Source organism: Notechis scutatus, chromosome Z (genome assembly GCF_049901735.1).
Source record: "Notechis scutatus isolate UNSWTSFEM ecotype Mainland chromosome Z, rNotScu1.2, whole genome shotgun sequence".
In the NCBI taxonomy this organism is placed as follows: Eukaryota; Metazoa; Chordata; class Lepidosauria; order Squamata; family Elapidae; genus Notechis; species Notechis scutatus.
In genome coordinates, this window is record NC_142025.1 from 103,169,679 (window position 1) to 103,241,767 (window position 72,089).

Consider the following 72,089-nt stretch of genomic DNA (forward strand, 5'->3'; position numbering starts at 1 on the left):
GCTTATAGACTGTACTTTAAGCCCTGGTTTGAGTCCATGATCAGTGATGTGACATCACTGAAAGGAACAAAGCAGACAGTTTTTCTGAGTTTGAAGCATCATTTTGCCCTTTAAATTTCTTATGAATTAAAAGAAAAAGAGAAATTTGTATCTGCCCACAGTACACAGGAAGAGGGCTCTAAGAGCCACAAATTGGTATCTAAACAACTATATGGGGCTCATAATTTGTTGCTCCCATTCCCATGATAATTGTCTTCTCCTAAGTCCTGTTTGGCAATAGCATCATATTTTCCATCCACCATGGCTTTTTGCGTCTTCTCCAAGGTTGCTACTCTGAACTACACCAGGTGTTGCTAGGTAAGAAATCTCTTTCTGCCTTAATTGCTTTCCACCTGGATTGCTGAATATGGTGTCCTTGATACCAAAGTGAGCTTCAAGGACCCAGTGGGATTGGAATCAAGGCTAGCTGAAAGCTTCAGGGGGAATTGAGGGACACCAAATTGGGAAAGGCTACTTAAAGCATTGTGGGAAATCCTGTTCCCCCTACTTCAATAGGAGATTATCTGCCATATTCCCACACATACACTGGATTCATAAACTTCATACAATAATTTTAGCATTACCTCCACATAACTTTTATTTAGTATATGAGATGAAAGTAAAGGAATCCCTGCAGATTTATTCTGCTAGTCAGTGCTGACTATAAAGGGAGGTGCTCATCTCCATTTTAAAGCCATTGTGCCAGCGCTGTCCAAAGACATTCCTGTGGTCATGTGGCCAACATGACATCACAGAGCACTGTTATCTTCCCACTAAAGTGGTAACTATTTACTTGCGTTTGCATGCTTTCAAACTGCTAGATTGGCAGGAACTAGGGCGTGAACGAGAGCTCACCCAGTCACATGGTCTCAGATTTTGAACTTGGGCTGACGGCTTTCCAGTCAACAAGCCCAGCATCTTAATTGTATAGCCACCACACCATTCCTCTGTATATGAAGTTCCCCTTGGATCAGGGGTGTCAAACTGATGGCCCATGGGCCGGATGTGTCATGCGAAGACCACACCCACCTGAGAATCAAATCCAACTGTATGTGATATTTTTGCTCTGCAAATGCAAAAAGTTATGATATGTCACGATATGTCATATGACACAATTGAGTTTGACACCCGTGCCTTGGATTCATTGAGAAAATCAATAGTAATGGAAGGAGCTTTTTCTCTTCCTTTTTAACTGTCAACCATTCACCAGTGTGAGAATTGGCTAAAATTCACAGTTTCCCAGATGAGAGCCAGGAAAACACTTGTAGAGGATGTAAAATGTCAATCTTGCTTCCACAAATGCCAAGTGCTGGTCAGTTAATTGTAGGACCTAGGGAAGAAAGGACCTGAGAATCAAATCCAACTGTATCTGATATTTTTGGCGACCACATGGCCTCCAGTTCCTGGAAGGGCTCATTCTCAAGGGTTATTCTGGTCCCCATTATGATAAATTTCTTAAAGTATCTCTGAGCAACATGACAACTAAGCTATGGATACAATTTCTCCCATTTTCCTAAACATAGTTTGAATTGCCAACCATAGTTAGTATTGGTTCCTCTATGGGCAGTGTAACAATATTAAAAGTCTGCCATCACAACTAAGCCAAGCCAGCAGGGTTTATGAACTGAGGTAAGTTGGCCTTGGCTACTTGGCAATTTCTGCCAAGGAAAAACAATACTCCTGTGAAGGTTTTTAGAAAGGTTGCTAGCAGTTTCCTACGTACGATTGGTGGTGGTGGAGGCGTTGCTTACGTCAGATGAGTGGGATAATGGATTTTAAGACAACAGGACAAGCTCCAGCTGCTTCCAAGTCCTTCATGTGCCTAGAGATATCTGCCTTGGGGATTACTAATCAGCCTTGGACAAGTCCTTCTTCCTATGTAATCCACCTCACAGGGTTATTGTGAGGTTAATATGAGCTGTTTTCTGTGCTGCTCTGAGGTCACTGGCAGAAGGTGGAAATGCAAACATGAAGAACAAAATCATGCAGAGCTCCTAAAAGGTAACCTGTGGGATTGATAAGATCAGTTGAAGCTGCACCTCCTATCAGTATTACCATCACCACCACACATACTCAAGATCCATAATCTTCAAGGCTTCCCCTTGGCCCTCTAGGAGAAAATTCTGCAACTATTGTTCTTGTGCTTACTAAAAAAAAAAAAAAAAAAAGCAATACATTTATGTCAGCAAAATCAAGTACTTGAGGCAGACAAATCATTCTAATTAATGCCAGGGCAAAATTAAGTCCATAATGTTATTACTTTTATCCGTGTTTCTCAACAATAGCAAATTAAGAGGCTTGGACTTTATTTCAAAAGCCAGTATTTATCCTCAACCAGTATAAAATGTGAAGCTTCATGGAGCCCCAATTAATTTCTTGTTACTTACTATTAAGATATTTAAATTTAATAGCTGGAACAGTGATGTGTACAATGAGCCAGAACATACAATTATAGTTGATTGATTGGAGAGTGCTGGCTCCTGCATGAGGCAATCTGCACTGTGATTGGTTGCTGTGCATGTGGAGGGCGAGTTTCCCTTTTTCACCACTTTTTTCTTCTGTATGTGCTGTGATTTACCTCATGCTGCTCCTGTTTGCCTATCTTGTTCACTGTAAATACTGCATATACGTACAATATATTAATTTATATAAAACTACAAGTTCATGTCAGCATCTCTGACTTTATTTGGACACCTGCTGTGCAATTCTCTGACAGGCCCAGAAATACCCTGAAGTGCCAATAGTAAATTTATCTGAGGTAAAAGTTTCTTCATGATCCTGAGGGAGGTTGAAGATGATTGGCTTGTAAAAATAGCATGATGCTATATGTTACAGAAATGGGCCAATTTATTTATTTATTTATTTATTTGATTTGCCAATTGTTTACAAGATAATAAGTATAAGTGTATACATAGTTGTGAATACATGAAATGGGTACATATAAGAAAAATAAAAGAATAAGAGAAACAATAGGACAGGGACGGTAGGCATGTTGGTGCGCTTATGCACGCCCCCTACAGACCTCTTAGGAAAGGGGTGAGGTCAATAGTAGACAGTCTAAGGTTAAAGTTTTTGGGGTTTGGGGAAGAAACTACAGAGTCGGGTAGAGTATTCCAGACATTGACCACTCTATTGCTGAAGTCGTATTTCTTGCAATCAAGTTTGGTACGGTTTACTTTGAGTTTGTATCTATTGTGTGCTCTTGTGTTGTTATGGTTGAAGCTGAAGTATTCATTGACAGGTAGGACATTGCAATGTATGATTTTATATACCATGCTTAAGTCAGACCGAAGACGGCGTAATTCAAGGTTTTCTAGTTCTAGAATTTCAAGTCTGGTGGCATAAGGTATTCTACAATGAGTAGAGGAGTGGAGAACTCTTCTTGTGAAATATTTCTGGACTTTCTCAATTGTGCTAATATCAGATACGTAATGTGGGTTCCAGACTGATGAACTGTATTCGAGTATTGGTCTAGCAAATGTTTTGTATGCTCTGGTTAGTAGTGTGATATTACCAGAGAAAAAGCTACGTAGGATTAGGTTAACAACTCTTAATGCCTTTTTGGCTATGTAGTTGCAGTGGGCTCTAGCACTTAGATCATTAGAGGTGAGTATTCCAAGGTCCTTTACAGAGCTTGGGTCATCAACAAGATCTTGACTATTCAGCTTGTATTTTATTTTCTGATTTTTTTTGCCAATATGTAAGACAGAGCATTTATTTGTTGAGATTTGAAGTTGCCATTTGTTTGACCATTCTGATATACAGTCAAGATCTTTTTGTAGGGTAGCAGTATTGTCTGTGGTATTGAACAGCTTTACATCATCAGCGAAAAGAACGCAATTGCTCTTAATATGATCACAGAGGTCATTTATGTAGAGTATGAAGAGAGTTGGTCCTAGAACACTGCCTTGGGGAACACCACTATTGACAGGTACTGGATTTGATAGGACGCTCCCGATTTTGACCATTTGTTGTCTGTTTGACAGGAATGCTTCTATCCAGTTATTCAGTTGTCCAGAGATACCATAGGATTTTATTTTTAGGAGTAGTTTGTCGTGTACCACTGAATCAAAGGCTTTACAGAAGTCTATGTAGATTAGCGTCTATTGCTTTGCCCTGGTCGAGTTGTGTCGTCCATATGTTTTTGCAGTGTAACAGTTGTAGATTACAGGATAGTTTTTTTCTGAAACCAAATTGTTTATTGGAGAGTAGGTTATTTGTCTTTAAGTGGAGGATGATGGATTGGTTAATAATTGATTCCATGACTTTACAGGTGACGCAGCATAAGGAGATTGGCCTGTAATTTTCAACTAGGCTTGGGTCTCCCTTTTTGAAGATGGGGATGACTGTGGCTTGTGACCATAGGTTAGGCAAGGAGCTGGTCCTGAAAGATTTTTCAAAGATTATGCTTATGCATAATAATTAGGCTATGGCAGTGGATAGCTTTCTTAAGAAGTAGGCACATATTCCATCCGGTCCAATAGATAGAGATGGTTTTAAATTGCGTAGTGATTTTTCAACATTGACTTCTGTGAAATCGATATGTATTAGATCATTATTGTTATCTGTGGTATGGCTAGGAAATACTGGGCATGATCCATTGCTGTTTACAAATACTGAGCCGAAGAATGTGTTAAAGATGTTGGCTTTAATGGTGTCGTCGTTGCAGTCTTTACCATCAGGTCCTATCAAGGGAGGGATGGACCTTGAGTCTTTTAGTTTGTTGTTTACAAAATTGTAAAAAGCACGGGTGGAATTGGTGCTTAGAAGGTTTTCCTCTTGTTTAATGTGATAATTGGTGCATTCGGTCTTTATCTGGTGGCATAAATTTTTGTATCGGCTTTTGAAATTGGCAACGTGACCAGATTTGTTTTTCCGCCAGAGTGATCTCTTTTTGGATTGAAGTTTCCTTATTGATATGGGTAATCTGCTTTTTTGTTTTGTTTTGGGAGTTGTTGTTGGTACATATAGTTTGATGACTCTTTTGACTTCAAGTAAAAATATGTTGTAATGGTCTTCAACAGTATTGCATCCAGTGAATAGAGATTGCCAATCCAGGGATGAGAGATCGTTGTCTATAAGATCATAGTTGCCTTTTTTGAAGTTACAATTGGGGATTACATCATTGTGGTGATTTTTGTGTGGACGTATGTTGAGACAAAAGTCAATCATATTGTGATCACTACTGGAAAAGGGTTCTTTAGTTTGTATTCCGTAAATTAAATTCAAACTATTGCAGAAGATGAGATCGAGGCAGTTGTTTAGTCTAGTGTTGTTGGTTACTAGTTGTTCCAGTCCCAGATTTGTAATAGTATTGTAGAAGGTTGTGTGTATGATTTCAGTTGTACAATCATTTAGGGTCCAGTCAATATGAGGTAGATTGAAATCACCAAGAAAGATAAAAGGGTATGGGCAGGATGCAGCCCATGTTAGTAATGTATTTAGCTTGTTTACATGTTCGATATCATAATCAGGTGCTCTGTAACATAGTAAGAATCGAATTGTGATATTTAAGGATAGTTCACAGATGATGGTCTCAGGAAGAGCAAGCTCCTGGGTAACTTGGATATTTTTTAGATGTAAGGATTTTTTATAGAATATAGCAACACCACCTCCTCGACGATTTTCACGATCTGATCGGTAAACATGATAGTCTCTTACTGTGGTAATGGAGTCGGGGAGAGATGCATTGAGCCATGTTTCACAGACAAATATAATGTCGAAGTTAGCCATATTTAGGAGGATGAGAAATTCAGGTATTTTATTCACGAGGCTTCTTGCATTGAGTAGTTTGCATTTAAGGCCGGCAGTAGTTGGAATTGAGGTAGTTGGGGGCGTGCGTGCCTAGTCTTGGGTGATGGTGGATCGGTTGAGGTAGGGTTGTGGTTGAGGGTAGAAGCTGAGTATTGGGTTGCGTGGCTTACTTTTGATACAGTCAGCATGGTAGTCAATGTACAGGTCCTTCTCTCCATTGTCTAGACGGTTTTTGAGTTCAATGCGGAGTGCACGGGAGCGGGCACGTTTTCTTTGGCTTGACTTGGGCGAGACAAATTATCTCTCATAGAGGCTAAAAATGGAGATGTTTCTGTGGAGGGAAGATTTGTGGACAGTTGTAAGCAATCTTCCAGAAAATTTCAATGAGAAAGAGAAACAGCAAACTAAAAAAGGACTAACCAGCATAAATTTTGGGTTGGAAGATAGTCAGGTATGTGCATGGGCTAACATCTGCTAGAGAACGCTGACTTGCCTTATGCAGAATTTATGTAAAAGCGACAGCGAGCAGCAAAGTAACTCTCACCAGAAAACTTTATAAAGCAAGAAGTCTGTCAGATCACCTCCAGTTCATGAGGAAAAGTTTCTTGAATTAGAAGAGTAAGGAGGATGTTTTCAGAAGCACATAAAGTTTATGTTGTTCTTAGTTCCCTTGATGATACTTGGGATATGTTAGTAGCAAGCTTTGAGTCCATGGATGAGCATGATTTAAAAATACAGTAAATTATGTAACTGAGAGGCTTTTGGAGCAAGAACAGAAAAGATTTGAGAAAAATGTTGTACATGAGAGAAACGATAGTAATTTGCAATTCAGTCAGAAAGGAACTGTATTCAAGAGAGACAACAGGAAGGAATATAAACTCTGTGTAGTGAAATGCTGCTTTGCATGTGGATCTACTCAACATATTGAGAGAAATTGATCAGTAAGATGATTAAAAGATACAAACAGGAGAGAGACAGCACAACAGAAGAAGGAAGACACACAGATTTCAGTGGGGAAGGCAAACAATAAATACACTAAAGATATTTGGTTGTTGAACAGTGAGGCAAGTGAGCATATTATAAATAACCCATTTCTTTTTTTCCAGTTTGGGGCTGGCTGCCCAAGAATATGTAAACCTGGCAAATGGTAATCTTTTGTACAGGGACAAGGAACAGTAAGTATCATGTATTGTTAAGTTGTTTGATAAGATTTTATGTCTACCAGATATAGATCACAATTTGCTGAGTGTGAAAGGTATGACAATGAAAGGTATGAACTAATTTTTGCAAAGGGTACATCATGATCTCCTGCTTGGGTGGGGGGTTGGACTAGATGACCTATAAGTCCCTTCCAACTCTGATTATCTGTTATAAGAGAATAACAGATTGTGTACACAAGGTTTGAAACAATTTATATGTTTTGAACCACAAAGAAACTGGTGGTAGTATGTGGACAACCTTTTCTAATGAATAAAAGCATAATGAGTGTGCATATTTATTACACAGAAGGCTGGGTCATGCAAGCTTTAACGTACTGCAGAAAATGCTTGACCTGACTCTATGTTTGAATGTAAAATTTGTGACAACTACAGGTAGTCCTTGACTCGCAAAGTTCATTTAGTGACTGTTCAAAGTTAAAATAGCACTGAAAAAAGTGACTTATGACTGTTTTTCAAAATTACAACTTTTGCAGCATCCCCATGGTCACAACTAACACATATTTATTATGGTTGCAGTGTCCTATCGTCATGTGATCAATTTTTGCGACCTGGCAAATAAAATCAATGGGGAAGCCAGATTTTAACAACTACGTTACTAACTTAATAACTGCAGTGATTCACTTAACAACTGTGGAAAGAAAGGTTGTAAAATGGGGCAAAATTCACAACAAATGTTTCACTTAGCAACAGAAATTTTGGGCTCAATTGTCATAAGTTGAGGACTACTTGTATTTAGATTGTGCAATTTGCAAAGAAACCAAATCAGCAAAAGAAGTGATAGGAAATCTGATAGGATTTTTCAGTTACTGCATGCTGATTTAATTGGCCTTTATATCCATCAGTGAGAGGGGCCAAATTTGCTTTGGTAATTGTTGATGATTTATCAAGATATGGATTTTGTTATTTACTAAAAAGCAAAACAGAGTTGTTTCAACAATTTAATCAGTGGATAATGTTTAAAGAGAGGAAATATAATCAAAATGTATGTCAACTACAAACAGAGATACAGAGTTCATGTCTAACATGTTTCAGCAATGACTGAGAAAGAAAGGCATAACCCATGAACCCCTGCACTCTGGCACAGAATGGAGTTGCTGAATGCTGGAATGGTGTGGAATGGTGTTACAAACTATGAAAGATATGTTACTAGCAGATGCAGGAATGAGTAAGTTGTGTTAGGGTGAGGCAATCATAACTGTCAATTATTTGGTCCATAGCTTATAGAGTTCGGCAGTTAATGAAACTCCATATCACATGTTTTATAAAAACAACCACCAAGTTTGGCACATTTAAGTATGTTTGGCAGCAGTGTATGGGTGCACATTCCCCCCAATATTAAGAAGAAACAAAAACCAAAGACAAGGAAATTGAAAATGTTAGGTTATCAATCAGGATCAAAGCATATAGAATTACAGATGGACCAATGGATGGACAGATGGATGTTATTATTTCAGTTCTGCAACTTTTTTTTTACATGAGAACTAGGAAAAGGTACATGCCAATACTGAAATGTTAATGCCTATTTGTCAGAAGTTTCCAATAAATGAGCATTCACACAGGCATGTAAAATGAAATCTGAGAACAGTTCAGGCTCTGAGTATAGCTCAAAGAAATTTTTAGAGAGTGAGATTCCAGTGAACAGGTTAAGTTTATTCCAACAAGGTCTGAAAGAGCAAACAAAGATGTTCCTCTAGAAAGATTTACAATTGTTGTGGTAAAAATATGTAACATCTTTTATGAACCCCCAAATTACCAGGAAGTATTAAATTTACCACTGGCAGAACAAACAAAATGGAAAAAGACTATGGTTGAAGAATGAAGTCAGGATTTATTGTAATGTTTGTAAACAGACTAGTTGATTAAATATCTAGAAAACAGACTTCAGTTGCCATTTCCACAGCTGAATCAAAATTGTCAGAGTTGGGTTCAGAGATAGCATGATATATAGAATGTTAAAAGATTTGGATGTTAAAGTGAAGGGAGCTATAACAATATTTGAAGATAACACAACAAATGACAGCAGGTGACAGAATAAAAGTCAGAAGCAAACATGTTGATATAAAATATTGTAATGTCAGAAAAGCAGTGAAAGAAAATTTAATAGACCTAATTTATTGTCCATCAGAAAATAATTTGACTGATTTTGTGACAAAGCCATTGGGTATACAGGAACATAAAGATCTTGTGAAACAGCTTGATTGAAATGCTGCCCAGCTATAAATTGGAGGGGTATTATTTAAATTTAGTAACTGGAACAGTACAATGAGCACAATGAGCCAGAACACACAATTATAGTTGTTTGATTGGAGAGTGCTGGCAATCTGCACTATGATTGGTTGCTGTGGGTGTTTTCCCACCCTTTTCTTCAGTGTGCTCTATGTTCTCTGTGATTCACGTCATGATTGGATGCTCCTGTTTGTATCTTGTTTGCTGTAAGTATAGATGTAAATATATATAAAGCTGCAAGTATGTGTCAGCATCTCTGACTTCATTTGGACATTTGCAGCACAATTCCCTGACATTTACTATTTTAGGTCTGCAGGTCAAAAATGACGTGACTGTGCACTTGGTGCTGCTATGCCTCACCTAGTAGAATCTCCTTGTCACCTTCAAAAATCCCATGTGGATTAAGTGACTCTGCCTTAATTCTCTCTTCTGCCTGCCATAAGGTTATTATCAATTGTTATTATCACTATTATTACTGTTCTGTGAAAGGAAGTGTAGTGTATTCAAATACAGACTTCTAAGACTACATTCCTATTGGTTAGTTAATGCAGCGTAACGATTGGTTTATAATGACAGTTTCGGATTGGCCGCCTAAGCGGTGGGAAGTTTAAATAAATGCCATTGGTTGCGAGCCGCGAGCAGCTGCTATAAAAAGGGCTGCCGCGGCTCGACTTTAGTTGAAGTTACTGGTTACTAATAAAGAGCTGAATTCAACTACGGTCTTCGAGTCTGCTTTGTCCTGGCGATAGAACACTGGCGACGAAGGTGGGATCGAAGGGACAAAGACCGTAAGAACGTGGCAACAATAGCCGAAAGACCAGCAAGATGGCCAGCAACAATTTGCCACCTGCACCGTTCAACCCAGCCAAAGAAGACTGGGAGTCATACATTGACAGATTCCTGATGTTTTTAGAAAGCAACGAACTGCAAGGAATCACTGACCAGAGAAAGAGAGCCGTATTCCTAACGCATTGCGGCCCGACTATCTTCAAAATGGCCAAGGCATTAGCAAGACCAAATGACGTTAAACAGATGGCCTGGCCAGACCTAAATCAGATGCTGAGAAACCATTACGCTCCGGCCGTATCCAATCTCATTAAAAGGCACGAGTTCTACAAGCACGACCAACTAGAAGGTGAGAGTATTGGAGACTTCGGAGCAGCCTTAAGAGATATTGGAGGGGCATGCGAGTTCCTCAACATGGATGAAGCCATGAGGGATCGCATAGTCCTGGGACTAAGAGACGCAACCCTACAGAGCAAACTGCTAAACCGACCCAACATCACCGCGAACGAAGCCATTGCTGAAGCAACTGCCGCTGAAGCCGCAAAGAAGTCTGCAGCAAAAATGAAGCAGATGAATACAACGAACAGTCCGAGCCTGAATAAAGAAAAGAAAACAGAGGGAGCCCAAAAGCACTCTGCCACAACCTCTCACCATGAGGACATCGAATCATCAACCGATTCTGAAGACGAAGACAAGGAGGTAAACAGGCTCTATTCTGAAAGGTACCGGAGAGAGAGACGAGGTAGAAAACCTGAGTTTCAGTGTGCGGGTTGCGGCGGAAACCACCCGAGGTCTGAGTGTCGATTCTTGGATGCCACATGCCGGCATTGTGAAAAACGGGGGCATATTGTGAGGGTCTGCCGAAACAAAAAGAGCTATAGTCCAAAGGGACATGGCAGTACCCCCCCCCCACCCAGAAACAAAGAAAGGTCAACCGGAAGTCATTGGAGCCGAGACGGTAGAAATCAACGGCTCGACGAAAAGGAAGAAATGCATCAGACAATCACTATTGGGACGGCCAGAACAACAAACACTAAGAAGGTTCGAATCAACGTCCTGATAGAAGGCAAGCCATGTGAAATGGAAGTAGACTCCGGTTCGTATTTATCAATGGTATCATGGAACACAATAAAAAGTTTGATACAAGACATAAAACATAGAGAACTTGAAGAGCAAAACCTGATCATCAAGGACTACCAGGGTAACAAGATACCAGTAGTGGGACTGGGACATTTCAAGGTGAATTTAAAAAAACACACCGAGATTCTTCCATTAACCATCGTTGACAGAGATCGCCCCAGCCTGCTCGGGTTAGAATGGTTCGAACCACTCGGAATTGAAGTGACAGTGATCAACAGCATCACCATGACGGACTGGGAGAAAGACCTGATGGAGGAATTCCATGACGTATTCGATGGGACTTTAGGCAAGTACCGTGGGACCCCTATATCATTTAGCTTAAACCCGAACGTAGCTCCCATCAGGCTTAAAAAGCCAGAAGGGTACCGTTTGCACTAAGACCAAAAATTGACGAGCAACTAAACAAGCTCATCGCTCAAGGGGTGCTAGAGCCGACCGTCCATGCCAGATGGGAAACCCCAGTTGTGACTCCTATAAAACCTGATGGATCTGTGCGCATCTGTGGTGACTATAAGGCCACCCTGAACCATGCATTGCAACAGAGCGCATATCCCGTTCCGGTAGTCCAACACTTGTTGCATTCATTGGGGAGAGGAAGGATTTTTGCGAAGCTCGACCTCACGCAGGCATATCAACAATTACCCGTTGATCCTGAGACAGCAGAGGCGCAAACCATCCTAACACATAGAGGAGCTTTTAAATGTAATAGATTACAATTCGGTGTAAGCGTGGCCCCTGACGTTTTCCAGAGCCTAATGGAATGCCTCCTCCAAGGACTAAAAGGGGTGGTACCCTACTTCGATGATGTACTAATATCAGCCGAAAACAAAAAACAACTAAAAGACCATTTAAGGGCAGTTTTGGCAAAATTTAGAGAAGCAGGATTCAAAGTTAAAAAAGAAAAATGCCAACTTGCCACAAACCGGGTCGAGTTCCTGGGATACCTTATTGATGAAGCAGGAATCCACCCCACACACAAAAAAATATGAGCAATAAAGGAAGCTCCCAGACCCAAAAACAAAACGGATTTACAAGCATTTTTGGGACTCATTAATTTTTATCATGTCTTTCTGCCACAGAAGGCAACAGTAGCGGAACCATTGCATAGACTCCTCGATAAAAACGCCAATTGGAAATGGGGCCATCAAGAGGAAACAGCATTCCAAAAAATTAAAGACTTAATCACATCAAAATCTGTATTGATCCAATACAGTGACACACTACCTCTAACTGTCACCTGCGACGCTTCACCTTTCGGCATAGGCACAATACTCAGCCACACACTACCAGACGGCAGAGAAGCACCGATCGCCTTTTATTCCAAGACACTGTCCAAGACCGAAAGGAACTACAGCCAATTGGACAGGGAAGCCTTGGCAGCCATCTCAGGGGTGAAACGTTTCCACAAATACCTATACGGTAGGACATTTTCTTTAATTACTAACCACAAACTGCTATTGGGAATCCTAGCCGGAGACAGGGCCACCCCCAATATCCTGTCCCCAAGAATGACTAGATGGTCAGAATTTCTTGCAGCCTACAATTACAAACTCATTTATTGCCCAGGGAAAGCCATTTCCCATGCAGACGCATTAAGCCGCTCACCACTACCAGGTCACAATGACGATCCAGCTCCCACCACACAGACCCTACAAATTGAAACGATCCCAAATTGGCCCATCACCGCATCGGACATCGCAAGGGAAATGGCAAAAGATGCACTGATGGCCCAGATATTGAACTGGGTGGGACAGGGTTGGCCAGAAAACATAAAAACCGAGACTTTTAAACCTTTTAAAACCCGGCAAACTGAATTATCAATTGAAAAAGGGTGCATTTTTTGGAGAGACCGGGTGGTTGTCCCTCAAAAATTACAAGAAGACATGCTAAACATGTTACACGAAGGACACCCGGGCATGGTAAAGATGAAGTCCCTGGCCAGAAGCTACGTTTGGTGGCCAGGAATAGATAAAGACATTGAAACCTGGGTTAAAACATGTAACAAATGCCAATCATCCAGACCCACCCCCCCTTCAGCACCGGTTCTTGACTGGGAGACACCCAGACGCCCCTGGTCAAGAATCCATATGGACTTCGCCGGCCCCACAAAAGGATATACTTACCTAATCATCGTGGATGCCTATTCCAACTGGTTGGAAGTTGTCATCATGAATTCAACAACAGAAGCCATCACCAAACAACTTAAAAAACTTTTCGCCACCCACGGTCTACCAGATGTAGTAGTATCGGACAATGGGCCACAGTTTACAGCCTTGGCTTTTGAACAATTCCTAGCAGAACATGGAATATGACACGCTTTGACAGCGCCAGCTCATCTGGTGGCGAACGGAAGAACAGAACGCATGGTTCGTTACATGAAAGAAGCATTGGAAAAGCTTGACGGAAATGACATGCAAGAAAAAATCAACACCATGCTCACCATCCAACATATAACACCATGCACGGCAACAAACAAGAGCCCAGCTGAACTGTTGATGGGAAGAAAGTTGCATTCCTACTTGGATAGACTGCACCCCACTTACAACCCCGAAAAGCCACCAGACTCTTCCAGTAAGTACCGCTCTTTCTTACCAGGCGACTTAGTATATGCAAAAAAACTTACCGGAGAACCATTGTGGTTACCAGCAACAATCACACAAATCACTGGCCCTCATTCATACCAGCTAGAAACAGCTGACGGCAGATCATGGAAACAACACATCAATCAGCTACGGTCGCGACACATCGAATGAGACACCGACGTTCCCCGAAACACGGAACAAACACTTTCCCAAACACCCCCCAGATAATAATAAAAAATCCAGAGGGGGGGGGGAAACCCTTAAATAATAAAGAAAATGAAAATCGTCCGGTTACAAACCACCAACCAGAAACAGAGAACCAAGAAAAAAATAAAAGTCACTTACAATTAGAAGACTTCGAGAGAAGAGAACTGGAGGAACCCCAGGAAAGAAGTAGCCAAGCCGACGCTACCTGCCCGCACACAATGCAGGGAGACCACACCGTCCATCCAACCAATCCAGGGCACAGCGAGCGCCCGATCAACCCAACAAGGCACAGCAGGAGCGGCATGGCTGAGGCACCCTTCCAGGAGGTTCCTAGGAGAAGAATGGGGAGGACAGCAGGCCTGTCCGAACCGGTGGAGACCAACACAGAGACTGAATTGCGCAGGTCAACTAGGACTCACAAGAGCCCCGCCTACCTGCGCGATTACATCACGTAACGTTGAAGCGAACCAAGAGGGGAGGGGTGTAGTGTATTCAAATACAGACTTCTAAGACTACATTCCTATTGGTTAGTTAATGCAGCGTAACGATTGGTTTATAACGACAGTTTCGGATTGGCCGCCTAAGCGGTGGGGAGTTTAAATAAATGCCATTAGTTGCGAGCCGCGAGCAGCCACTATAAAAAGGGCTGCCACGGCTCGACTTTAGTTGAAGTTACTGGTTACTAATAAAGAGCTGAATTCAACTCCGGTCTTCGAGTCTGCTTTGTCCTGGCGATAGAACAGAAAGGAAAGGAAAGAGATGGAAAAAATTGGGGGAATGAATATTAAGAATATTGTCACAGCACAGAGATACAACTTCTCACTGCTTGAGGGCCATACTGATCTTTGCAGAGCATGTTAAATGTATCCTTAATTCAGGTTAGTAAGAGTTGAAGGTGTTTAAAAGATGTGCAATAAGTTTTTTACATTTACCTTTTTACATTCCTCTTTCTTTCCCCCTACAATGAGTAATTAGGTGGTCTGCCTGCTCCAGAGTCTGCAAGGTGGTCAGCTGGTGATATGTGGGTTTTGGCTCACATTTTGCAATTCTGTCCAACTAATCTACTTCCTTTCTTCTGAGGCAGTCCTCTGAGCATTGGTGTGAAACCACAGAGGTCCCTTTGCCAACCTTTTGACCGTCTTGGGAGTGGAGAAGTTCCATAGTTTGCACATAGCTTGTGGCTTCTTGATCCTGGTCTGTTTGGTTAGAATCAGAGGTGGTATTCAGCAGGTTCGGACCAGTTCTGGAGATCCGGTAGCAGAAATTTTGAGTAGTTCGGAGAATCGGCAAATACCAGCTCTGACTGGAGATTTTACAGTATCCTTCCCCTGCCACGCCCACCAAGCCACGCCCATAGAACCGGTAGTAAAAAAAATTGAATCCCACCACTGGTTAGAATAGTTCTCTGTTCACGTCCCCTAAAACTGAGTTTGGCTCCACCATGGCCCTGATCACAGAAGCATTTGGTTCCGAGACCTTTGGATGAACGATCTAGCTTCATTATCTGGATCAATTTTCCTCATCCCAAGAGAGAAAGGAGGACTTGGCTATTGTGTACCAAAGGATATTATTCTTATAAAGGAGAGATGGCATTAGAATTAGCTTCAAACTTTAAGATGTATTGATTTCAACTCCTAGAACCATGATGGCGAACCTATGGCATGTGTGCTAGAAGTGGCATGCAGAGCCACTTCTGCCAGCACATGAGAGGTTCCCAAGAAGAGCCCCACTGCACATGCATGCATGCTGCCTGCCCAATAGCTGATTGTCAGGTATCTGGTGGGCATGTGCAGTGGGGCAGAGATGTGTGGGAGACATGCATGCATGCCCAGAGATGTGCAGCGCATGCAGGGGGTCACACATGCATGTTCAGGGGATGTGGGGGGGCATGCATATTGCTTTCTGGGTGTTGGCATGTGAGCACGCGAGCACAATTTTTGGCATGAGAGCCCAAAAAGGTTAGCCTCTTTGAAACCCAGCTTGCACTTCTGATAGTTCTCATTCATATATGGCTGAAGCCTAGCTAGTAGGATTTTGAGTATCACCTTGCTAGCGTGCAAGGAGCATGAAATGAGTGCAATTGTATAGTAGTTTGAACATTCTTTGGCATTGCCCTTCTTTGGGATTGGAATGTAAACTTGACCTTTTCCAATCCTGTGGCCATTGTTGAGTTTTTTAAATTTTTCTGGCTTATTGAGTGCAGCACTTTAACAGCATAATCTTTTAGGATTTTAAATAGCTCAGCTGGAATACTATCAACTCTGCTGGCCTTGTTGCTGGTAATGCTTTCTGAGGCCTACTTGACTTCACACTCCAGGATGTCTGATTCATGATCAGCAATCACACCTTTGTAGTTATCGGGGACATTAAGATTTTTCTTGTATAGTTCTTCTGTATATTCTTTTCACTTCTTTTTAATCTCTTCTGCTTCTGTTAGGTCTCTAACATTTTTGTCCTTTATCGTGCCCTGTATAGACTGTATAGAGCTTCTCCATCTTTGGCTGCAAAGTACATAATCAATCTGATTTTGGTATTGGTTATCTGGTGATGTCCTTGTGAGAATCACCTCTTGAATTGTTGGAGAAGAATGGTTGCTATGACCAGTGTGCTTTCTTGACAAAACTCTATTAGCCTTTGCCTTGTTTCATTTTGTACTCTAAGGCCAAACTTGCCTGTTGTTCTATATTATTCTATACCTTTTGAATTCCATCTTCAGCATTCCAATCTCTTATGATGAAAAGGACATTTTTAAATGTTAGTTCTAGAAGGTGTTAATTCTAGAAACTTCAGCATCAGTGATTGGGGTGCAAACTTGGATTACTGTGTCATTGAATGGTTTGCCTTGGATTCGAATCATAATTCTATCTTTTTTGAGATATTGTCCACTAGTACAGCTTTTTCCACTCTTTTATTGACTATGAAGACTAGTCCATTCTTCTAAAGGATTCGTGCCCACGGTAGTAGATATAATGATCATCTAAATTAAATTCATACAACTTTAGTTCACTGATTTCCCCATATGTTGATATTCAATCTTGCCATCTCATGTTTGACCATATCCAGCTTACTTTGATTCACAGATCTTACATTCCAGATTTCTATCCAATATTATTTTTTACAGCAGAATTCCCCAACCATTTATGGACTAGTGGGGGAGGGAGGTGATAGGAGATGGTTCCACGTATGTGGTGGGCAAGGACACACACACGGCTCCATTTGCATGAGTGATGGGTCCATATGAACACTGTTTGTGCAAATGGAGTGTGTGCATGTGTGTGCTTGCACATTGCTTACAAGTGAGGATGTGGGCATATGGGCTCACCATTTCCACAGCCATGTTCCGAAAAGCTCAAGGCATGAGAGGTGCCATGCAGGAGGGCATTGCAGCACAGGTTATGATGGATGTACAGGAGTGTGCAAGAGACATTGCATAGGGGTGTAGCACGGGCATGAATAGTGCTTAGGGGTGTAACATTGGCCAGTGCAGTACAAAGACAGGGGGGCTATAAATATTGAATGAGCAGAAGAGAGTTACCTGGGCAACTTTTGACTTCCCTGTTTGTTTCCTCATTGCATTGTGAACCGTTGTGGTCAGAACCACTGGAAATGATAAATATCTGGTTGTGACTGACCACGATGGTGTGACAGCATAGTAGCACTGAATTGGCCATAAATTTCCTAAATACCAATTCTGCAGGAATCATGAGGGCCAGATTTGGGCACATTCTATAAGTTATCTCATTTGGGATATGTTGATTCAAAAACTGTTGCCTTATGATGTACCATTTTGCTTACTTCAAGGTTGCAAAAAAAAGTTGCAAGATTTTTTTTAGTAGAAGTATAGATAAGGGGAAAAAATTGAAACAAGAAATCTTAAAGAGCAAGACGACACTCTAGCGTCACCTAGGGGACAGACAATTGCAATACCAATTAACAGTGGTACAGATGAAGGCTAGCTGTGGATTTAATTGGTTGATATGGCAACAGTTTGAGAAACTCAGAACCTCTTTCTCTATCTTTATTAAAGCCCTATAATTTTGCAGAATGAATGCAAGTGAGCCAATAGAGTCCCGAGTAAAGCTTTTGGGAGTTCTCATACATGACTGGAATCAGGAGCCATTATCAAGTACCAGTAGACAGTAGTAGATCTTCTGCAATGGATAGATGGTGCTTTGTTCTTTCAAAAATTCACATCAGAAAAAAAGACTTTGGCTTAATGAATTTGCCTCCTCAGTCCAAAAGTTGTAATTGCCATATTATTGCTCTGGGTAGAAGAAAGATTTGGATGCTACCTTATCCCTAAACTGTAACGGCAGAAAAGGAAGATCTAGGACAATTTGTTGTGGCCAGCTTGCCACCGCCAAGTTGCTTGTCAATTTACTGCCACCAAGTCGCTGCAGGATAACTACACATGGCCAGCTCACCATGGGGATAACTTGCAGTGGGCAGCCGACAGGAGAGCCAGGCACATAACTGAGCAAGCAGGAGAGAGCACAGAGTGGTGGTTATAGCCGGGGACTTCCCATTTTCACACATACCCATTGTCACTGCCACTGTTGCTGCCAAGCTCTGGCCAAAGAGGCCAGGGATGGCAGTGGCAATGGATAGGGTGGGTGGGCAGGGGGGAGGTGGTGACAGTCAGGAGTGTCAAATTTTCACACACACACCCTGCTGTGTCCCCATGTTCTTTGGCCCATAGGTCAGCACGGCAGCAATGGTGGCTGTGTGATGTGTGAAAATGAGACACCCCCACCTACCACCGTCACTCTGCTCTGTCCACCCGATCGATTGCCTGCCTGCATCTAATGGGAATGAGGTTGAGTGATTTTGTCTTCCAGAAAATCTGCAAATTCCTCAGCGTGCCCCTTCAGGTGGACCTCAATCTCCTCCTTCCCTAGGAGGAGATGGCTCACCTTAAAGAGGGTCGCTAGGCGATTATCTCCAGATACAATTAGTGTGGAGAAGTATTTATACATCACCGCATGAATCACCACAAGATAGGCCTTAGTAGCAGCTCTTACTCTTGTTCGATCGAGTTCATCTCCTGTCTTCTGCCAGCGGCACTCTAGACATCTCCTCATGCATTTCATTCCTCTCAGATCCTCTGTATAACACAGGGCACAGAGAGGTCATATGCCATATGCTAAAAAATATGATCTGAGGCGTGTGTTATATGAAGACAACATATTTTCACTTTATTCTTATTCCAATATTTTTACTGAAGCAACTTAATCAACCATTCAGTTTGCAAGTACTCTTTTCCAGGTGACAAAGCAATTTTAAAAATCTGCCAGTTTTTTAAATAAAGCCTATATTATCACTTTGCACTACAGGGCACAATTTGAAGATGTAAACTGAAAAAAGGGAGCAAAAAGGGATTAACTGTGAAGGTGTGCATTTAAGCAACATGTCTGTGAATCCCACCAAAACCAATGGGATTAATAAATTACAACTTGTTGAAAGTCTAGAAATGGATGATCAACTTAATGAACCCAACTCCAGGCAATTTATTCCCATATTTTCCTGCAATTCATCTTTTTTGCCAAATAATAACTGTTTCAGCCTCATCCACTCCTTCTCCCATCTTTCTCTTTCATCTCCATTTGAAAATAAACTGAGCCATCTTTCTTTATAATTGAAAATGGTTTTTAAAAAAGTTTACACTGGAATCACTAGCAGCTTCGACAAATCACGCACAGATATACAGAAGTAGGAGAAAGGGAATCATGAGTGAGTGCAAATCTCTGTCCATCTCACACTGGCATAGGTTTGCCACTTCCATAGCATTTATACTCCGTCTCATACATGTGTGGCACACACATGATTTGTACCACAGGCACCCGGCAGGAAACTGTGGGTGGCTTCTCCACAGGGCAGAAACGATCCCAGGTACGCTTGTGGTCATTGGGAAGTTGGTAGGTTTTTTGGGCCAGGCTGAATAAACCTCGGTGAGGTACAGCTGGGTTCAGGATCAGGTGGGGCACTTGAGTAGCCTTTGGAAACAACTGGAGATCCCGCATAGGCCCAGGAACACGAATCAGAGGGTAAGGATCCAAATTGGGAATTTTCTTCTGAGTATACCCTTGAAGTTCTTTCCTATGAGGGAATGGAAACAGAATAAAGTTCAGGAAGGTAGACAAAAGCAGGAAATATGTGCAGCGTTGTGTAAAGAGTGAGATCATTTTATAAGAGGACAAGAAAAGGACACTTCTGGAGATACTTCTATTGTCCTTTATATACAGTAATGCAAGAATCCTGCTCAAGTTTGTATGTGCTGTTTGGAGGGCATTAAATACAGCATTAAATGTAGAATTCAACTTACTAAGAAGCTAATCTTTAATTTCAAAAAGGACATATTTCTAGTCCCTATGAATTCAGTGAAACTGGATCTACTAAAATTACAAGTTTTACCAGCTTTTGCGGTAGAAGAGAGGTTGGGAGCTTCTCACCTTTTCCTAATAAAATAAATAGGATGAATCAAAATTTATTATGGTTAAAGACTAGCATAGATGGCCTGAATTCTGCAAACCAAGATATAGGTAGTCCCCAACTTATAACCATTCATTTAGTGACTGTTCAAAATTACAATGGCACTGAAAAAAGTGACATGATCATTTTTCATACAACCAAAATTTGGACACTTGACAACTAACTTTCTGACTGTTGCATTGTCCTGGGGTCACCCTTTTCAACTTTCTGACAGGCAACATTGGTGAGGAATCCAGATGTACTTAACAACTGTGTAACTAATTTAAGAACCATAATGATTTATTTAACAACTGTGGCAAGAAAGAACATAAAATAGGGCAAAACTCACTTAACAAATGTCTTGTTTAATTATGGAATTTTGGGCTCAATTGTGGTCATACTTATACATTGATCAAATTAGCATATTTTGTGCAATTGGCAGAATGGAACTTACAGTGATTAAAGTGACACCTGTCTCTATGGGATAATGAAGAGAATGCCAAAAGTTCAGGTTAGCGAAAATAGAAATATAAAGGTACAGTTTTGTGAATCAAAGCAAAATTCTAGAGAGTCCAGTTTCCTTTTTCCAATTATCTGTTTTGAAGAGTCTAGGAGCATATGCCTCCCACTTTGCTCCTCAGCAACTAATACAGGTAGTCCACGACTTACAACCAATAATTTAACAACCATCTAAAATTATGACAGGTTCAGGAGGATGCTTTATAATCTGTCATAAAATATCATGCCATACCCTATAATCATGTGACCACATTTCAGGTGCTTGGCAACCAGCTCTCCTTTATGATCTGTTATAGGTTCAATGGTTATCTGACCACGGTTTACAACTTTTTTTGCCTGTTGTCCGGCAAAAACTCCCAGTGGAAAGAATGGGTTTACACTTATTACTATAAAGTTCAGTTAACAATGATTTGTTTAATAAGTGCTGCAAAAAATGTCATAAAATTGGGTCTGGTTGCATAGATGCCTCAACTTAATAGTTGTAATGAATTACAACCAAAATCCAGTCACAATTACAGTTATAAATTAAGAATGAACTTTACTGTGAAATACAGATGCTGAAGGTGTTATGGAAAGTAGTAATACCACTGAGACCCTTAAACAACCATAATGACTTATGACTGAAATTCTGGCCTTCATCGTGATCTTAAGTTGAGGACTACTTATATGGCACTGGGGGAATGGGGAAAAGGTACCACAGATGTTCCACTAACTGTGTGAAGCTTCGAAAGTCCTGGGCAGTGGTAGATAAGTAGGGTTCATTAAGCTGCAGCACTGCCTTGTCACAGATGTAGAAAGGTCTTCCAGCCAGGTCATTGTTCTGCGTAGTGGCTACCACCGACTAAAGTGAAAAGAATAAAGATCACTATTGGAAAGGATGTTCTGAATTTGCTAAGCAGCATTTTCTCTGCTCCAGGAGACATCTTTAAGATGATGACACTTCAGTCAGGCCCAGCATCAATTAGCAATACCATCTAATTCCCTCCTCCATGGCATCTGCTTTTTAAAATTTCCACAATTCCCTTAGTAGACTTGATACTGTGGGAAATTTAAATGGCTATCTATTGTCCCTGTCAGATAAACTAACAGAGTCAATCAATGTGCTGCCATCCAGCCTTCTCTGGAGGCTGTTCTTCTGCTAATTTGAGGCCAACCCAGCCCACTCCTAGTTGTTGTGCCTTCAATGTACACAAGCTGCACATAGATCTGATAAGAGCCTAAAGGACTTTAAACATTCATTTGCTCAGTATCAAAAAGACTCTGTGCAAGGAAACTTTGCAAAAATGTACACAATGAAACATCCTTAATTTAGTTTACTTTATTGTCATTGCACCTCGTACAATGAAATCAAACACTATCTTCAGTGCACATCATGACCATGACCATGAAAATAAACACAAACACACATCCTTCACCCTTTACACATTGAACCTGAAACCCCTGACATCACACCAATACTGCACTATACAGCAGAATTCAAAAGAGCTACTGCCCTGGGATAGAAGCTGTTTTTCAGCCTATTTGTCCTTGTTTTTATTATTCTGTACCATCTGTCAGATGGTAATAGTTCAAAAAAAAAAGGGGGGTTCCCAGGATGAGATAGATCTTTGAGAATGTTTTGGACTTTCTTAAGGCAGTGGGAGCTATAAAGCTCTCCCAAAGAGGGGAGAGGGCAATAATCTTCTGGGCAATGACATTAACCCTCTGGAGTGCTTTCCTATCTACCACTGTGCAATTGGCAAACCATACAGAGGTGCAGTATGCTAAAATGCTCTCCATGGTGCAGCGGTAGAAGGTCACCCGCAGTTTTTCATTCAGTTGTTGTTTTCTGTGAAGTCTCAGGTAGTAAAATACCTGCTGGGCCCTTTTGACCAGGGCTGCAATTTGGGCACCCCAGGTCAGATTCTCTTTTACGGTAACACCCAGAAACTTAAAACTGGCCACTTTTTCCACTCGGTCTCCATTGATAAGCAAGGGCTGGATGTAATAATTTGGAGATCCTGACTCTGGCAAGAAAAGATGAGTCTTCAGGAAAAAGAAATGTGGTGTGATGCCCTCCCTTTGTCCCTGGAATTCCAGATACCTTGGATGCTCCATCTGCATGATGAGCTGCCAGTCTAAATGGCTGAGGTCCAGCATGAAAGGTGGGGTCGTGTGGCAGATTGGGCCAACCACGAAAATTTGCTTGGATCTCACTCTTCTGGTTTTCCATAGTCAAGGGGAACCTCCATGCTCTAAGTTTCAGCTGTGGGTGAGAAGAGCAGGTTGAGAGTCCAGGAAACAAAACATATAGTAGAAAGTAGGACAGCTGAGTTGTTTTCTGTGGGAAGTGGCAGTTTGATACTCTCCAAAGTGAGGAGAACTGCTGTAGCCTTTGAAAGCCAACCGGGAGATGATTTCTACATGGCTTTTATCTCCCTGGATCAAGGGGAGATTGAGAGATTAACTGCATTGGTTCTGGATAGCAGCTCCTGATTAAACTGCAGAAACACAAAAGGTTTTGCAGCCAGATCAGGAGTTGAGCTGCTGGGAATCCTAGACTTTCATCTACACTCCTAACTGTAATGGAACCACTAGGGACTTTACAGCTTTACTCTCCCATCCCTTAATCACTTTAAGAAGTAATCAGTTACAGCCAAAGAAAGGTAGTGTTTTTGTTTTGCAGTAAAGATAAGACTTCTTGTGATATCTTTTGTGATGAGTCTTCTTTCCAGACTACAGAAGTATAAGACAGACTTTGGTTTAAAGATTTAAGATGTATTTGCAAAAAATGTAACTAAAGAAGGACCTATGAAAGATTTCAATGGCTAAGGAACAGTCTTTATTTTATATGGTGCTATTTTTGTTTTTGACAAATTAGAGAAAAAATTAGAGTAACCATTAATTTTTTCCCTGAAACATAAAAAATATATAAGTGATTTATGGTTTGAAGGATTAGAAAAAAAGAATAGAAAAAGGCAAGTTTTTTATAATCAATAAAAGAGAAATTTGCAAATGTAATATTTCTGTAAAGGAAATTGAAAACCTGTTTGTATTTGTTCTTTATTATTCTACTTTCACTTTTGTCTTTATTCTTTCCTGTTTTTGCATTTTATTAGTTTTGTAGTTTTTCATGTTTTGTGAAACTAATTTTAAAAATTATACAGGTATTAAAAAAGCAGAGGGACAGATGATTGGACCTAATGACAGTTATTACTGATCCTAAGGCTGGGGAGGGAATAGAAAATTGCTTATTTTTAAGATTATCTGTGTTGATTCTATTCATGTTGCAAGTTGATTTTCTTAAAAACTTCATGTTCAAAGTAGAAAAATGATTTGTGTTATTCACAAATTCCGTGTCCCTACAATCATCATTGGCTGGTAATTATGAGAGAAGGTATTACTTTATTATTGAATGCAACGTAAAAAGTTATAAAAAAGATTGTGAGATGCTCCCAACTTCATATGCCAGAGTAGCCTTAGGTAATTTGCAACTTGGTTTTGGTAGCAAAATATATTTTGCCTAATGCATTTTGTTACTAATTATCACCTGTTCCCTCCAGTGCTTCATGGTAATTGAAACAAGATAGATCTCCATTTTTTTGTTTTGGAAATTTGAAAAAAGCATGAAGGCAAAATACAGCCAAGCAATACTGGGTATTTTTAAAATATTGCATGTAGGCTCTGCCTTCAGGCAATAAGAGTCTTGCACAAAGGAAAACGTGTCAGGAGGGAAGAGGAAAAAGCAAATCTAATGATACAAGGGTTTGTTAAGTGTTCCCAGACCCTTTCCTTCTGGGACTGATTGATATCACTGTCAGGCTCTTCATCCTGCTGCACTAGAGGTCTTCCTGGGAACCAGACAAGGTCTTACAGTAACTGATTATCTAGCAAAATCGGGAAGCTGCCTCTTAATGTCTTTTCAAACACTTTCCGAAGAGCACCTAATTGCCAAATTTTCCCCAGAACTTCTTACCTTCTCTCTCAATTCTTTATTGTAGTGGACACTTGGATGCAAAGCAGACACAGAGTATCGGGGTTGAGCTAGAAGTTCCCTGTGAGTTTTCATGCAGTGGGCAAGTTGTGCAGTGGTAGCCAGCCGGGGAATGACTTCGTCCCGCCATACTTTCTGGGAGGCAGGTGGCAACGGTTCCTGGATCGTGGCCTAATAATGGAAAATTAGCAGGAGGAACAGTGAGCATACAGAAAAAGAATGGACAATCAATAAAAGTGGGGACCACATGGATACAAACAGGATCTGCCTCAAAAGAATCTCAAGCCCTGGGGTTTTTTGTTTGTTTTTTGGTGTCACTCCAGCAATCTCGCAAAAAAAAACAAAAAAAAAACCACCAGGGATCTTAATCCCCTCCTCTCCAAATCTTAATCCCCTCCTCTCCAAACTATCCGGATTGTACCAGCTATCCCGCTAAATATCAGCTTGCTCACTCGCGCATAGGGCGGTGGGAAAGGCAATGATGGGCTATAATTGAGCCCCACTCCACTGCTAGTCAATCTCCAGTCTTGTCGGCGGCCTTCTGGGGGTACCAGCGCGCCGGAGTCCACCTCCCATGCGAAGGGAAAGGCGGAGAAAGTGCCTGCCATGTTTGCCCCTGCTTTTTGGACATGGTTGCTAATGGAGTGTTGCCTTAGCGGCAGCGGCGAATACAAGAGGATCACGAAAGGGGCGGGACTTATAGAATGTTTGTGATAAACGTTGCCCGGGTGATAGAACTCTTTTCAGCATAACATTTTGTTGCTCTTTCTTTTGATTCGATTGAGGAAAGTGCAGCAGTTACAAAAAGAAGAAAAAATAGAAACCAGGCCTGCTGTGTCCAGGGACAGTTTGAACTAGCCATATTTGAAAAAAATAAATGTTCGCTTCCGAGATTTTTTAATCCCTATTCTTTGCCTCCCCTCCCCTTTCTGCAAGTATGTTGCTATTTACATTTATTCTTCTTCCAAGAAATTGGATCGGTGATTAAACGTACCTTGAAGTGCAATCGGTTTTTCATTCAGTTACCAGACTCGTTACGATAATAACTCTTCTCAGCACCCGACTCATTTAATATTTTTCGTTCGCTCTCGGTGCTTGCTCTGTAATTCTTCATCGATTATAAAGACTTGCAATTCCAATGATAACCATTAGATGGCACTTAGTACCAAATAATGCTGATTTGATCTTGCGTTTTTGTGCAAAGCCTCAGAAATGCTGTATTAGAGCCAGTTCTGAATAGCCACATGCAAGATTATATTGCAAAATGAAAAAAAAGTTTTAGTTGATGTTCATAATCCAGATTTGGCAAGACTACAATTATCTCGTGTCTGGATCAGTGTATCTGAACTTTGACAATTTGAAGATTACTTAAACTTAAATTCCCAGAATTCCCCAGCCAGTGAACTTGATGGAAAATGCAATGGAAATCTTATGGTGACAGCTATGTTGAAGTTTAACGCTATGTTATCCTACATTTAAAATATTTAGTCTTTAAAGTGACTTGAGACTCAGTATACTACTCAAGTCCAACTGGTTGGTTTTTGTCTTCAACGTCTCAGCCTTTTAGCATTTCTGAACCAGTTTGGTGTAGTGGGTAAGTTAAGGCATCAGTCTAGAAACCAGAAGAACATGAACTCTAGTTTTGCCTTGGACACCCTGCTAGTTGGGTGATCTTCAGCCAGTCGCTTCCTCTCAACCTTAGGAAGGAGGCAGTGGCAAATCACAATTGAACAGAAGGAAAATAGCTGTATTAGCAACAAAAATGGATCAAAGAAGGCCATAAGAATATATTAAAAGATGTTTTGTGAGCAATTAAATGTAGTGTCTCATTTTTCAATGTCTAAAATATGTTTGTAAATCCATAATGCAAAGTATCCAGAGTCCTCTTGTAGGGGGGCATAATTACTTAATGAATTCATCAATGCAGAAAAATTAATTAATGCAGAAAAAATCTGAATAAATTAGAGATCTGGATGCACAGAAAAATATACAGGAGGAATGAATTAAGATTATAGCACTGCAACTGGTTCCTTTCCAGATAAAAATTGCTATCTGATTTTGCCCTTTGTTGATGAGACCCCACATTGCAGCTTGGAATTACACTTATCTGAGAATGTTTTATGCTGTATAGCAGGGGTGTCAAAACTCAATTTCATTAAGGGCCGCATCAGGGCTGTGGTTGACCTCAGGGTGGGCAGGTGGGCATGGCCAACTGCATGGGTGTGGTCGACTGGGTGGGCATAGCAGCTTAATGATATTCCCCAAACTCCTGGTATGTTTCCTCTTTGAATTGGGTAGATTAGGGATGAAGCCATGCTGGCCTGATGTTTCCTCCTCATACTGGGTAGACCGGGCTGAATAGAATAGAATAGAATAGAATAGAATAGAATAGAATAGAATAGAATAGAATAGAATAGAATAGTTTATTGGCCAAGTGTGATTGGACACACAAGGAATTTGTCTTGGTGCAAATGCTCTCAGTGTATATAAAAGAAAAAATACATTCATCAAGAATCATAAGCTATAACACTTAATAATAGTCATACGGTACAATAAGCAATCAAATCAAACTAGGAAACAGTCAATAAAAATCGTAAGGTTACAAGCAACAAAGTTACAATCATACAGTCATGAGTGGGAGGAGATGAGTCAAAGGAAGAATGGAAGATTAATAGTAATAGTAATAGGCCAGCCGGGCGCTGATCTACAATCTGGTGGTAGCCATCCAGTCCGGAATGCAGTCAGCCTTAGATCTGTGGGGCCGGCAAGGGGCCACCTCCACCCTGCACACTGAGCCCTTGCACAGGCAGTGGAGAGTGCATAGGACCTGGCATCCCTGGGGACCATCTCACTCTGCAGGGTGACTGCATTCTGAGCACTTCCTTTTCACCTACGAAGCCAGCACTCACCGCCTTCTGTGCGCATGCCCAGGAGGTGGGGCTGAGGCAGCGGGGTGGCCCTTTGCTGGCTCTGGGAGCTCCATGGGTCAGATCTAAGGCTCACCATGTTCCGGCTCAGATGGCTGCCACAAATTTTAGATCAGCCTTGTGCTGCCACCAGCACCTCCATGCTCCGCTCGCTGGTCTGGCCTCGCTGCCCTCGCAGGCGTCCCTTTGGTTGAGGCAGTGGGGTGGCCCTTTGCTGGCTTCCAGTTTGCCCCATTGGTCAGATCTAAGGCTGACCACAATCCAGCCGAGATGGCACCACAAGACTCCATGGCACATTTGCTGGCCTGTCCTCGCAGCACATAAGGCTTCCCTTTCTCCGGAATTGTTCCTGCCCCCACATGGAAAGCCACAGCCGCTAGTGGCACATCCACCAGCAGCACTGCCAATCTCTCTCCCTCCCCTTATCCCTTCCCGAGCGTGGACGAAGGAAGGAGTTGGGAATGAGAAGCAAGGAAGGAGGGAAGGGAGGGAGGGAGAGAGTCAGTGTTCCGAGTAATGCACCAATTGAAAGTAGAATTCAGAGGCAGGTAGATTCCTCTAAGAACATGTTTATTTGCTACATCATATCAGCACAGCTGGTGAAAGACAATTCTGAAAGTTCCCACGGTTTTCACCTAATTAAAAGATTAATACTTCCCCCCTCCCCAGTGTCATCAGTCACATTGTCCAATGAATATGGCTGGCAGGCTCGTCTCCTCCTTCACCAGCCACCTGTTACGATGATCTTGGTTCCCACAGGAAAACACTTTATTTTGACTGTGAGCTGGGCTATCTACTTCCCCCTCCCCTTCTTTCTCAGGCTTCATGGCAACTGTGTGGCAGGACAAGATGGTTTTAGCCAGGTTCACTTCAGAGTTGACAGTCGGACCTCTCCCCTTTAATTGGAGAGAATTTCCTGAAAAATTCAAATGGAGAGGAATTAGATTTTCAATAATCCACTCCTCCCTCCCCCGGAGATACTTTTGGTTTTTGAGGGTATTTATAATAAAATTGCTTAGTTGGTCTATCTGCTTTTACATCCCAGCTCTTTACGTGGCTTTGGACAACAGGTACCCCTTCCATGTATTGAAGCTTTCCCTTATACAGTCTAGAGTCTAGGATTTGCTTTACCTCATGATGCATTTCTTCCTGTACAACGATCGGCTTTGGGGCAGTCCAGTCTACTGGTCTCAGCTAAGACCCTATTGCTGGCTTTAACAAGCTGCTATGGAATACTGGATGCACTTTTCCTAGCAGGCGGGAAACTTCAGCTCCATTGTGATGGGTTAATGATCTTCACAGTGGGAAGGGACCTATGAATTTTGGTCCTAGCTTTTTGCAGAGTAGTTTTAAAGTTAAATTCTTGGTAGAGAGGTAAACCTTATTCCCTATTTGAAAGGGTGATTGAAGGGACCTATGTTTATCGGCTTGTATTTATGGCTCTTTGCAGTTTCCTGAAGGGCATGTTTACATTCTCCCACACTTTCCTTAGTAACTTCATCCACTCATTTAAGGTCATGAAGGAGGGTCACTCTCTGGGGAGTTCAGGCATCCATACCACTTGTGATTTGGAAAGGGGTTAACCCAGTGCTGCTGTGCATTGCATTGTACGCCACCTCAGCAAAAGGTAGCAGGTCTTCCCAATTAGTTCATTGATAATTAATGCAACACCTCAAGTACTGTTCTACCATGCATTCATACATTCCGCGGCATTCATACATTCCGCGGCTCCATTAGTACTCAGATGAAAGGCAGAGCTAAGCCCCTGGGAAGATCCAATGGACCTTACAAATTCTGTCCAGAATTTGGTTGTAATTTGGACCCCACCCCAGTTGGAGATGATTCTCATCAGGACACTGTGCAGCCTGTAAATGTGTTTCACAAATAGTTTGGCCAGCTTGTGGGCTGATGGGAGACTGGAGCAGGCTACAAAGTGGGCTTGCTTCAAGAAGAGGTCAATCACTGTCCAGATGACAGCGTTTCCCACACTCTCAGGAAGTCTATTGTAAAATCCATGGCTATTTCATCCCATGGTCAGGAAGGGTCATCCAGTTGCTGGAGCAGTCCTCAGGGCTTCCCTGGTTGTTTTTTCATTGTGGCACAGGTAGCGCAGCTGTTGACATAGTCCTTGATGTCCATTTTCATCTTTGGCCACCAAAACTGTCTCCTGGCCAATTACAGGGTTTTAAGGAAGCCAGTGGCCTGCCTGCTTGCTGTAATGGCTCCTTTCCAGTATTTGGAGGCACAGGTTGCTGGGGTTATGCAGTTTGGAGCCCTTCCAGACTAGTCTGTCTCTGAGGGTCATTAACTCCTTGTTGTCTCCGTTCCATGAATCAGTGGGTAGCTCAGTTTTCAGCTGTTGAGTCAAACCGCCTCCCTCATCAGGTTTTTGTCTCTGCATTTGTTGTCTGGTAGTGGCTTGGCTGGCTTCCTTGGTGGGGCATCATAGCGTGGACCACCTCCTCACGCTTGCTGTTGTATTGTGGCATTCGTGACAAAGCATCAGCTAAAAGGCCCTCCCAGATGTATTTTAAAGTGAAATTGAAGCAGTTGAAATACTGCACCCATCAAATCTGCTTAGGGGAGAGCTTCCGCAGGGTCCTAAGTGCCTCCAGGTTCTTCTTGTTTGTCTATACTTCAAATGGCATTTGGCTCCCTTTAAGGAAGTGGCACCAGGTTAGTAGAGCCCAGCAGACTGCGTATGCTTCTTTTTCCCACATTGTCCATCTCATTTCAGTCTCTGTTAGTTTTCTGGAGGTGTATGCACATGTGGAGGTTCCCCTCCACATTTTTTTTGGAGGACTGCAACCACTGCTACATCACTGGCATCTGCTTGGACCACAATGCTTGATCCAGGTCTGAGTCCTTAAGGATCAGTTCTTTGGCAAATAGTCTTTTGAGTGTCTCAAATGCCTTTTGGCATTCTAGGGTCCATTTAAGGGGTTGACCTGGCCACAGCAAAAGTATTTGATGGGTGGCTATGAACTCCACTGGAAGCGTCAGCGGCTTGACCGGGGATTGATCACCTCCCCAGTTGTCACTTCTCCGGTTGGGTCTTAGGCTTGGCTCCACGTTGCTTGTATTGTTTTAGCTTGAGGTCCATCACTACTGCCATCCAATAGCACTTGTGGATCTGGTCAGGGATCACTCAGTAAGTACATGCATTTAGCAGCTCATGGTCCAGGCCCTCTTTGAAGAAGTAGACTAGTTATCTCTCTGGACATTGTCGCAATCTCCCAGCCACTTGCTCGAACTTTACTGTCAATTCTGAAGCGAACCTGGCTGAAGCCATCTTGTCCTGCCTCACAGTTGCCATGAAGTCTGAGAAAGAAGGGGGGAGTAGATAGCCTAGTTTACAGTCAAAATAAAGTGTTTTCCTATGGGAACCAAGATCATCGTAACAGGTGGCTGATGAAGGAAGAGAGGAGCCTGCCAGACATATTCATTGGACAATGTAACTGATGACACTGGGGAGGGAGGAAGTATTAATCTTTTAATTAGGTGAAAACCACAGGAACTTTCAGAGTTGTCTTTCACCAGCTGTGCTGATATGATGTACCAAATAAACATGTTCTTAGAAGAATCTACCTGCCTCTGAATTCTACTTTCAATTGGTGCATTACTTGGAATGCTGACATTAAGCCAACTCTTGCATTTACATAATTTAGCATACAGGTTCACCACTAGGAGTTTCTTGAGCATTTGACACACCAGTTTGATGTGTTCTTCCATCATCTCAGTAAAGATGAGAATGTCATCTAAGTATATGAGGACCTCCTTGTATAGGTGTTCATGCAACACTTCATTGATTCAATTGCCCCCTCGGAAGTTTTCAATTTAAAGTCATGCCATTGGGCTGCAGGGAGATCCTGCAGTATTTATGCAACTAATCAGTGAGGTGCTGCATGAACACAAGGAGGTCCTTGTATACTTAGATAACATTCTCATCTTTACTGAGACGCTGGTATGCCAAGTGCTCAAGAAACTCCTAGTGGCAAACCTGTATGCTGATCTTGATTCCCAAAGGAAAACTTTTTATTTTGACTGTAAGCTGGGCTATTTACTTCCCCCCACCCTCCTTTTTTAGGCTTCATGGCAACTGTGAGGCAGGAAAAGATGGCTTCAGCCAGGTTCACTTCAGAGTTGACAGAGAGAAGGAGATGGGAATGAGAAGGAGGGAGGGGGATGGAAGGAAGAAAGAACAGAAAAAGGTAAGGATAGGAGGAGTTAGGGTGGAGGAGAAGGAGAAAGAGTGGGAAGGAGGAGGGGGAAGAGGAGGGAGGAAGGGGAGAAGGAAGGAGGGAAGGAAGAAGGGAATGAGAAGAAGGGAAGGAAGATGGGAAGGAAGGAAGATTATGAGAGGGAGGGAGGGTCTGAGGGAAGTTCTGCATTAGCACTCGGCCACCAGCAGCCCATCCACCATCCCCTTGCCCCTCCTCTCCTGGTCATCTCCCATCCTATAGCTGAGGATGCTTTGGTTAGAAAGCCGGGTCTCCTTGCAAGGAGAGGGAGCAGGCCTCTCTTTGACCCACACACTTTGCCCTCCCGCACACATCACAAGCAACCTGGCAAAGGAGAGTGAGCATAGCAGCAACTGCTTTGAGATGCTTAAAGCACCATATAATGGGACAAAGACTGAAATGAGGATGCGAGAAATCACTTAGTGATATCCAGGAATACCGAAAAGTGGGAAGCTTGTGCATATTGACAGCAGCAACTCTGTTTAGGACCCTATAAGGACAAAATTGGCATGATCAAGCTGGTAAATACCTTGAACAAAGTTGGGGAGCTGAGTAGGAAAATATAATAGCTGCACCAAATGAAGCTTTTTTGCTCTAATTCCCCATAAAACAATTTTGACCGCCCAGATTGTCCAAAAATTAAATTTTCTATTCTAGTCTGCATAGTATTGGAAAACCCAATTATTCATTTTTCTATAGGGAAATGTTATTTATGGAGCAAATACATGTAACTACCTGAAAGATTTTGGGTCAAAGAATGGTGGTTTTGCAGTTCTTTTGCAAAGAGTACAGTAGTCCTCAACTTACAACCATTCACTTAGCAGCCATTCAAAGTTACAAGGGACCACCCAAACAATAGTAATAACCTATGATATTTTTTGCACTATTAGATGCTCCAGAACATAAGACACATCTAGCTTTTGGGAAGGAAAACAAGAAAAAAAATCTGCATCTGCTTCCCAGCATCCATCTGGTATTTATCTGGCTAGCATCCTTGCAGCAAACAGCAAACAGCCTGGTGAGCTTCAGCACTTTATAGCAGCCTGATTTAGCACGAGCATCTGATTGGCAGTTGGATGGGCCTCCCGGAATACCGCCAATCAGTTTTTCCAGGTGGCAAGAATTTCTGCCATCGGTCGCCACCATCATGCAGATCCTCGCCTATTGCCACCTCCGTGCATCCCATTTACAGCCCGTTCCAGGTGGCGAGGATTGATGGGGAGCAGCGGTGACAAACCCCACCGCCTGTTTTGGGCCGAAAACAGACCACAGGGAGGCCAAAAACAGGGTGCTTTGGAGGCCAAAAATGGGGCATGCAGAGGCCCAAAACGGGATGCATGGAGGCCAAACATGGCTGAAGGGTGACAGCCAGCAGGGCTTCAGCAATATTCACTCCATAAGACACAGACATTTCCAGCCACTTTTGGGAGACAAAAAAGTGTGTCTTATGGAGCAAAAAATACGGTAGTTCCAAAGCTCTGACAGCTACCCACTCCACATGGTCATGTGACTGCATTTCAAGTGTTAGGGACTGACCCACATTTATGGCTGTTTGCAGCATCCTGCAGTCATATGATCACAAATTAAGACTGAAAACTGTAAGTTACTTACACTTTTCAACAAAAACAGAACATAGCAAATAATAGAGTCAACTTAATGCTGTTCATAAAAATGGATCCGGTCAAGTGGTGATCCACTTTACAACCATTGCGACTTACAACTCTAATGAGCAAGTTGCATTATGATTAACGACTACCTATATCATTATCACGCAAGCAATCATTCTTATAATTCCAAAGTGAGTGCCAAGTGCTCAATTTTGGGATAATCTTCAAATTCATAATAAATGGGAACTGCATTACAAAGAACTGGAGCATACATCTATCCTGTCCTTCTTAAATTAGTTCATTTTTTTCCACAGATGCCTCCATCTTACTGGGTGTTTTTCTTTCTCTTTTAAATTTTATTTTCCTCAAGAGTGTTTGCAAAATTTGGAGTTTTTTCTGAGCTTGTCAAAGCTGAGTTGCTTCTTTTTCATTGGAGATGCTATTCTGGCTATATAACATGTATAATGATCCACACTTATCCCTAGTAGTATTAAGAAAGGAATTTTTATTAAGCCTTTCTAAATCAAATGCCTACAGTACCACCAATCTTGTACCCTGAGATCCTTTTTAACATTAATAATATACATGTTTACCTTCAGTCATTAGGCTATACTTTCCTCCAGTTTTATCCATTAAGTTACATTCTCTTCTTCTCACTGTTCTTTTTCCTATTCTATCAGCTTCTCCCTTTTAAATCCAAATGACACCGAAAGGGTTACAGTTGACACTTGCATTAAGTTTTTCTATTGACAACTATTTGATAGAAACAAAAGGTCAAAATCTCAGTATGGTACTATGATATTTAGCGCATTGTTGAAATGTTTCCCTTTGATAGCTTTAAAAATTCTTTAGAGTAGGATCTTATAATTTGGCAAGATTAAGCAATAATCTGGTGCTGTACAATCTAGTCAGATTAATACTGGACATAAATTCATATATGATTTCTCTTATGTTTGGTAATGTTGGTTTTAGTCCACAGCATGCTCTTAATACTAAAAATATCCATACCTAAACCAGAGTGGGCAGCAACATCTAAATTATATGTTTTTGTACTTCATCTGACAATGATTACTGAAAATTGATAGTTCTGATAGAATGTGTGCAGCTCTCAGCCTCTCTCACTCCCAAAATGTTAAATATAGCACCTGTACAGAGGAAGGTTGTTTACCTTTGAGGGAAGCATCTGGTTGATCTCTAGTTTCAGAAGCTAAATAGGGTTGAGCCTGGATATAATTTGATGGGAAACTTCAAGAAATCTCAGGGTAGTGTCTATACCAATGTTTTTCAATCTCAGTGACTTTCAGATGTGTGGACTTAAACTCCAAGAATTCCCCCAGTTGGTCCATACATCTGAAAGTCACTGAAACTGAGAAACATGGGTTAGACTTAAAAGTTGAAAGCTAATTTCAGACTGTGATAATGGCAAATTGCTTCTGTACTGTTTCTAAGAAAATTCCATGAATGTTTCATGAAAACTTGACTCCGATTAGGACTCTGCAAATGTTATTTTCAGCTTCCAGGTGGCATTGAAGGTCACAGAGCAATCCAAACAGTGACTCAGGTGGAGAGCCTGTGGGCACTTCAAATGAACTAATAACCAAAAATATTAGAAAGGCTGAACTGGGGTGTCAGGATGGACTGGACACAATTCAAGGTTTGCTTGTACTGGCTTCCTCTGCCTCCATTCCCCAGCCCTCAAAAGTAAATATTCATGACAATGGAGAGGAAGTTGAGAACTTTACTTTTAATCCCCCCAACACATACTCTCTCTCTCTCACACACACACACACACATACACACATTCCCCTAGAAATTATTTTCCCACAGAATAAATGCACACAAATAAGTTAATAAAATGACAGGATTGCATCACAGACAAAGAGATGGAGATGCGGTAATAAATAGAAAGAGAGGGGTAAACTGGAAAAAGAATGAATTCCGGAAGTAAACATTTTCTGCCTGAGAGACTGCTTTTCAAAACTATTCCAAAGGCCTTCAGTAGTGAATCAAATGTTTTTTCAAGACATAGCTTGGTAAAGGTGGATGAACCTCCCACAACGTCTTAATTTCCCTTCCAATGCATTCTCTAAAGTTCTAGGCTGTGTGCACAGAATGGAGGTGAGGCTCAGCAGGTGTGGCTGCTGGCCACACATGTACAGACAATGCACTTTCAAACATGCCCTAAAAAAACTTTTTAATCATTTGCAGGGAATCCTTGGCAGATGTGTGGAAATGGGAAATGTTCCCCGAGGGTAGACATTTTGAAAAATCCTGAGAGTGCACAGAAGGAAAAACATGGGGGGGAGGGGTGGCCCTTGTGATTTGCAAGGTTCCTGAGGATTGTAGAAAAGGACATTGATACTTATGCCTGGATCACAATCACTGAGATCCTTTTGATTGCAAAAGACCCACTAATTTCTTTTGAACTATCCACCAATTTGCATGAATAATGCAGTCCTCCAGCCATAACAATACCTAACTTTCCCCAAGTAGGGCTTTAAAGTTCCCCTTCCAGCCCTTTCAACAAGAGAAACCAGGGTTCTTCCACTTGGGCAGCAAATACCCAGAGCTTAAGGTCATAATGGCATACCTCTCCCTTGGTTTTGCTGCAGCACAAATGGAATCAGCAGTGAAGCCCAGAAGTTGTTAATCACACAGGCACATGTACATGCAAACACACACATACACACACATACAACACACACATACTTTGGCCAACGAAAGCTGAGTTAAATTTAGAAATTATTCCAATCCATGACTGAATATATTAAGAGAGCTGGCCATGCTTTGATTGGCCAAAATGAGTTCATGGTCTATGCCCTTTTTTCCTACGTCCGACCAGTGCGTGTGAGTAGGGTGCAGACACAGGAAGTGTCAATCCGGATCCAGCGCCAACCAACAATCTTGTCAGAATCCATAGTCAGAGCCCTCACGTAAGACTGTTTAGCCTTGCACTCAGAGATCCAATGGCGTCGATCCACACCCCGACAACCACCCACAGTTCCGCCAGCTGGATTACACTTGGTCTCAAAGAAATATTGCCTGAGGGGGCCTGTAAGCGTCTGGACCTCAGACAGCACTGTCACCGTTTTGCCACGGATGTCCACAGCTGTCCGTTTGTCTGTCACCCACACATTAACACTGTCACATACAGACATTTCTCCCCGGCGCAGGGACCCTTCCAATGACCGTTTGGATTTGAATGTTCTATTAGCAGCTTGTCCAGGATGGGTATTGGAGTCCTCCATGAGGAAAAGCAAGGGGGGCTCTTCGGGAGCTTGGTTAGACAGAGTGACACGTGGAGAGAAGAGGTCCCAATCCCTCAGGGGAGTCTCAGCCCAGAGAGTATCAGTGGTGTTAAAGAGGATATAGGAGTTGGGAAGGGGGGCAGCCTGGATGACACAGAGCAATGGGGTGACCATGGCATGGAACAGAATAAGCATCACTCTGCACAGCGGGGACCTATGCAGAAAAAAGAAAGCAACAATAAATTGATATTGATCATCAGCTATCACCTCTCATCCCCTTTCTTCTCCTTTTCCATCATCCTCCACTTTTCTAGCTGGGCCAATTCCATTCTAAGATTAAGAAAACCCTTATCTAAGAGGATCTCATGTGATACAATTGCAGCATCCATCTTAATTCTTCCCAGAATGCAGTGTCTCAGATATTCCATTAAGCATCTCGCTGAAGCAAAAATAAGCTCAGGTAGTTCATTCAGAGGCATTTCAGTTGGCATATTTGCTTTTCTTATATAAAATCCCTGAGAACAATAGGACTTCCAGTGTATCATGTTTTCCAGCCTCTTGGTGTTCAGATTGGAGATTCACAGTAAGGCTGTCCAGACTGGACTTAGTTTATAAAAAAAATCTGATGTTATCAGCAAAATAATTATGAGATTAGTTAGCTAATATTGAGCTAAACACAGCTCAGTATCTCCAATTCATAGTTGTTAGTAATCAGGTATGAAGTGCTAGAAGTATTAAATACTGAATTAAAGTATTAAATGCTAGATTAAAGCCAGTCTTACTTGTATAAATCTCAATCTATGCCAGATACCAGTAAACTATATTTCTTATCATTCCCATAAAAAAGCCCATTAGTAGTTTTTCATCTCCCAGAAATTCTTTTTTCATTAGGATAATTATAAAAAACACTAAGGCACTGCATACTTCAGAAATGATTCAGAAATCTTCAGATCTCATATGAGTACATCTCTTTGCTATTCATTAAAGGAACTTTAAGACTTAAAGATGCACCCTTGAACAATTTGGTTCATTAAACTTTTTAAGTTCAGAAGGTTAAAAAAACTCATGCATGCTTTCAGAAGAGGCATTGTGCTCATGTGGAATCTGAAGCCATTCTGCATGATAAAAATGTACATCATTTTTAATGTGTGTGCAATTCTCATAAATACTACATATTTTTTCTTCCAAAAGGAAAGGAATCCAGCTTGGTTTAGGAATAACAAACACATAGACAAAAGTGCAATAAAAGTACATAGACAAAAGTGGGTGGGAGGATTACCTGTGGTTTCAAGCCTTCCTTCGGCCACAGTCAAGCAGATTCTGGGCTTTATTCATGACCCCCCCGAGTGGGGTCTTGCTTGGATATTTGGTGATGCAAGCCAGCCTGTGTTGTAATGGCAGTCTTTTTGTTGTCGTGTCTCTCACAGGCACTTGTGATTCTTTGCTGTTCATGTGTCTGAAAGACGGGACTTCTCAGGTCCCATCAAATCTCATGCTGTATCCTTGCTTCTGCTGAGATAGCAAAGAGAATGGTCCCTCACCCAGAGGTAAAAAAATTGCCTCACTGTTGAGAAGGGATGGCAATAGGAAGATGTGGAAGAATATGGATTTTGCTGAGAATTTGATGTCACTCATAGGATCTGGCAAAAGAGGGAAACAACACCCTCTCAATGAAGAGAACGTTAAACTACCATCCTGACTTTGTTCCAGCAAAGTCTCCTGTAATCATTTGTCATCTAGATGTTGGATTAAAATTCGTATTTCCAAATTGGATTTGGGGGCGGCAGCGTAGAGGAGAGAGATATACACACCAACAGCTAGAGTACATCAACTTGTAAAAGTTGCTTAGACTGCAAAAATTCAAAAGGTTTATAATATTCTACAAAATGTAGCAGGCTAGAAAATCTATATACTTATAAAATCTAGCTGACATATATCTCAGAAGGTTGGTCAGATTGAGGCTGGTCCTATATTTTGAATACATTTGAAAATTAATGTAAATTACATTATTTTACATTGAGTGCTATTGGTATGAGAGCTCCTAAATAGAATATGCTATTTTAAAATTGCTCATATAAAACCATGTCCCAGACTTAAATGACCACAATTTAGATCCAGGTTAAACCTGGCTATATTTGTTTCCACTGAAACCCTGAATTAATGTTATCTTTTCCAACTATCATCTTTTATAAAACCACTGTCTTTCAACCCAAAGCATGAAAGTTGCAATTGCTGCATCAGGAAAAGCCAAAGGGAACAGAAATATAAGTTTTTCAGAAACGATACATTCCACAATCACATCTGAGACAATGGGCCAAGACAAATGGAAATGTTCAAAAGGTGCTGAGAAATATGTTGCAAATATTTAACGAAACTGCCTTTTACAAGTTGGATTCCTGGCACTGACTAGACATTCATACAACTCCTTAAAAAATATTCCCCACTGACTTTCTGTATGTGCCTTTGAGTAAGTGTTGACTCTTGCTAACTGCCTGGACAAGTCCCTGAAGTTTTCTTGTTAAGTTTTTTGGAAATAGTTTGCCATTGCTTCCTTTCTAGGAGCAAGAGAAAGTGACTAGTCCAAAGATACGCAGTTGCCTTTGTGCCTAAGACAGAACTAGAATTCATGCTCTCCCAGTTTCTAGTCTGATGTCTTAACCATTACATCAAATTAGCTCTTGGAGACTCCATAACACTACCCAATTATTTTTTATAACTAAACTGCCAGCCTCCAAATATTCCTGTTAGATTACAATTCCTGTGTCATGCTCTCACCCACCCCACCCCCCCAGCCAAAAGAGGCTTTCAGTATGTTGGCAAGGATACTAGGTGTTAAACTCAAACTTTCAAAGGTTCTCCCCCTCCTCCAGTATGGAATAGCATCCAGGGGATTTACCCTTAATCCCCCAATTGGTACCACTTAGCTCTCAATATAACTAGTCAACAGGACATTAAAGATGAACGAAACTGGGAGAGCACTAGTCAGAAGAAAGAAGCTGCAGAGACTATAGATTTTTTGAAAAATCTTTCTTGTGCCACAGGTTAAGAATATTCTTCTCTTGAAATCACAAATCAAGAAGCTGAACAAGCCATGAAGGTAGAGACTATGTCCTAAAGTATCCCCTCCTGCGGCACCTGCCCTTGGCCACTGGAAAAGGGAACCGATTAAGCATCTTTTTTACCTACTGCTGTACCCCATCCCAAGGGCAGCTGGTGATGCCTGCAAATTCTACAGCTGCTGACGGGAGCCATAGGAATGGGATCCAGATGTAGCAACATCTGGAGAGAACTACCACAGGGGGCGGATGGGTTTGGAGGGTAGCTAATCCCTCCTGCCTTTGAAACTGACACTGGGTCTATCTCCCCTCCCTTTCTCCCCCCCCCCACCCACACTAGCCTAGGCTAAACTAAACCCATGAAATATGCATCATGGCTAATGCTGAAGGGGGAGAAATAGGATGGGACCAAATGAGCATGTGGGTCCAGAGAAACAAGTTCCCTTATCCCATGTGAATGGCAGGGAGAGAAAAGGAGAGCAAAATAAAAAGAATGTAATACCGTATAAGAAAAAAGAGTTTGTCTTAGAACATATGCAGGTTTCTCTGACTTACAAACGGGTGAAACTTGGACTCTTGGGTTTTGTGAAAGAGGAGTGGTGTCTAGTGGCTAAGCAAACAATGTTAAGCCGACCCTTAGGCTATTTGCATAAGCATTTTTCCCACAATGCCCAACGCTCATGACCTTGCTCCCTCCCATGGGAAAGAGTGGGGGCTGTGATGCAAAGCTTCAGGCACTTAAGGCAGGGGAACCAGCCCCTGCTTCAAGGAGGTATGTGTAGCTTATTGCTGGGCAGGCTCCAACGTGCTCTTCTGCTGCAATACCACTCAACAAGGAGGGAGCCTTAACTATGTCAAAGATGTCCACAGTTCTGGCTTGAAGCTCTATACAGAAAGCTCTTGGTATTCCATTCATTCTGTCTTTCCTCTTTTTTTCCTGTCTGGTAGTATGACAGGGAGAGAGATCTTGGCCTTTTTAGATACTTTGGCAAGAATTGCATCTAAGCATGTATGAATTTCTTTTTCTGGGGGAGATGCTCCCATTCAATTCCAAGGAGCAAAGCTGCCAAATAGCCAGCTTTGGCGGCAAAATCAATTGTTCATTTGTGGGAGAGGGGAGAAAAACACCTGTTGCTCAGCACACCACCTCTTTAGCCTATATGAGTTTCTGCCTGAAGGAAGCACAGAACTCTGTATAATACAATCAAGGTCCTGCTATCAGTTTAAATGAGATAAGCATTCAGTGCTTTTCAGCACCATCCCCACCTCCATTCAAAATATAGTTGGAGATTCATCACTAGCCTTCCCAGGTACACATTAACATTAGTAGAGTTCACATCCTGAGCTTAAGCCTCCATATGGTTTGATTTGTTTTGGCTTAGCGTCTTGCATTATGATTTGCAATCGTGGTTAATAGTTAATGTAGTCTTTCATCCCAGCCAATCATGTTTTATTCAGTAAATTACAATTGAGCCTTGACTTGGCATGGTAGGTAAACCAAACTAACATTTGCTTAAAAGGAAGTTGAAACTTTAAACATTTAAATTCTGTGCCTGATATAATCACTTGAAATATTTGGACATATGATACATAGACCAACTAGGTTTTTATGCAAAGAATTATTTACTTAAATTGGTTATTCACTTAGAACTCAAGTAATCTCTCCATAGGATCTATTTATCCTATCCTATTTTTAACCATATCTTGTGGGGGCTCCAGAAGATTTGCTTTAAAATGTCAAGAATTGGCCGTAATAGGGATTGTAGTCCATCTTTTTTTTTTTTAACTTGCATCATGGTGTACACAAAAACAATTACAATCACATCATTGTGATCAACTCTTTGATTTTTTTAACCATGGTCCATTGATAGTCCTGTCCAAGTCTCCACCTTAGTTCTATGTACAAATATCTTTTCCCCTTTATATGATAACATAGCCTTATCTGACTTTCAGGCATGAGCCAAAAAATCTGGGATATCAAAATGAGGAAATATCCATTCCCATTTAACTCTGTATAGGAATGCTCTGGCTTCCCACTTTGTAGTAACCCTTGAGATACCCCAGTCGAACAATTTTGCATGCAGATCCTAGCGAATCCTAGAGGATTTAAGGACAGAATTTGGACTGCTTTGAAGCTGAGAATGACTTTGGGACTTCAGGAGTCACTTTAAAAAAGAGTCCAAACCTATGGATCACACAGCTCAAAAACCTTTAATCAATTTGGGCTAAGATGCAATCTGGATACACAGGATCCAAGAACTGCTCTGAAAGTTGACCCCAAGTAACTGCTAGTGCAGGGGTGTTAAACTGGAGCCAGATCCAGCATGTAGGCTTAAATTTGGCCTGTGGGGCCAGCCTGGGAATAGCAAAGACTGACTCCCGGTGCCCCTTTGGGCCTGGATGACCTCCTACAGCACTCTGCTGGCCAAAATGTGACACGGGGAGCTGCATGCAGCCCCCTGCGCCCTGTTTTGGCCAGCAGACTGCTGCAGGAGGTGTCCTTCTCATGTCCTTCCCCCCATGGCTGGCCCGCAGAGAAGTACAATGCTGATCCAGACCTCGAAGAAATCAAGTGTGACACCCCTATGCTCATGGATATCTGGTATCTTAGCGTAAAACTAATCAGCAAAAAAGGGCTTCTAAAGTGCTAAGGGCTTTATGATAAGAACACTGCATTTTTTTTACCTCAATTAAGTGGCAGAAATGAAAAAATGAGTAGCCAATAATGGTCCTTAGGTAAAAGTGATAGTGACCTCAGTTCAGTTTTGATATTGAAAATAAAGTCTGAATGTGCACAAAGTTACTCTATTCTTGAATTCAATGTTGTTTGCAACATTCTCTAATTTTAACAAGTAGAAATTTTAAATAGTTCTGACAAGTATTCTTAGTAACACAGTTGGGTATCTAAGAATAATTAAGATTAGTGAAGATTGAAAATGTAGGCTTGTGCAGAAGGCCAGCAGGGGTAGGGAATCTAGGAGCTATTTCCTTAAGATTCTATTTAGGCAGTGATTTAAATCTGGGAGCACAAATTAGGAAGAACATGAAAGAACCATATCAACATTTTAAACTTTTGTTTCAGCCATACGCAATTATTCCCATGTATCATTCTAGCACTATTTATACATTCCAATGATGAATACATATCTGAGAAGCACAAACGTACATGTACATTAAAGGAAAAGTCACCAGCTGACTTGTACTGAATATGTAATAGATATATTTTAATATTTCTTTCAGGTCTGATCAACTATACTTAATAATTAATATGCTATCTGCAATTAGTATAAATGTATTTCAGTACAGTTTAAATGTATTTCACTGTTACTGACTGATGTCTTAACTATAAATTACTCTTGAATCTTATGTCCCAACCAGTATTGCTAAGAAATTGTTTCACTTTCTTCACTTAATAGGTTTCAGTGAAATAATATTCTTGCCCATCCAAATTAGAAGATGGGAAAGTAGGAGAATGTAGATGGATTGATTTCCCCCATGTACTTGCTTTCTAAGTAACAAGCTTATTTGGAAAAGATCAGCCAGATGTGATTTTGGGGGATATTTTTATTGTTTTGTAGTTTTAGAACTGTAAGCTGCTCAGAGTCACTTGGCTCTGAGCAGCTTACACGATCTCTTGACTGAGATCTATAGAAATGGAATGAATGATTGAATTAATGAGCCCCCAGGCCCTATCTCCATTCATCAAACTCATAAGAATTTCACAAAGCTTGCTATGAGACCTGTTCCTCTCTGGTGTTCTCCAGGTACATCACCATATAATATCCAAAGTTTCCAGACAATATGGGAATTAGTTCTGCTAGTTAATTAGAATTGGAAAATTAAAATTCTTTCTCCATACTGGAGAAAACGACCTTCCAACCTATCACATCCAACCTATCTTTAACCCCACTTCCAGTCTAGCAATTGTGGTGATTTAAGTACAAGTTTGTCTTTGTTTCTCATGCTACAGAGGTCAAAATTCTCATCCACTTTTCTCATTATAGCATTATGGAAAGCATGTGCATTGCTAGAGTCAAAGCAAAGGGAGGAGATTTTGCAGTGGGGAAGCAACCCTGTTTTCCCTAAGTATTAAATTGCGCTCCTTGCAAGGCACCCAGAGATCCTGCTTTACATCACCAGCAGGTAATCCAAAGCAGGCAGGGATATTTCCGCTTTTCTGTTTGCCTCTCCAGCTGGTTTCCATCTAGTCCTGCTCATAGACAAATGTGGGAATGTGTAAGATGGCATATTGATTATGGCTATATCCTTTCCCCTCTCCGCATGCCACCCATTTACCTAGAGGACTAGGGTGGGTTTTCTGAGAAAGGAAGGCAGGGCAGCCTCCCAGCAAAGGAGAGGATATTGGGGAGAAGGAAAATAGCGCCTAATCACTTATTAGTGGTGTGCTTTACAGGGAAGTCACTACTAGATGAGGGTACAGGCCTCCTGATGCCCTAAAGAGAAACTTGGACATCTGGCTGGAGAGCACCGTCTTCCTCAACTTGATGCCCTCTGGAGGAATTGGGCGACAACTACCCTCATCTTTCAATCAGTTTTCCAGCTAGGAATCCCATCCAGATGGAGGGCACCTAGTCGAGGGAGATGGGTTTCGAGAGTACCTCTTCACCGCGACTCGCCTCCTACCTTTAAAGTTCCCCGGACGCCTTCTTCGGACTTCCAAACACCAAGAAGAGCTCGGCACCGTCGGGATCCCATTCCCTGCTTTGCAGTTCAGGCGAGCACACTAAAAGCTGCTGGAGTTTGAGGCAGGGGTGTGTGGAAGGCGAGAGTCGACGGAGGCTCCACTCCTCAGTTGGAGGTGGGGGAGTGCGGGAGAGAGAGGAGAGAATGAAGCGACGCCGCTGCGCGTGGGGGAATGGGAAAGACCCCGATGGAGAAGGACCGGCGGAACTGGTTTGGAGGTGCCGGAGATGGATGGGGAAGGAAGGATCGAGCAGGAGGCATCGGGTAGAGAAGAAATGCCGAAGGGGGCGGGCGGAAGGGTGGCTGATGGCGCTGAAGTGGAGAGAGCAAACGTGCAGAAAACGACGAGAGAGCGACGGACAGGCGGGCGTGGAGGTGGACGGTGGGAGAGCCCCACTTTCTCTTCCTCCTTCCTACCCTCTGCCTAGCGTGCCTGCTTGTTCCTTACCTGGCTGAGTCTCTACCGCCGCCTGGCCCGGGGTTTGTCTTACCGCTGTCACTCTCTGAAAAGGCTCCGCCGCCGTCGCCCCCCTTCCTCGGCCGAAGCTCATACCTGACACACACCCCACCGGCGTCTTCAAGGTTTCACTTCAAAAGCGGTGGGGGGACGAGGGGGTACAGAGAAGAGAACCGACGGCGGTCGAGATTGATGAGGACTAGTCCCCTGCCTTTTGCAATGGAGCCGGCTTCCTCATTGGGCAAGCAGTTCATCAGGCCCGTTTCCAGCCCGAAACCCGGAACTCCCCCCTGCAGGCTGGGGTTTCCGAGAAGAGACCCGAGGCGATCAGGTTCAAGCTCGTCCCTCTGTTGTCTATGCCCGGGGCTCCCCCCCTCTCCCTCGCGTGGAGGTAGAACTCAGGGCGGGAAAATCGTAGAAATCCAAAGAGGCCCTAGCCATCTCCTCCTTCTCTTTCTTCTTCACCAGAACCATCTAAAGGAAGAGGAAGATAGATTAAAACAAAATAAGGCACATCCATAATGAGAATACTTGGATAATTTATTTTAAAAGGGTCTATATATTAACTCCCCCCCAATACTTTGAGGTCCAAGTGAAATGTCTCTTCTGCCTGTTCTTGTCCATTGTGTGATTCTGACACTAGTGGGTTGCAAATGCCATATGGTATGGGAAATAAACCCTCTGAAGCCTCTTTAGTTTGAAAATAAACATGCAACAAATCTCATTCATTGGAATCTAAGTGGAAAACTAATGAAATGTATTCTGGCAAAAACTTTTCAAGTAGCCCACTACTTCAGAATATACAGGGAATGCTATCTCTGTATGGCACTCAGGGAATATAAACACAGGCCAAATGGCCAAGAAAAGTAATAAATAGAATAAATGACAATTCTCCACTAGCTTAAAGATTATTGCTCTTACATGATAATAGAATTGTGATGCTTCACCCTGAAGTGCAATCCATAATGCAAATTGTAAACCAATTGACCTCTTCAGGAAGATTGTTGTATACATTTTAGACTTACCCTGAACTGACAGAGACTACCACTTGACTTCACTGATCCCCTTTTCTATCTCCTTCATTTTAAAAGGTGGCCCTCTCGTTTGGCTAAGAAGAGGCCCCAAGCTTCTGCTTTTGATTTTCATGACAATGCAAAAAATACTCTCATTTTTTTTAATGAAAATTGCATTTTCTCCTCAAGAGGTGCCCTGAGGTTTTCTGTCCTAGCAAAAGCATTTGTGGCCTGCCTTTTTATTCCTTTAATCCTTGTTCTCAATCCTAATTCCCTTTACCAGTAATTAAAGGCCACTGAACTCAGTCTCAGTTTTAAGCAACACCAAATTCTCATGGTTTTAAATATGTGCATTCCAAATTCATTGACAAATTTGTCTTCAGTACTCAGGTATTTAGTACTATAACCTACTTCAGTTGGACATTAAGTGCCAGAAAGTGATTGCTTTGCTTGGTGTATCATAGATGATTCAACCAGTTCATGATATGTACCCAATCTCTGGGATTAATTTATGGTTCAGCATATTGTGTGAATCCAGCCAGTGCAGTCTGGCTGTATGAGTTTGTACTAGCCCACTAACTTCACTACCTGTCTGCCTATCCCATCCCACTCACTCCCACCCCAGAATTTGATACCTTTCAGCTTCTGTAATACAAAATAAAGCTGGTATTTGCTACCATGTGCATTTCATTTGAGTGCTTGCTGCAGTTTTGCTTCCAGCAAAAAAGAAAAAGAAAAATCAAGGTGCTTTTACTATTTTGAACAAAAGCTTCTTTACCAAAGTAATGGAAATCAGCCTGAAGTGGTGACAGAAAAATGATTCTTCAAGTGGCTTGCAAACCATCTATAAAATATGTCACACTTTTAAACTTCCTCATCACAGTTTGCCCTCATTCTAACCTATATGCCATTCTGCCCTTGTCACATAATGATTTATGGATGATCCCCAATGTGAAACCACCTGCAATGAGGCATCTTCAAATAGAACTGTACCTTTATTCTAACCAGATGGAAGACATTAGAACACTGGTTTATTGTTGTGTCAATAATTTTAGTTTGCAGCCTCTCACCAAATTATTTTCAATCTTATTTATTTATTAATACTTCATCTTCTTCCAAAAAGTTTACAGCTGCCCTTCTCCCATTTTCTAATCATAGCAAGACTGAGAAAGCTTACCTTCACATCTTAGTTCATCTATGATGTTCTGATTTAATATTCATCCATCTGGTGCTCTTCAGAAGTGTTGGGCTTTTAACTCCTCCAATGCTGCCTGGGAGATCTGGGGAGCTGAAATCCAGCTGAAATTTTTTAATAGTATCAGACTATATCACATCACATTCTGATATTAAAGTTTCTCTCTATATACTTGTTTCTCCTAGCACTTATGTAGGATACATAAAAAAACAGGGTTTGGCCTATCTTAATCAGATAAAAAGAACCAATTCATTTGAAATATACAGTGATTCAGAAAGAGAATATGGGTAGACATGTAAATTATTCTAACTAAGAATAAGCAAGCTTTGGGATGTGTTTTTTCACAAAGAACTGTAGAGTTGTAATTGCAGGAATGTTCCAATCTCGGATGGCAAACCTCAGATAAAGAATGTTTCCAAGCAAATACAACTCAGGTAAACAAAGTCACTAATCTAAAGGAGGATTAGAGAGAGGAAGTAAACATATATTAGACTTTAACTAGAGATAATTAATTGTATGGATTACTATGCTAAACAGTAACGAAAGTTAAGCAGGAACCAAAGTTAACCAATGATGGAGAATAATTAAAAATGTGTATAAATGCAAGACTAGACTTCAATAAAGATCATCATGATTCAGTTGTTCATGATCAAACAACTCAACTGCCTCGTCATTACAACAAGTGGCACATGAACAGGGACCCTCTTACTTCGTCCAGCAAGGATTTGGTGCACCTTCAACCCTTTTTGGTTTCTTCAACCTTTTGGTTTCTGTAAGTATGGGGTCTTCGCTTTCTGAGGAACAAAGGAAGCATGTAGATGAATTAGGCTATTTGTTGAAGAAAAATAATACTGAGGTACCACAGAGAAATCTCTTAAGGCTGGTCCAAGAGATTGCAGCTCAGTGCCTATGGTACCCAGAAAAGGGGTCTTTAAAATTAACTGATTGGGAACGTATAGGGAAAACATTGCATACTGAACCTTGAGCAAAAATAGAAGTTTTGCATGTGTGGCATTTATGTAGGCATGCAATTGAAAAATTTGGTCACAATGAACTTTCTCTTTTAACACCTCCACCTTCACGTTATACTAATGCTGTCATTTGTCCCCCTTCTTCACCTGAATATATGTCTTCAATTCCCTCAGCTCCTGCAGATACAGGGCAAAAGCCTCCTGACTCTATTGTTCAGTCTTCTTTTCAGAAAATGGTAGAGACTTGTAAAAGGGATGCCTCTGTCTCAGGAACAGAACTTGCAGAATTACTGTCTGTTTGTCCAGTACAATATCGTCCTGGTCAGGGGCCACAGCTTGGACTGCAAGTAGCAGAATGGGAGGGTCTGCCTTATCAGATCTTAAGAGAGTTTAAAAAGGCAGTTACAGACTATGGGATTAGTGGTAATTTTGCAAGAGGACTTGTAGAAGGAATAAAAAATGGTTATACAATGATCCCTGAAGATTGGAAGCAAATATTTTGCATGATTTTAACTCCATGCAATATGTGGTTTGGGAGAGTGAATATATGAGACATGCTCAAGCTGCTGCTTTAGTTGAGCAGCTATTTGGTTCTGGACCATTTGGTACAATTCCTACTCAAGTTGTTCTTCCTTCAGCTACGTTAACTATTGTTTCTGAATGTGCCTTTTGTGCTTTTCTTAAGGTACCCCAAGCTGGAGAACCTAGAGCAAATTTTTCAAACATTCGACAGAATGCCAATGAGCCTTATGCTGACTTTGTTGAGCGTCTGTCCAAAGCAATTAGACAGCAGTTTGATCATCAGGAAGCTGCTGGTGAATTTCTTCGCCAGTTAGCTATTGAAAATACTAATGCAGATTGTAAAAGAGCTTTACAGCCATTAAAGGGTACTGCTCATTACACTCTGGCAGATATGCTGCGAGTCTGCCAGGATATTGGATCACAAACTTATAAAATGCATATGTTAGCAGCTGCTATTCAGAAAGGACAGAGACCAATTGGTAACTGTTTTAAGTGTAAGAAGCCTGGCCACTTTCAGAAGAACTGTCGTTCTACACCTTCTATGCCTCAGAATCGTCCTAAGAAGTGCCCTATTTGTAAAAAGGGATTTCATTGGGCCAATCAATGTTGGTTTCGGGTCGGGAAACTTGCCAATGGGTGTGGCACCCACCCAGAATCCAAAGCGTGCCTTTCCCATCACTCTGACTCCTCCAGCAGTCTCTCTCACTCCTCCCCAGCCAGTAGCGCTGGGATCGATTTAATCACTCAAGAGGAAACTGAGTTTAAATTTCCCATGGAAGTTAAAATAGTTCCATCTCAATTTAAAGGTCCTCTTCCTTTGGGATTAGTTGGCTTAATTTTGCCTCATTTTCTGCACACAAAAAGAGGTGTTTTGTTGTGCCTGGGGTAATAGATTCAGATTACACTGGTATCCTCATGATTCAGATTTGGGTGAATCTTCCTCAAGTTCTTCCTTGTAATTCTTCTGTTGCTCAATTGCTTCTTCTTCCATATGAAAATCCATCTCTCGGTATAGGTAATCGTGGGGATGCAGGATTTGGATCAACTTCTTTATCTGTAGGCTTACTTCATCAGCTGAACTCCTTTGTTAACACTCTTCCTTAATAAACAACTATTTCAAGGGTTATTGGATACTGGAGCCGATGTTACTGTCATCTCCTCTTTACAGTGGCCAGTACAGTGGCCAAAAAGGACAGTTTCTTCATTGTGGGGAATAGGAGGTTCTACAGCTGCTTGGCAGAGTGTTCAAGAAATTAATGTTACAACATCTGCTGGTAAGTCTTTTTTCCTACAACCGTACATTCTAGATATTCATACTAATATTTGGGGCCGTGATATCCTTTCTCTTCTTAATGCCCATTTGATTCTTGATGATGGCTCTTCCTCTTAAATGGCTCTGTTCTACGCCGGTTTGGGTGGAACAATGGCCATTATCAAGGGAAAAACTCGCTGCTTTACAACAATTGGTTCAAGAACAATTGGCTGCTGGTCATTGGCTGCTGGACTTCTACTAGTCTTTGGAATACTCCTGTTTTTGATGATGATTTCAGAATCATATCAGATAGCCTTTTCTCAATATGTGGGAAACTTGTTGTATTCTTTACCCAAGGATCCTGGAATAGTGGTTACTACTACTTTAAATCCGGCCTTTTCTTCCATTTTTGTGCGAAATCCTATTTCTAAAGCTCTTACAGTCTTTACTGATGAATCACCTACAAGGGGTGTGGTTGTCTGGCAGATTCAACAACAGTGGTATTCTAAATTTACTGCCATGCAGACTTCAGCTCAACGTGCTGAGCTGGCTGCTGTGATTTTGACTTTACGATTGTTCAATGACCAATCTATTAATTTGATTGTTGATACTCAATATGTGTATTTAACTATGCAATCTCTTCCCTTTTCTTATTGTGCTCTCTCTTTGGATAAGAATTTGTTGCAAAGCAATTTAAAATTTCATTATCTCAAGCCCAGGATATTGTCCGTGCTTGTCCAGCTTGTCAGCAACTGGCAGTTCCCTTTCCAGTAGGTGTCAACCCACGAGGAACCCAAGCTAATCAAATTTGGCAAATGGATGTAACTCAATTTTCAACCTTTAAGCCATATTGTTATCTTCATACGTCTATTGACACTCATTCACACTTCCTTTGGGTTACTACTTCAAAACATGAACGTACTTCAGATGTTATTTCTCATTGCCTATCCTCTTTTGCTGTAATGGGTCGGCCTTCTCAGTTTAAAACTGACAATTGCCCCGCTTATATTAGTAAGGAACTTCAAACCTTTTGTCAGAAATGGAATATTACTTTAGTGCACGGAATTCCTTATCACTCTCAGGGTCAAGTTCTAGTTGAGCGAACTCATCGTACTTTTAAGGCATTGCTTCAGAAACAATTACAAACTGAGTCTGGCCCTTACCATATGCGAAAGATTCAAAATCTCATTGCTGTAGCATTATATATACTTGGAATTATTTAACCTTTTTAGATTCTCTTGCAGACTCACCTGTTAATTTGCATTTTTGGACTACTGAATCTTTAGCAAGGCCTTTGGTAAAGTATCGCCAAGCTCCAGATCCAACCTGGAAAGGCCCTACACCACTGATCACCTGGGGTCGTGGTTACACTGCCGTGGAAGATCCTTCTACTCGACAAGCAGTGTGGGTTCCAGCGTGCTGTGTTCGTCCGTATCATGGCATGGCATCAGGGCCTTCACAACCCGATTCCGAATTTCAATCTTCATCTGAACACGGAAGTCCGTCTTCCAAGGTCGACGCACCCATCACTTGGGGCCAGGTTAAATCTACTACATATCAAGCTCAACAACAACTGCAACAGGCCTCATTACCTCAGACTCCTGAAAATCTTGTTGCTGCTGTTTTTGCTATTATTACTGCTAACTCTGTTACCATTTTACTTTGTATTTTCTTGTTTATGGTTAATGGTGTTTCTCCTCAAAATGACACTTCTGTGGTTCATCTTAACCCTAATTTGTGGGTTCGTCATGCCCAATACATGTTTATGACCCATGTCACAAATATTACTTTATACTATGAGCCCCCAATGGCATTTGGTCAAATTTCTTTTACCCCTAACTTGATCATGTCTTCTACATTTATTGTCTCACAACTACAATCTATTTCACACTCCTGGCTATTTTCTACACCCCCTATGCAATTGACTTCTGTCCGTTGGCGTTACTTGAAAGTTAGTCAATTTACAAGGGCTCTGTGTTTCTGTTGTCACGCTAAACACACTTGGCTTCATAATTGGTCTGATTATGATGATGCTCAGCACATATTTAAAAAGCTAGGGAATTATAGTTATTGTTGACTACTATTGGTTGTCAGGTACCTTTAATTCTTCTTTGCATGGAATTAATATAGCTCCTGATATGTATCCTGACAATTTTCCTATTTTTAATGCCTCTGATCAATCTAATACAGGATCGATATGCGCTGGTTGGCAGCTTAAGGATCCTAATATGTGGTTCTTTTTTGATAAATATGCTACTAATGTTCATCCTCAGAATTATCAACTATAGGTTATTTTACTCTACCTGTTCAAATAGGTATGCTCCCATCAACTCGACAGCAGCGTTCCTCTCTGGGGCCTACATGTAATGATGAAGTTATTATTGACACACAATTGTCTTCTGGTTCTACATTTGGCCGTGCATTGGCAGGGGCCGTTACAGGAGTCCTTACTCTAGGCTCTTATCCTGGCATAATTGCTCAAGAAAACAGACGATCTATTCTTGGTCTCACCTGCTGACTTGAAAAATCCATCAATGCTACCGCTGCTATTATTCGTGATTTGCAGCATGAAATAGAAGACTTAAATCAAGATGTCTTACAGCAGCGTTTTGCCATAGACTATCTTTTAGCCCGTCAGGGAGGGTTCTGTACATTAGTTGGACGCCATGGATGTGCTGTACATTTTCATTCTTTGAATAAAACTATTGAGGATGAGCTTGCCAATTTACAATCATACATTCAAAATAATATCCATGCTCATTACTCACCTTTTGAGTGGCTAACCAATTGGCTCCCTGATTGGTCTTGGCTCAGACAGTTTTTCTTTTATGCTATAATTATTATTATTGTACTAATTGCAACCTGTTGTTTTATTCAACGTATTCCAAATTTATTCGCATTGTTTTGTCCTGCTTCCCCCTCTCTTAATCCTCTACAATTGCGATACATTCATAAATCTTTGAATCCTCCATTTAAAATAAAAAACGAGGATATGTAGAGTTGTAATTGCAGGAATGTTCCAATCTCGGATGGCAAACCTCAGATAAAGAATGTTTCCAAGCAAATACAACTCAGGTAAACAAAGTCACTAATGTAAAGGAGGATTAGAGAGAGAAAGTAAACATATGTTAGACTTTAACTAGAGATAATTAATTGTATGGATTACTATGCTAAACAGTAACAAAAGTTAAGCAGTAACCAAAGTTAACCAATGATGGAGGATAATTAAAAATGTGTATAAATGCAAGACTAGACTCCAATAAAGATCATCATGATTCAGTTGTTCATGATCAAACAACTCGACTGCCTCATCATTACAACAAAGAACAAAAAGTCATCTTGACTATGTTCGATCCTTGGAACCTCAACCAAATTTTCCAGCACTGTTACTTCCCAGTTATGTTTGGAGTGTAAACGCCATCAAGCACAATATTGGCTTGACTGCTATAGTTTTTGAAATTGAGTACTATCATAAAATTAAGAGATCAATAGTCAGTAGATAGCAGCAGATACCAATAGCCAGCAGATATAATAGCAGCAGATACCGTGGGATTTCTGACACCTTCAGGATCCCCAGATTGAATGAATGTGAGTGATTGAATAAATCATGAGATTGCCAAGCTGCACAAGATTTCAAGCTTCTGATTTATATGCATTTACGCACACATTCAGTAGCCCTAGCAAAGGTACCTTTTAAATGACTCGTGTGTTTTTCAGCCTTTGGATGTAACCTTGTAGCTTTTGAGAAAAAATGAACTGACTACATTCAGTTTTTTGTGATTACTTAAGTAATAGTCTAGAAGTTCACATGTACCTCTATAAATTGAATTTTACTGATTCATTTTAAGTTGTTAAATTCAATTTCCAATAGCACACAAATGTGCACGTTTCACCTGATAGCTTGCCTTAATAAATTTAAATAAGTTATCCCTTTTGTTCTTTCTCATAAGTTGTTTAAAATTGTTGTTTAAACTATAGTTTCAGAACAAGCAAGGGTGTTAACTCAAATTTCAAAGGATAAAGTTGCTTGACTTTGTCTGGTTACCTTTTTTAGAACAAGCTAGGCTATAATTTCATACCATGGTTTCATATTTTGGCTGCTTTCAAAATTAACAACTTGCTTGTATTTATTAGATAACAATAATATATGTGTGTTACACACAATTATTTTATGGCCCATATTAACTTAAGGTGTAGCAATATCTTTGTTCTGATTTAGACATACAGCAGAATAAAAAATAGTATTTTGAAAGTGATAGTGGATTATATTATTAGACTCAGAGATGGAGGAACTGTCTTTCTGTATTCTTCTGGGTAGTAATAATTCTTGCAAGTAAAAAGACAAAATACCTTTTTACTTGCTTACCTTAAATTGACTATGTCCCCAAGTTTCTCCAGCCAGCACTGAAGTACAGTTTATTTGTTGGTCAAGATTTTATCTGTGGATGGACTGGGAAAAATAAACTTTTTATTCTTTGCGTTTGGCAGGAAAATATTGTTTTCCTTGATGTTGTAGGTAGCCAAACATTAATTCATTGCTCTCCATAATTAAAAGAGATATAGATTGATTAAAGCCAGCATATATAGACTACAAAATATATGACTATATATAAATATATATAAAAAGTCAGCACCAAATAAACAAACAGAGCTACTAGCCCTATGCTGACATCTAATGGTTATCAGGATGTTTGGGCATCTAACTATGTTCTCCCTAAGAATCCAAGAGTACTAATGAAGTTGAAAACCATGGAAGATAAGTGAGGTGCCAGATGGTTGAGTATCGTGTTGACTTTGTCTGTTTAGTATTTGGGTCAAGGCTCACAACTAGACCCAGAAGTTGAAAAAACATCCCAAATGAACTGAACTGAAGAAGCTTCTTAGATGAGAAGCAAAATGTTTTTTTAAAAAAAAAAAAACACCAAGAAACTACTGTTGCCTTTTGGAAAAGCACCTCTGAGACAAGATCAATTTCCTTCTGGCCCTGATTATGTTATCTAGTTTGGGTGATGAAACATCTGCAAGAAAACAACCAAGCTCAGAGAACACCAAGAACCCTGCAAATTCCTTCTATACTTTTGCAAAGAAAACTGCATGAACATAGCATGAAACCCCCAGGGGTTCAGCCTGACTCAGAGGAGCCTTTATTTTTACTTTTTATTTCTAAATGCTAGCAATAAAAATATGACAAAGAAACAAATCTCTAGAATATTGGATAATAAATCATACTTAAGAGATCCCGCTCCACACCGCCTTCTTGGACTTGGAAAAGGCCTTCGACCGAGTCCCGCACGATCTCATCTGGTACGCACTGCGAGATCACGGCGTGCCCGAGCTACTCGTACAATGGGTCCAACTCCTATACAGATGTCACAAAAGCCGTGTAAAAGCGGCAGCTGGGATATCAGAGGAGTTCAATATCACCGTCGGTGTACACCAGGGCTCTGCTCTCTCACCACTGCTGTTCATTCTGGTGATGGACACAATTACACACGACCTGCACACGCCCGCCCCATGGACGCTGCTCACGCCGATGATGTGTTCCTGGCCAACCTGCGCAAGGCTGAACTCGAGCACCTAGTCCAACAGTGGCACGACCGCCTCGAGCAGTCCGGGCTCCGGTTGAACCTAAAGAAGTCCGAATACCTGACCACTGACAACGAAACGACAGGCTCCATCCACGTGAACGGGCAGGAGCTACCGCGCGCCTCCACCTTCAAGTACCTGGGAACTACTCTTGGGGAAGAAGGCCTACTACAAACTGAGGTGGCAGCCAGGATCAACGCAGCGTGGGGCAAATGGAAGTCCGTCACGGGCATCCTCTGTGACAAGAAGATGCTGATGCGCCTGAAGGCGAAAATCTATAACTCTGTGGTGCGCCCGTGGCCATATACGGCGCAGAGTGCTGGCCGACGCACCAAAGAAGTCGAAAGCAGACTCCAGACAATGGAGATGCGAATGCTCCGATGGTCGGTAGGCCTCACCCTACTCGATCGCGTCAGGAATGAAGAAGTGCGCAGACGGTTCAACGTCGTGCCCATCCCCACGGTCATGAGGCAGTCCCGGCTACGATGGTTCGGCCATGTGAGTCGCGCCAAGGAAAAATCCATCATCAAATCTGCGATGAAGGTGATTGTCGGAGGAGCGAGACCGCGTGGTAGACCTAAGCAACGCTGGATGGACACGATCAAGGCCGATCTAGAGATCGCGAAGGCAGACCCGACATACGTGGCAGACAGAGAGGCGTGGAAGCAGTACTCAAGGACATTAGCGGACCTCGCCAGAGCACGAGACAAACGCTGAAGAAAAAGAAGAAGAAGAAGAAGACTTAAGAGATCCAAATAGGTCTGCTACTCGAACAGCTATCAGGAGATGATCCATTCTATCTCTTCTGGAAAGGCTGTTTTATGTAAACAGTTTAAACACAAGAAGTCTAAGACAGAAGAATAAAGTCCCTTAAGAAACCCATCAAGAGAATAGTATCTTAGCAGCAAACTGGACAGGCACTAAAGTCAGACATGAACCCAGCTTTTCAGTCTACGGTGAGGTGTCTTGTATCTCTACTTCAGTCACAGCAAATATCACTTCCATATTGTTGCCAAGAAAACAAGCTGGCTATGTCTATGTACATAGCAAAAGCTGTGCCTGACTTGAGAAAGACTTTCCCTTAATTATTTGTAAATGTGCATTATACATGTAAATCAATCAAGACAAATCTCATGGAAATTGGGTGTCTATCTTCTTCTCTCTTTATAATTTCTTTCCCCCCCCCACAAAGGACATAGAGCTATCACTCCTGTCTCAGAACAATTCTTACATCCTCCTTAAACATTTCTGTGTTGCAGATTTTTAGACATGGCTGGATTTCGATTTAGTTTTGATTCTACCTCCATGAGGCACTTCAGTCCAATCTATTCTCACTTTGGGGGAAGCAAAATTTTCTCAGCATTCTTTTTCTGAGCTCTGCCTGAATACTGGTAGCGCTACTCCCCCCTTTTTTTAATAACAACAAAGCCAGCTGCCTCTTTTCAGCACCTCACATCAAACAGTGGGCCGTGAAGTTCAGATCTGAGACCTGTCTCTCCCTGGCTTTTGTTACCATGAATAGACAGTCTTGTCTGCCTCAAAGAGGGAAAGAGACAACGGCAATTAACAAAAATGACTGTCTCTAGTTACCCAGGAAAATACTAAAGGGAGGCTTATTCCTTGCTTCCCCTTCATTTTTCAGAAGAAGTGGTTTAATTCCAGATGGAAACAAAAGCTGATTAAAGGAGGGTTAAAAGCCTTTGGAGAGGACATACCTGATGCTTTCTTTTGAAGCAGCAATACATGAACAAAAAAACCCTAGACATGACACAAAGCATTTTGTGTGAAAGAAACAGTCTAACAGCCAAAAGCGAGGCAGAGATTGCTTTTCATAGGTTTTCTTCTCATTATAATGAGATGGATTCATAGAGAGAAAGAAGAGTTGGAAGCTGTCAAATCCAACCTTCAGCTAAAAGCAGAGAGAATCCATTGACCAGTGTCTTCATCTCACTTCAGCATAAACAATTCCAACAACAGCTTATCACAAACTCTGAGCACTATAGATGCCCTAGTGTCAATGAAAATGATGTGGGTGGAGGTCTACCACAAAGCATTTCTCCATGGAACTGCCTTCAATACAGAAACCCCAACAGATGCAGAATAGTAGAAAACCTTTGGATTCTTCTATTCCAAATATTTTAATGTGGAATCGCATTGCTTTGTAATCCTGTTTGCCCGAAATGCTGACCATCAAATACTTGTTCTCTTGTATTTTGCCACAACTTTTTTTCTTATACCATTAAAAATGACTTTAAAAGAAACAACAGAACAGTTCTTGAAGAAATGGATCATTCTTAAGGCAACTCATTTCTTTTTCCAAAAAGATATATTTTTGGTAAATGTTTGACAAATTTTTGCTATTTGCTTTATGGAATGCAGCCCCCAAACCGACGGAACAATTAGCATTGGGGGAGAAGACCTGAAGAAAGTAGAACAATTCAAGTACCTTGGCTCCCTCATATGCAGCAATGGCAATAGAGCTCTGGATGACCGTGCCTGTGTCAATGCCACCTGGATGAAATAGTACCAGGTGACTGGAGTCCTGTATGATCATCAGATGTGCTTATGCTTCAAATAAAAGATTTGTAGAATGGTAGTGAGCCCAGTTGCCCTCTACGGATCAGAATGCTGACTAGCAACAGCAAAGCATCAACAGGATGTACACATGATAGAAATGCATATGTTCTGATGGTGTCTTGGATTAACGTGATTCGACCATGCCATGAACAATGACATCCAATATCAAATGGGAGTCATGCCAATCATAGAAAAACTGTGGGAAGGAAGATTTACATCGTATGGACAAGTATGTAATAAACAGGACTCAGTGGTGAGGACAGTCATGCATCTGGACCCTGATGACCAACAATCCTGCAAAGACCCAAGATGATGAGGTGGATGAATCGCAACAAGGATAAGATGAAATGCATGGGCATCATCCCTGAATATGCCCTGAATCGAGCCAAATGGAGACAGGTGTGCTCAGAAGTGAACCCTGCCATAGCACAGGAATAATGCTAGGAAGAAAAAAAAGACTTATTGACTTTATATTTAATCAGTTTTTAAATTAAGACTTAAATGTTTTCTAATTTTTTAAAAAAAATATTAAAATAGCAATTAACAATTACAGTATTTAGCAGTGTTTAGATATTGTTAATTCCTTAAAAATAGAGACAAGAGAGGCATACCCTTTGTTGGCTTTTTTTTTTTTAATTAAAACTTGAAAACTAAAATTTCAGATCTAAAACCATTCTGTTTTGTAACGTGATTACATAAAGAACTTCCTTTAAAAGCCATCAGGAAATTTCAGTTGGTATAAGAATCAACTGGATGCTCACAAGATTTTATCAAATATGATATCTATATTACCAGCCATACATTGATTCCCTACTAGCTTCCAGATGTAGTTCAAACTGCTATTGTTAGCCTATAAAGCATTTTATGCTTGGCACTAGATTACCAACAGTATATTTATTTATTTGTTTGTTTGTTTATTTATCAGGCACAAAGCCAAGTTTTCAAGGCCTTACAAAAGGACAACAGGAATGAGGCCAATCTAATCTCATGATGTTCCAAGGGCAGGTGCCATGGCAGAAAAGGGTCCCCGGGCCCTGGCAACTGAGATTCTTTAGCTAATGATATCTGTGTCATGCCATTTCTGATAAATTGGGTATGATGGGTGGAAACAATTAGGAAGAGATGGAACTTTAAATATTTTGTCCTAGGCCTAAAAAGTTAATTCAACCATTACAGTTATGGCCAGGGATGGGCTGCTGGGGGGTCGCAGGGATTTGGGAGAGCCCTTAGCTAAGATTCTGTGCAGTTTGGAGAAATTGCCCAAATCCAATTCCTGGCTGGCTCCACCCACCCTGCCTCCCCCCAGGAGTCCCCACATGGCCCATTTTGGATGCAGGTAAGTGCAGGGCAAAAAACGGGCCTCCTGGAAGTTCAGGAAGGCCAGAAATGGGCCTGTTTCCAGCTTCCAGAGAGCCTTTGGAGCTTGGGGAGGCCATTTTTGCCCTCCTGGAGGCTCAAGGACAGCCTCCGGAGCCCAGGGAGGGGAAAATGCCCCCCACCATGATGCAGGAGGCCAACTAGGAGGTCCAACATAGCCATGCCTGCCCAGCAACCGGGCAGATAACCCTTTGCTAACATTTTTGAAGCCCGCCCCTGATCATGGCCAAGAGATATTTGTTCCCAACTTTCAAGAAGCTTCCTGGGAGATGACCCCAGGAAGTGTTTTTCAGTGGAAAAGAGGCTGGTCCCTCGACCTTGGCCACTTTTCCGAAGATATTGAAGACTGAGATCTTCCAGAAGAATTTAGACTGTTATATCTCTCTAAAAATTGTATGTTTTATAGTTATACGGTCTTTGTATTTCTATATTTCAATTTAATTGTTTTAAAATGTCAGTACACCAAGAGTCTGTTAGACTAACCAGAGCATACAAAACATTTGCTAGACCAATACTCGAATACAGTTCATCAGTCTGGAACCCACATTATGTATCTGATATTAGCACAATTGAGAAAGTCCAGAAATATTTCACAAGAAGAGTTCTCCACTCCTCTACTCGTTGTAGAATACCTTATGCCACCAGACTTGAAATTCTAGAACTAGAAAACCTTGAATTACGCCTGCCTTCGGTCTGACTTAAGCATGGTATATAAAATCATATATTGCAATGTCCTACCTGTCAATGAATACTTCAGCTTCAACCATAACAACACAAGAGCACACAATAGATACAAACTCAAAGTTAACCACACCAAACTTGATTGCAGGAAATACGACTTCAGCAATAGAGTGGTCAATGTCTGGAATACTCTACCCGACTCTGTAGTTTCTTCCCCAAACCCCAAAAACTTTAACCTTAGACTGTCTACTATTGACCTCACCCCTTTCCTAAGAGGTCTGTAGGGGGCGTGCATAAGCGCACCAACGTGCCTACCGTCCCTGTCCTTATTGTTTCTCTTATTCTTCTTTTATTTTTCTTATATGTACCCATTTCATGTATTCACAACTATGTATACACTTATACTTATTATCTTGTAAACAATTGGCAAATCAAATCAAATAAATAAATAAATAAATAAATAAATAAATAAATAAATAAATACATTATGGCAGGATAAAATTTAGATGAGATAGATAGATAGATGGATAAATGAGTGTACAGACAGACAGACAAACAGACAAATATTCATGAAATTATGGTATTGAAAAGCATTTTACTGATTATCTAGTCCATGTGTTATAGTTAGAGATGGGCTGTACTGATGGAGTCTCAGGTCTCCTCATCATACCTTCCCTTGCTTCCTTGCCTTGGCATCACAGCTATAGCTTATGCAGGGCATCCTCTTCTTTGACTGTAGCTGATAAGGCAGATGGGATTCTTATAACTTGAACATAGTAAACTGGAAATTATTATCTATATGCTATTAAAACTGTCCTGTTTGCTTGTAACCTTCAATTGGGAAAAATGGTGCATCATAGGGCAGTAATTTGAACCAATATACCTCAAATTGGCTAACTTAAAATGTGTTCAAAATCAGGACTTGTTAATTCAATGGGAATTAAAATTTGGCAAAATTGCAGCCATTTCAGTGCTGCCACACTGCCAGGATCAGTTACAATCATACAATCATGATTTCCAACACTTCCTGCCAGCTTCCAAAAAGAAAGTCAATGGGGAAGCCAGCAGGAAGTCAGAAGTCATTCCCATTCCTTCGGCTTTTTTGCCTACTTGTGTCATTCTGTTTTTCTGTTTAAGCAAGGAAATATTTCTGAAACCATCGCCCAATGGGTCATGAGTTTTCTAATATAATTATAATTGCCCATATGCTTGTTTCAATGCTAATTTCTGTATACTTGAAACTAGTTCTGTTGACATCATATCATATCAATCCTTGACCATGACAAATGTCTCTTTTTGAAGGGATGAAATAGAAGCACTGATCTTATAAATCAAGCAATTATTAAAACTACATTCTTGGAAAAAAGAAGAATTTCCTTTTAACTTTGAGTAATTAAGTGCCCAAACAATGTCAACTGAAATAATTAGTTCTCCTTCATCATTTTACTAAATAAATAATGAGGTAATAACAATAACCTTTGGTGAATAGAAATCTTTTTTTTCCAAGTAGGTGTCCCATTAAATTTTCTAATGATCATGGCCATTTCATTTATTTGTTTATTTTTCATAAATAGATTTATATGGCTACTCAGTTCATACACAATGACTCTGGATGGGATTAAATATTAAAAATCATCAATATAAAAATTCCAGAAACCCCCACCCCTATTTGAATACTGATGAAACATAGCAAAATCTCCTCTTAGAAAAGATAAACTATTTTGGACTTTTGAGGAACCCTTGTATTCTTTTTGGCAGAATAATCATGATAAAAAACTGCTGGAAATAGGTCATCAAGAAGGAATCCTTACTTAAAGTAAGATTAGATCTTAAGGAGAATTTCCTGGAGTCTGGCACAAAAAATGATGTCTTTATGGGATGATACAAACAGGCTACAGCTGGTATCATTTTAGATGTCTTGTGTAAACTCCCTGACACAAAAAAGAATACAGTGTATCAAAGAAAATACCTTTGGTAATGAAGATGAAGCCAGAGGGCATCATTTTTAGCTAGCCATTTCCTGGGGATTCATCAGCTGCTAACTCTCTAATATATATTTTTTTAAAAGCATATTTCAGTCTCTTAGGAGGCACAGCTTTTTGCATTTAGATACCATATGTTTGAATACTTTTCTCAGCAGATGGCATTCATCTAATGCCCAATACTACAGATGACAAAATTTGAAAGTTTGAATGCTGCAGTGCACGGTTTTTTGTGTGGAAGTTTAGGTTTCTTTAAGATCTTGATGGGATTTTGTGAAATTCAGGGCAAAACTAAAAATTCACTTGAAACAGTTAATGCTATCACTAGAGCTTGTATCTTGATCAAGAATTATAGATTTCTGCTTTAAAAAGTGAAAACTTCTGTCCTAGCTTATCCTACAACTAGGGGGTCTGGTTTTCAGATAGGCTTATTGAGTTGATCTGCTTAAGCTATGATTAGGCAAAGTTGGACAAACATGCTTATCTCAATCACCAAAATGGACATGCTTGAAAACTGCAAGTTACAAATAATGTACATTGTTCTATGTCTTGAGATATGGTCTTTGGGGGGAAAAAAGTTTTTTCCCTTTAAATTAATTATCACTGATAGTATATAATGGCCTGAAATGTACTTTCTGCAAACATTAGAGACGTAAAATGGATTCATCTGATTTCATCTTTATCTGATTCATCTGATCTAATATTATGTAGCTTGTTAGGATCAGATACACTAAGTATCAGTGACTAGATGTCTATGGGTGGGAAGGTCTTAAAGTTCTTCCTCAAGGATTATAAGTATAACTCACTTTTGCTATATCAATATAATATTCTGCCATTAGAGTGATGTGGCTGACTAAATTTATTGTCCTTGTCATTGAAAGAAAGAAAGGCAAGGAAGAAAATTTTGAGAATGCTGATGAAAAACTAATGAAGTTCCCCCACTCCCTCCTAGGATGTAGACATCTCCCCTTAGAGAACTGCCATAATTGACTGATTCCATTCATTACTGTTATCTGATCTGACTTGTAAAAAAAAATCCAGAAGCTCCCTGGAGCAATAAAGAGTTAGAGCTTCTGTCTAGTTTTCAGCCTATGTAGTAGAACTATTTCTTATTTTTTAGGTAGGCCTTGGCTTACATCCATAATTGACATTGTCAATTGTTAAGTAGGTCGCAATATGACCATGCCCAATTTTACGATTTATTTTGTGGGGATCATTAAGTGAATGATGTGATCATCAAGCAACCCTTGTATATCCAATCGGTGTCTTTTTGTTGGAAGCTGGAAGTAAATGCTGGTTTCTGGCAAAAAAAAGGGGAGGGGGTCCATTGTAAATCGCCATGGGATGCTGCAGACAGTCATAAATACAGTCATAAATACATTGCCAAGCATTTCTCAACCTTCATGTAACTGCAAGGGGGCAGCTGTCAGAACTTTGAAACTGGGTCATAAGTAGTTCTGTGGAGATCCATTGTAACATTTTTTTGTAAAAGTTTTTTATTTTTTATATTTCAAAAACAGCTCTTTTAGTGAACAGCATGGTCCCAAGTTTTCACATTTCCATACAAACATGACCTTAGTTCATCTTGGTTCATATTCATCTTTCATATTTAGTTTTATATCATATCGTTACATTTCATATTTTCTATAACTTTTCTCAGATATTCTTATATTCTTCAAATTTATTTTATATATTTTTATTCCTTTCTTTTTTCTTTTTATTTTAAATAGTTCTCATATCTTCATTATACTTTATATTTTAATCTGTCACATTTGCAATTTCATCACATATTCTTATTTCATTATTCCAAAAGTTCCATCTTAATTCTAATAATTCAAAAAGTTTCTCCTTTGATTACTAATTTGAGTACCATTCTTCTTTATTTTATGCGTCATTTAGTTAACTCCCCTTTAATTCATAATAGTAATTTAACACAATGTATTCACTTTTTAATTATCACCTTAAGAATTAGTAATATTATTAGTTATCTCCTAATAACTACTCAACACCTATACATTTTAAGCCAGATTCCGCATGGTGTTTTCCCCCTCAATTACATTAAATCATTTATAATTTCAAATAAATCAATCTATTCAATTAATCATAAAAAATGGATGTTGGTCTTTTTATAACAATCCTCAGATTTCATTTTAACTATATTCTTAAATTTATTAAACATATTTAGCACATTCATCATAGTCTCTCTTCTCCACATTTATTCCATTTATTTCTGTATGTAATTTAACAATAACAAGTAGTCTAGTAACAAAGAAACATCAGTTTCAATCTTTTCATTTTAAAAATCTATACTTTTCTATCTTCTAGATAATTTATTACTCCAAATGCCATTATGTTACACCACATTACCTTGCATAATTCCCTTTCTTAATCCTTATCTACCCATTTTCTTTATGTCTCTTGACTAAATAATTTCTTTTTCATTTTTGTATAATTTCCATTTCTCCTTATTTCCTGGTCCTTTCTCTTATTGCTTCTTTTTTCCTTCATTTTTTCTCTCCATTTCTTACTCCAGTTTTTATTCCACCCCCTTTAAAATTTCCCTCTGTACTCCCCTTTTCTGCTGTTTCCATTTTCTTTGTTTGGCTTTCAAAACATTTCTCTTTTTAATTGCCTCCTCAAATCTCCAAGTTTTAATTCCCATTCTTTTTCTCTTTTGCTTTAATATTCATTATTCCCTTTGTTTGTTGAAGCTGGCTTCTTCTTTAATTAGCTCTTCCCCTCCTGGCACTCCTTGTTGTTCTTCATACTCCAAAATCTCCATTTCTAATGATTGTAAAGCTAGGCAGTACGATTCACCTTTTTCATGTAACATTTCTTTCATATTTCTTAATTCCATTTTTAGTTCCAAAAAAAAGTTCTGCCATTTTTAAACACTTCTTTTAGATTTCTTTATTCCTTTCTTTAGTCTTTAAATCCAATGCAGTTGTCCAGTAATTTAATTCAACCAATGTCTTTGATGTTTATTTCCAACGATGAATTTCTATTGAATCCTCTTTAAATTTTTTCAAGTTCATCAAACAGTCCAGTAACTATGTTTAAATTTATGCCAAAATTACCAAACAGTCCCAGAATAATTTCTTCCTGTTTCTTTTTTTTAATTTTGATATTCTGTGTTTTCACTTTTCACTTTCCATGATTTCTATTTTATTATAACAAACTTTCTCTTATTTAGTATCAAATTCCACTTTTGAAAGAACCAGGCATTTTTATAGAGTCACTAAAAAAATTTCCTTTACCATTAGGTGGCGCTCTCTGTTATGTCTGAGTTCCACTCTTTTTCCTCCCCACTTTCTTTTCTCTGTTTAGGGCTTTTAAATTTCAAAAATCCAATAAATCCAATTATCAAATGCTGTTCTATTTTTTTTGACACATTCAAGTTCAGTTTTTAATTATGCCTATTTAGTGCCAAAATCATATATTTATCCAATTTAAACAAGTATTTTCTTCCAGTTTCCTCCTTGAATTTAGCTCCTTTCAAAGTTCAAAGCCACTTTCAGCTGTCAATTTTTTTTAACTTTCTCTGGACGTCGCTTTTACTATCTTTCTTTTTTAAAGTTTCTTTTTAGCTTAATTCTGGGGTACCTTAATATCCATATGTCAGCTAGTTTGCCTGGTCTCCACACTGCCTGCTTCTTCTCCGCTCCAGCATGATCTTATTTCCCGAATGGCTTCCTGTCTTCAGGACAGCCATTAAAGACTGCCTCTTATTACTGTCTTCAAGGGGAGTATGCCAAGCCAAGGAGGGGAGATGCAGCTCCCCTTGACCCAGTTGGTGGTCTCTCCCTCTCCCCCCCGCCCAAGATGGATCCGGTTTGGGACACTCCGACAAAGTAAGCACAGATCGAAGGAGTGCACAATCACGGTCTCCGATCCGTCATCGACGGAAGCACCACCGCAAGCCATCCATTGTAACTTTGAATGGTTGCTAAATGACTAGTCATTAAGTCAAGGACTATCTGTACATATCAAATAGCAATAAAATTTACACATAATATTCTGGCAGTTTTGGTTAGAAAAACTGGTTGCTCTATGCTATTTGAAGGATTGGCATATTTAAATTATGGATTAGGAGCAAGATAAGGCCTGCTCCATAAGATTAAGCTTGAATACTGAGTTTGCCAAAACATTCTAATGCCAAAATAAATCAGACATGTAGAAGAAACCTTGCAATAGATTTTATAGCTTTTTTTTTTTGCAAGTGGGAACACACCCAACCAAAATGCTTCCACTGGCCACCAAACTAAAATGAAAAATCAACAATAGATTATTTGATGCATCTTAGTTATTAAAATGAAATATTGCTGTATTTTACACAGGTCTGCCCTAGATCTTTATATTTAACTTCGTTGGAAGTTGGATTTCTATCAAGGCCTGCAATGTCAGGACACTTAGCACAATGAAAGCCAGCCAATGTCTATCCTCCAACTCAATGCCAGTTGGTGACCACTAAAATCCCAGATTGCTTTTCTCCTTGATTAGCTTCTATCCATTGTTTCTTGTCTTGCCTTCTGGTGCTTTGGAAAATAAGTTGATCCCCCTCTTCTGTGTGACAGCCCCTCAGAAACTGGAATACTGCTATCATGTCATCCCTAATTCTTCATTTCTCTAGATTAGTCATATCCAATCCCTGCAACTGTTCTTCATATGTTTTTGTCTCCATGTCTTTAATCATCTTAGTTGATCTTCTTTGCACTTTTCCCCAAAGTTTATTCAACCAAGGATTGTATTAGCTTTTTTTTTTTTTTTGCCTGATGCTGCACACTGCTGGCTCAAGTTTAATTGATTGTCCACTAGGACTCCAAGGTCCCTCCCACAGTTACTGTTTTTGAGCCAGGTTTCACCTAATTTGTACTTGTACCTTTGATTTTTCCTGCCTAGGTGTAAAAGGTGTAACTTTGATGTTAAAGAAGTGTTCTGAGAATACTGTAGCCAGCCAGATTTGTTATTTGAGACAAAAGCAACCAGGCTCAAATTATCATTCCTCAGAAACATTATGCAAACACCCAGCCTCTTAAAAAGGCTCTAATTCTAAGAAAGTGGAAAGAAAGAGAAGAGGATGACCAGTGGTTGGATTCAGTTGCAGTATCAATGAGTGCACCATTGGCAGACTTGAAAGAACAGATTAGGGATAAATTGTCATAGAGAAAAATCTATCTATATTGTTGATGGCACATAATCAATAAAAATTCTAATAGGATTTCCTGATATCAGCTAAGTAAGAACTTAATCTTATTTTGTATAGTAATATCTCCTGCACAACTTTGGATTTTGAAATAGTGATAAAAGCATTTTTTTAAAAATTTTCAAGGTGTCCTAACAGAGATGGGGAAACTGTGACATTTTCAATGATGTTTAAATACAACCACCAGCATTTCCTCATCATTTGATATGCTGGCTAGGGCTGTGGGACTTGCAGTTCAGCAAAACCAAGGAGGCTGACAGTTTTCCAACTCTTGGTTAAACATCCATTCTTGCCTCCCTGATTCTATACAGTTCTGGATCTGATATTTTTGAATCTATCCTTGGTCATCAATCCACTGTAAATAACTGAGAAGTCCACTGTCAAGCTGAATATCCCTTCCTTCGTCCTAAGAACAAATAGAAAGCCACCATTTGGGTAAAGAATGTGTAATAATGTGTCTAATTATAAGTTTTTAAAGGACTTATTTGAAGGATTGGGCAGGAGGGAGATGAATGAGCCAATCAAGAGCATTGCAGAAGTGGGAGGGATAGGAAATGGGGGGGGGGGTTAGCTGCTCACATTTGGTAAATATTAGTGCCCTAATCCACCAATGCACAGTCATATGAGCTATTCTTTTATTGTTCACTTTACTCTTTTAAAAAGTATTTTCCAAATTAACAAAGTTGATGCAGGGAATGGATGTGCTTAAAGGATATGTTTCCAAGTGCTTTGAAGTTTCTTCCTACTCTTTTAAAGGGATAGAATGGATGCATGCATGGATAGAGGGACGGAGGGAGGAGGAGGAGATAAAGGAGTTAAGTAAATTAGAAGTAAGTGATAGTAAGTAAATAATTATTGTAGGCAAGAAACATGAATTTGGGCCATGTACATTTAATATGATAAATCTATAAAATCCTTACAAATGTATGAGGCATTGAGACTAATGCAAAATCTTCACTGCATGTTATTGGCCTGAACTCTCTCGTCTTTGTTAAGTGCTCTCCATCTGCCATTTAACCATTTAGCCACACCCTAAACAATTAACTCTTTTATCCACTGAGTTTAATGCTGGCTAGAGTGCTCTCTTTCTATGGCTTCATCCATAGATAGAAGTAAATCACTTTCCTATTGAAGAATATAAACATATTCATGAAATCACAAGGAGGTAAGCTTGACTTCAAAGAGACTGCCTATTTTACGATTTATGGTACAAGTCAGTATATAATCAGCCACAATATAACAGGAAATAATTATTTGGATTTTTATTAAGGTTGAAAATGCCCTAGTAACTGAAAAAATAATGGGGCCAGGCAGATAAAGCCTTCAGGCCTTCATCTCTGTTGCAAATGATCAACCATCTTACTTTTAGTGCATTTCAGTCTTCATTTGGATATTTATTTGTTCTCATGTTTTATGAAAAAATGAATGAACAATACATTCAACAATATAATTTAGTGTTTTTTTATTTTACTATCACAACCATGAGTTGAGCATGTACCTAAACAACCTGAAATGAATTAGTATTAAAACCATTTGGCATTTCTTTCTTCTGCACCTAAACTCTTGGGATGAAAACAAATAATTGGGCAGGATTATGAGAATGTTATAATTATAAATCTTGGAATTCTTTTAGAGGAAGATATTGTGAAGCTATTTTGGATTGTTGTTCTCAATTTTTTTTCTATATACTTGAAAAGAAAACAAAAGTAGGAAAGCAAGAAATGTTTACAAATGGAAAGCAATGGTGCCTAGATCCCATGTAACATTTATTGTGCAATAAGGTCTTTGTAGCAAGTGAGGCAGAGTTATTGCACAGTAACAATCTAATCTATGAATATCTTTGGGGGAAAGGAGGGATGAACCATATAAATAAACAAGCAAGCATGCTGCCATTTTTAGGGTGAGCAACTTTTCTGTAGGGGGCGTGCATAAGCACACCAACGTGCCTACCGTCCCTGTCCTATTGTTTCTCTTATTCTTCTTTTATTTTTCTTATATGTACCCATTTCATGTATTCACAACTATGTATACACTTATACTTATTATCTTGTAAACAATTGGCAAATCAAATCAAATAAATAAATAAATTATTTCCAAGATTGCACCCTTGATGGATTTCAAAGCAGTCACATTGCAGGGATTTTAAAAAAAACTCCTTAAAACAGCACCCATGCTTGTCTTTTGTTGTGTAATATTGGGACTATTTTAGCAATTCAGAAATGATTATATATACATCTAGTTTTAAATTATAATGAGAATTATAATGGGATTGCTGCTGCTGCTATGTGATCTGGTCATAAAGTGCATTGTGTTACTTTGCTAAGCACTACATTGCTTAGCGAAGGCAATCTAGGCAGTTCTGGTTGTTGTCATAACTTGAAGATATAGGTTGTTAAGTCAGAAACAAAAGAAGTCTCAGCTAAGGAGTACTGCAAGGGGCAGGGAGAAGCCCTGGGAAGCCCAGCACAGGCCACAACCAAGTTGGGGATGCTGCTGCAGTGTGTTGTGAGCTCAGGAAGGCTGAAGAATGAAGACATGGGGAGCATACATGCACAGGGAGACTGGGAAAAGAAAATGCTGGTATATGCATGTGTGCTTGCGAGTGTAGGGTGGCCCAGGGAAGGAGGGACTTGTTATAAATCCCTTTGTTCAGTGCCATCATAACTTCAAAAAGTCATTTAACAATGGTTATAACTCAAGGACTACCTTACTAAATCCAAAGTCCACAAAGTGGCAACTTGCTATTCTCTAGCGGTGGGATTCTACCAGTTCTCACCTATTCGCTAGACCCTATTGTTAACTTTCTAAGCAGTTTGAAGAATGGGTTGTTGGAAGAAATCTTTTGGTTTTTTTTCCATTTTACAGGACTAATCCTGTACAGAAGGCAGGAAACACTCTGGTGGTGTTGCTAGCCTAATCTTTATTGCCCGGCTTACAGAAACTGCCTCTCTGTTAACCCTTATTCCATTCTTGGCAGTACGCCTAGACTTCTCCTGAGTTCTTTTTTTCTTTGCTGGTACTTTGCTGGGGCTTGACTTTCTTAAAGGGGAAGGGTTGTTTTAAGCTTTTTATACTGCTGTTGGGAGGAAATACTCCCCTTTTGGAGTTCTTCCAGCTGGGATGCAATGATCAGCACTATGAAGAAATAATTAAGAAAGAAGCTTTTAATGACAAGGAAGCAAGATGAGTGGCATTCAGCAAGGCTTCTTGGCTAGCTACAAAGACTGAAATTCAAACATGAGTTTACATATCCTTTCTGAGTTTCGGTCTAAAACTGGTTTTGGGTGATGTTTAATTCTGTGCTTGGTAACGTTTAATCCTTTCTTAGTTTCGGTCTAAAACTGGTTTTGGGTGATGTTTAATTCTGTGCTTGGTAACGTTTAATCCTGTGTTCATTCATGAGATAATTTTCCCTATTCAGCTTTGTTTGGAAGGGAAAAGGTTAATCTCTGTTCCTGAAAAGAAACTGGGTTGAGAAATCTGGCTAGTTCCTGTGTCTATTTGGTCTAGTAATTGGTTTAACAAGCAACAGCTACTGTTGTGATTTAATTATTTGTATTGTATTTGAATTTTTTCCTATCTCATGGTTTCTTTTTATCTATTTGGGGAGAGGCTTTTCCTTCATGGTTTTAGTGGTTCCTGACACTTCTCTTTTGGGGTGTACTTCCAAGAGGCAGGATGCAAGCTTGGCACTGGTTTTTTTTACTGCCTTTCTGGGGGCATGTGTTCTTTCCTTAAATCTGGATGATTTCCTTAGGATATCTTGTGAGGTGATTGAGACAAGCTGGTATCTTTAAGCAGTGCAAATGGATCTAACGATTGTTTCTCCTGGGTGTGCTCTTTCTGAAGAGCTTAAATGACCTCTCTGATAAAGGGTTTCACTTTATGAGTAAGAGTTGGCTGCTGATAGTTATCATAGCATTTTAACTATTTTAATTCCTCAAGGTGCTCTGGCACCCTGCCTGATTTGTAACTTCGGCTTGCAGATATTTTTAATCTAGTGATTGGTATTTAGGATAGCTTTTTGTATTTTTGTACAGGTAATCCTTGACTTACAACAGTTCATTTAGTGACCATTCAAAGTTACAATGGCACTGAAAAAAATGACTTATGATAATTTTTCACACTTACAACTGTTGCAGCATCCCCACAGTCACAAGATGCCAGGCAAGGAGAAGCGCCCCTCGATATGAGTGATATTGAGTTGGCCACGCCCATCCATGTCACATGACCACCCAGCCATGCCTACCCAGCTGGTCATTAGGGCAGAGAACCAGTTACTAAATTATTTGAATCTCACCCCGGGTAACACAGCGCTATCATTGGATGGGACAGCAGAGCTGAAGTTTTGAGGCCCTCTGTTTATTTGGAGGATTGTAAACATGCATTAGATTGGAAGAGAAATAAATAGTAGATATTTTGCATGATATTTGTTTTTTAAATACTCAGAAAATTGCACTGCTGAAGGTTACTTAATTTTAATAAATGCAATTTTGGCAATTTTGAGAACAAAAATTAAAAAGGGCCAGGGACAAAAACATCCAGTAGGCTGCCCAGTCCTACTTAATCCTAAAAC

At 40.4% G+C, this 72,089-nt stretch overlaps 2 protein-coding genes across 3 annotated transcripts; both read right to left on the reverse strand.

The window, feature by feature from the left end:
* Window positions 1-19,660: 19,660 nt before the first annotated feature.
* SAXO3 (stabilizer of axonemal microtubules 3) lies at window positions 19,661-26,017 on the reverse strand. 2 transcript variants are annotated; one of them, XM_087947646.1, is made up of 5 exons: window positions 25,909-26,017; window positions 24,897-25,085; window positions 23,025-23,186; window positions 21,655-21,782; window positions 19,661-20,050 (listed from the first exon to the last, which is right to left on the reverse strand). In XM_087947646.1, the coding sequence occupies exons 1-5, from the start codon at window positions 25,930-25,932 to the stop codon at window positions 19,708-19,710; spliced, it is 846 nt and encodes a 281-aa protein (XP_087803772.1). In that variant the 5' UTR covers window positions 25,933-26,017; the 3' UTR covers window positions 19,661-19,707. The 2 variants fall into 2 exon arrangements, with proteins under 2 accessions (XP_087803772.1, XP_026525400.1); XM_026669615.2 differs by lacking the exon at window positions 25,909-26,017 and adding an exon at window positions 25,367-25,864.
* A 242-nt stretch (window positions 26,018-26,259) lies between these two features.
* NTF4 (neurotrophin 4) lies at window positions 26,260-45,566 on the reverse strand. Its single transcript, XM_026669516.2, has 3 exons — window positions 44,638-45,566; window positions 38,217-38,577; window positions 26,260-37,151 (listed from the first exon to the last, which is right to left on the reverse strand). Exon 3 carries the CDS (start codon window positions 37,130-37,132, stop codon window positions 36,518-36,520), a length of 615 nt encoding a protein of 204 aa, XP_026525301.1. The 5' UTR covers window positions 37,133-37,151; window positions 38,217-38,577; window positions 44,638-45,566; the 3' UTR covers window positions 26,260-36,517.
* Window positions 45,567-72,089: the final 26,523 nt, after the last annotated feature.

Bases quoted from the DNA above. Each gene is read 5' to 3' on its own strand.
- NTF4 (XM_026669516.2), bottom strand. From the start codon at position 37,132: ATGCTTATTCTGTTCCATGCCATGGTCACCCCATTGCTCTGTGTCATC.
- SAXO3 (XM_026669615.2), bottom strand. From the start codon at position 25,522: ATGGCAGGCACTTTCTCCGCCTTTCCCTTCGCATGGGAGGTGGACTCC. The intron at 23,187-24,896 runs GTAAGAAGTTCT...TCTCACCCACAG, and splicing joins ATAAAGAATTGAGAGAGAAG to CTGAAACTTAGAGCATGGAG. The intron at 20,051-21,654 runs GTTAGTGGAACA...ATTCCCTCATAG, and splicing joins GACTTTCGAAGCTTCACACA to GAAAGAACTTCAAGGGTATA.